General features: G+C 38.9%; 1 protein-coding gene across 3 annotated transcripts; it reads left to right on the top strand.

The window, feature by feature from the left end:
- Positions 1 to 22945: 22945 nt before the first annotated feature.
- On the top strand, positions 22946 to 47042 carry LOC308259046 (NEDD4-binding protein 2-like 2; the record flags this gene model as incomplete). 3 transcript variants are annotated; one of them, XM_080689784.1, is made up of 5 exons in its annotated part: positions 22946 to 24195; positions 35544 to 35668; positions 42070 to 42158; positions 42544 to 42620; positions 46841 to 47042. In XM_080689784.1, the coding sequence occupies 5 exons, from the start codon at positions 22946 to 22948 to the stop codon at positions 47040 to 47042; spliced, it is 1743 nt and encodes a 580-aa protein (XP_080545910.1). The 3 variants fall into 3 exon arrangements, with proteins under 3 accessions (XP_080545910.1, XP_080545912.1, XP_080545911.1); XM_080689786.1 differs by lacking the exon at positions 22946 to 24195 and having other exon boundaries at positions 35549 to 35612; XM_080689785.1 differs by lacking the exon at positions 22946 to 24195 and having other exon boundaries at positions 35549 to 35618.
- Between the last annotated feature and the right edge of the window lie 25047 nt (positions 47043 to 72089).

Here is a 72089-nt window from a genome sequence, read left to right as displayed (position 1 = left end):
TTAAATATACTTTTCTTAATGCATTATAGTTTTGCATCATAATGTAAATCATGTTGATAGTGACATTCATGCACATTTATTTATTTATTTATTTATTTATTTATTTATTTATTTATTTATTGTGGTACTGGGAGTGGAACCCAGAGGCTTTCTACCTCTGGGCTATACTCCCAGACCTTTTTTATATTTTATTTGGAAACAGGGTCTCACTACGTTGCTGAGAGCCTCAGTAAGTAGCTGAGGCTGGCTTCAAACCCGTGCGATCCTCCTGTCTCAGCCTCCCAAGCGTGGGGATTACAAGCGTGGGCCACCACGCCAGGCATTTATTTTTTAAGTAATATTTTGGTGCATTGTAAATACACATCATAGTGAGATTCAAAGTGATGTAAACATACATGCACACACTGCTTGGCGTGTTTCCCTCTGCATCCCACCCCACTCCCCCCACCCCCCATACAGGTTAGTGAGATGGGTGTGATATCTTCATATATGAGCATAGTGTTATTGGATCTACTTCCTTGCTCGGTTTCCTTTATCCCCTCCTCACTTCCCTCTCCTGATTCCCTCTCCACTATTCCAGCGATCCAGTGTTCTCCTCATTTGTCTGAAGTTCCTTTTGTTTCCCATTTCTCTCCAGCTTCCACATATGAGAGAATGCATGTGACCCTTGACTTTCTGAGACTGGCTGATCTAACAGCATAATATTTTCTAGTTCCAGCCGTTTCCCTTCAAATGATATCATTTTGTTCTAGGTGTCTGTCAACAGTTGAATGGATAAAGAAAATGTGGTAGCTGGGCGTGGTGATGCACACTTGTAATTCTAGTACTTGGGAGGCTGAGTCCGGAGGATATTGGGTTCGTGATCAGCCTCAGCTACATAGTGAGGTCCTCTGCAATTTAGTGAGACCTTGTTTCAAAATAAAGAATAAACCAGCCGGGGCGTGGTGGCGCACGCTCGTAATCCCTGTGCTTGGGAGGTGGAGACAGGAGGATCGCGCTGGTTTGGAGCCAGCCTCACTGGCTTAAGAGGCCCTGTTTCCAAATAAAAAAATGTAAAATAGGTCTGGGAGTATAGCCCAGAGGTAGAAGGGCTTCCAGGAACCCCAGTACCACCAAAAAAGAAGAAGAAGAAGAAGAAGAAGAAGAAGAGGAGGAGGAGGAGGAGGAGGAGGAGGAGGAGGAGGAGGAGGAGGAGGAGGAGGAGGAGAAGGAGAAGGAGAAGGAGAAGGAGAAGGAGAAGGAGAAGGAGAAGGAGAAGGAGAAGGAGAAGGAGAAGGAGAAGGAGAAGGAGAAGGAGAAGGAGAAGGAGAAGGAGAAGGAGAAGGAGAAGGAGAAGGAGAAGGAGAAGGAGAAGATGAAGAAGGTGGCAGGGTTGTGGCGCATGTTTGTAATCCCAGTACTTGGGAGGCTGAGTCAGGAGGATCTAGGGTTCGCAGCCAGACTCAGCTACTTAGTGAGGTCCTCTGCAACTTAGTGAGACCCTGTTTCAAATATAAAGAATAAAACATAGGGCTGTGGGATGTAGCTCAGAGGCAGAATGCCCCTAGCTTCCACCCCCAGTACTGCAAAAAGAAAAAAAAAAGAGAGAGAAAAGAAAAGAAAAGAAAAAATATAAAAAATAGGGCTAAGAGTATAGCTTGGAAGTAGAATAACCTTGGGTTCCATCTCCAGTACCACACAAAAAAAGTGGTATTTATACACAATGGAGTTTTACTCCGCCAAAAATAGAGTGTGTGTGTGTGTGTGTGTGTGTGTGTGTGTGTGTGTGTGTATTTTAGAGGGATTGAACCTAGGAGCACCCTACCTCTGAGCTATACCCCCCACCCTTTTTTTAAATTTTTGTTTTGAAACAGGCTTTTGTTATGTTTCTCAGGTTTTTCTCAAACCTACAATCCTATCTCAGCCTCCCAAATACTGGAATTGTGGGCATGTGCCCCCACACTCACTTTAGAATAAGCACTTTATGGCTGGGCATGGTGGCGCATGCTTGTAATCCCCGTGCTTGGGAGGCAGAGACACGAGGATCGCGCAGGTTTCAAGCCAGCCGCGCGTGCTGGCTTAGGAGACCCTGTTTCCAAATAAAAATTTAAAAATAGGTCCGGGAGTGTAGCCCGGAGGTAGAAGGGCTTCCAGGAACCCCAGCACCACCAAAAAGAAGAAGGAGGAGGAGGAGGAGGAGGAGGAGGAGGAGGAGGAGGAGGAGGAGGAGGAGGAGGAGGAGGAGAAGGAGAAGGAGAAGGAGAAGGAGAAGGAGAAGGAGAAGGAGAAGGAGAAGGAGAAGGAGAAGGAGAAGGAGAAGAAGAACTTTATTTTATTTTATTGCGGGTCTGGGGATGGAACCCAGGGGCATTCAACCTCTGAGCCACACCGCCCTGCCCTATTGTTTATTCTTTATTTTGAAACAGGGTCTCACTAAGTTGCGGAGGACCTCACTAAGTAGATGAGGCTGTCTGCGAACCACGATCCTCCTGTCTCAACCTCCTGAGTACTGGGATTACAAGTATGAGCCACCACTCCCGGCTGAATAAGCATTTTTAAAGCCACAAAATAACAACAACAAGTCAAGCTTGTAATCCCAGTACTTGGGAGATTGAGACAGGAGGATCACAGGTTCAGGGCCAGCTTCAGCAATTTAGTGATATTCTGTTTCAAAATTAAAAAGAAAGAGATAGAGCTGGGTGTAACTTAGAAGTAGAACACTCCTAGGTTCAATCCCCAGTACCACAATAAATAAATTTTAAAAATGAAAGAAAGAATCACTAATAATCAGTAAGAATGAAAAGCGAAGTATGATCATTTAGCCAAATGGCAAGCTAATGAACGTCTTTCCCCCCACATGTGGGACGCCTCAGTAGGGCTGGCTTCGTGGATGTGTGCACCACACTGGGGCACGGGACCTGCGCTCCAAAGGGAAACACACAAGTGCCTTTTCTTTATGGGCTTTACTGTTGACAATTATAGAAGAAACAAAATATACCAAAGGGAAAATTCCAGAGGTTTCACAGTAACGCAGGTCACACTGATGTCTCCTGTCCTTACAGCGTCCCAAGTGCAATGCTCACAGAGTCATTTCGGCCCTGTCATTTTTCTATTCAAAGGCCCAGGCTGGTGGGCAGACAGGGCTTATTTTTTTCTCCAAAGGCCCTTCTACCCAACTGTGGTACTAGAAGAGGGAATTTCCATTTCTCGGGAAAAAACTGGCTGTAATACCAAGGTGAAATGTGCTTCCCAGCACGAAAGGAGTGGGAAAAAGGCAAACTATAAGGCATTTCATTTGCGAAAGAAAAGAAAAAGGAAATATATATATAATATATATATATATAAATATATATATAATATATATAATATATATATTTCCTTTTTCTTTATATGAAATATGTAGCATACTCAAGAAGACACTCCGTGAGCTCCATTGTGGGGGAGGTGATAGGTGACTACCTTTTCCTTGTATAGCTCTATATTTTTCACTTGTTACAAGTATATATTACAATCTGGGTGTAACTTGCAGATTTTCTTTCCTTTATGAAATAAATAGGTCCTTTCCCTTTTAGATAATATTCTTAGATGTGGTGGTGCACATCTGTAATCCCAGTATTTAGGAGGCTGAGATAGGAAGATTACAGGTTTCTATTATAAAGTAAAGAGATCTTCTCCCAAGTGGATAACATTGCGAGGAGCACAGCTTTTCATGTCTTCACCAGGACCTGTTCTGCCACTTTCCCAGGCTTCATCTCTCTGGAACATTCCTTGCTCCTGCCGAAAGCATCAACCACAACCACCCCTCTTTCTTCCCCCTCACATGGTCTTCCTGTTTCTTTGTGGGGTGAATCTCAGTCCCCTCGTTTCTTTCCTTTTTGTTGTATTTTTTCGATACTGGGGTTTATTTATTTATTTTTGGTGGTACTGGGGGTAGAACCCAGAGGCTTTCTACCTCCAGGCTATACTCCCGGACCTTTTCTATATTTTATTTGGAAACAGGGTCTCACTAAGTTGCTGAGAGCCTCACTAAGTAGCTGAGGCTGGCTTCGAACCTGTGCAATCCTCCTGTCTCAGCCTCCCAAGCATGGGGATTACAAGTGTGCGCCACCACGCCTGGCTCGATACTGGGGTTTAAAGTCAGGGCATTCTTGTTCCAATTGACACCTCCAGCCCTATTTCATTTTATTTATTTATTTTGGTACTGAGGATTGAATCCAGGGGTGTTTTGCCTCCGAGATCCACCCCAGCCTATGGCATGTCTTTTCCTTATATTATCTGTGTATTTTATTTTATTTTTTTCTGTGTTTTTTTATAAATTTAAATATATTTTTAATTGGTGCATTGTAGTCATATATCAATCATATTGGAATACAAGACTTGAGGATATACAAGCACACATCATCCAATTAGCCCTCATCCAGCCCCCATCCCATTCCCTCCCCCTCCCTCGATCCCATGCTTCTTTGGTGATTAACTTTGATACATTTGTTTATGTACCTCCTGCATTTTAAAGAGGCTCCGTCCTCCACTATTCCATACCCTCTGGTTGGTCATATTAGTTGCTTCACTATAGGGCCCTTTCTATAGCTCAACCTCTTCCTCTTGCCCCTTTCCTCCTAGTTATTGCTGATTAGGGGAAGCGTCTGATTTATATTTTCTGTGATATTTCTCTGTACATGCCGCGTTGCCAGTACTGATCCCACTCTTGACGGCCCCAGTAGTGGCCTGGCTACCCGGTGGACTGATCCAGACCTTGCTGGCTCAAGCAACGGCCTTGCCCCATGGAAGGCCCCAATTCTGGTCTCACTGGCCCCCACACCAGCCTAACCCCTCAGCTGGCTTCTATCCCGGCCTCGGAGGCTGCAGTAGTGGCTTTGCCTCACAAAAGGCTCCGATGCCAGCCATTGGCCCCGGCACTGGCCTAACCTCTTGGCAGGCTCCGATCCCAGCCTCGGAGGCCCCAGTAGTGGCCTTGCCTCCTGTCAGGCTACGATGCCGGCTGTTGGCCCCAGCATCAGCCTAACCCCTCGGCAGGCTCCAATCCCGGCCTTGGAGGCCCCAGCACCGGCCTTGCCTCACAGCAGGCTCTGATGACAGCCTCATTGGCCCCAGCCCCGGTCTAACCCCTTGGCAGGTTCCGATCCAGCCTCGGAGGCCTCAGTAGCAGCCTTGCTTCACGGAAGGCTCCGATGCTGGCTGCTGGTCCCGGCACCAGCATAACCCCTTGGCAGGCTCCAATCCTGGCCTCAGAGGCCCCAGCACCGGCCTTGCCTCATGGCAGGCTTTGATGCTGGCCGCTGGCCCCGGCATAGGCCTAACCCCTTGGCAGATTCCGATCCCAGCCTCGGAGGCCCCAGTTGCGGCCTTGCCTAACGGCAGGCTCCAATGCCGGCCATTGGCCCCAGCACTGGCCTAACCCCTCGGCTGGCTCTTATCCTGGCCTCGGAGGCCCCAGTACTGGCCTTGCCTCATGGCAGGCTCCAATGCCGGCCTCGCTGGCCCCAGCACTGGCCTAACCCCTCGGCAGGCTCCAATGCCGGCCTCGGAGGCCCCAGCACCGGCCTTGCCTCACTGCAGGCTCCGATGCCGGCCTCACTGGCCCCAGCACCGGCCTAACCCCTCGATAGGCTCTTATCCTGGCCTCGGAGGCCCCAGTACCGGCCTTGCCTTACGGCAGTCTCCAAGGCCAGCCGCTGGCCCCGGCACCAGCCTAACCCCTCGGCAGGCTCCGATCACTGTCTCTGGGGTTATTATTTCAAAGGTTCCAGGTGTAATGTATCAGATCTCTGCCTCCCCTGAGCACTGGCCACTGCCATTGCCACTGCCTTCACCATTTCAAATCCTTCCCAGGCTCTTTTTCTACTCTGAATGTAATCTCTTAAATTGAATAAAATATAATTTATCAATTATTATCTTTCATAGATCATGCCTTCATGCCTTTGTTGTTAAATCTGAGAAATATTTGCCCACACCAGAGGGGGGAAAAAAAAAACCCATCCGGGAGTGGTGGCACACGCTTGTAATCCCAGCACTTGGGAGGCTGAGACAGGAGGATCATCGTTCTCGAACAGCCTCAGCTACTTAGTGAGGCCCTTTGCAACTAGTGAGGCCCTGTTTCGAAAAATAAATAAATAAATAAATAAATAAATAAATAAATAAATAACAAAAAAATACGGCTAGTGGTGTAACTCAGAAGTAGAATGTCCCTACATTCCATCCCCAGTACCAAGAGAAAAAAAAAAAGACTTTTTTTTTTTCTTTAGATTTTCTTTTCAGAAGCTTTGTATTTTGAGGATTCATATTTAGGTCTATATTCCATCTAGGGATTTTTAAAATAAATTGAAAATTATGGATCTTAGGGCTTTTCTTTGAACATATGCCCAACTGTTTCAATACTTTTTGTTGAAAATATTGTTCTTTGTCCATCAAATTGCTTTTAAAACTTTGTCAAAATTAATTAACCATATGTGTGTGTGTGCACATGTGTGTACTTTTTTGTGTGCATGTATGTGTGCGTGGTGCTAGGGATTGAACCCAGGGCTATTCTAACTCCAAGTTATACCCCCAGATTGATTTTATTTTTTATTTGGAAACTCAGTCTCGCCAGGTTGCTAAGAGCCTCGACAAATTGCTGAGGCTAGCTTTGAACCTGGCACATACCACTATACATGGATATATGTATATGGGCCCCTTTTGAAATTTGCTTTCTGTTCTATTGATTTGCTTTCTGATTGTGTGTGTGTGTGTGTGTGTGTTTTACTGGGAATGAACCCGGGACATTCTACCTTCTGCTTCAAAATAAAAATAAAATAGGGCTGGGGTATAGCTAAGAGGAATGCCCCTGGGTTCAATTCCAAGTACTATTTTTTAAAAAAGTAAGCTGTTTTATTTATTTACTTATTTGTATGTGTGGTATTTGTGTGTGTATACACACACACACACACACACACACACATAATTAAACAGTTTCTCATTAGATTGCTAAGAGTCTCACTAAGTTGCTGAGGCTGATCTTGTACCTGGGATCCTCTTGTCTTAGCCTCCCAAGTACTGGGAATACAAACGTGTGCCACCAAGCCCAGTTTCATTTTGTTTTGTTTTTTGATATAGGGTCTTGCTAAGTTGCTGAGGGTCTCACGTATGGCCTCAAACCTGTGAGATTCCTGCTCCTGTATCAACCTCCCAAGTACTGGGATTACGGGTGTGGGATACCATGCCCAGCTCTTTTTTAAACATTTGCTGGCTTGATTGCTCATTATTTTTGATAAGCTAGCTATATTTTGCATCAATCCCTTGGTCCCCTGAAGCTTTCCTGAGGTTTAGACTATCCAGTGGCTTCCCAAAACCTGTGGTCACCTCTTCCTATCTACTTCCTTGTTAAATGATGAAACAATACCTCATTTTGCCTTTGTTTAGTAAGTATTTCTGGAGAAACTGTTATATGCCAGAGTGCCAGCTGTTGTTGATGGAGCAGTGCACAGGCCAGATCATTTTTTGATTTGGGGACTACATTTTATTGGGGGGAGACAGACGTGGAATAAACAAATAAGTAAAACAACTGCATGTTGTGATTTATGCAATGGGAAGACTAAATGAGATGCTTTGACAGAGAACAGCAAGGAAACATACATGACCAGGAAGGTCAGAAGAGGGCCTCATAGGAGGCAACAATTTTAGCAGACTGTAGGATGACTGTTCAGGAATAAACTGTTATCTGAGGATGTAAATTTGGCTCCAAGTGGGGTTCCATGGTGTAATGGTTAGCACTTTGGACTCTGAATCCAGCGATCCGAGTTCAAATCTCGGTGGGACCTTGAGCTTTGCCGGGCGTGGTGGCCCACGCTTGTAATCCCTGCGCTTGGGAGGCTGAGACAGGAAGATCGCACGGGTTCAAAGCCAGCCTCAGCAACTTAGTGAGACCGTTTCCAAATAAAATATAAAAATGGTCTGGGAGTATAGCCTGGAGGTAGAAAGCCTCTGGGTTCCACCCCCAGTACCATAATAAATAAATAAATAAATAAATAAATAAATAAATAAATAAATAAATAAATATATTTGGCTCCAATTTGGGTCAAGGTATTTGGAATCTGGTCAACCCATCCTATAAAAGGCTGCCTGCCGCCGGGCATGGTGGGGCACACTTGTAATCCCCGGCTTGGGAGGCAGAGACAGGAGGATCGTGCAGGTTCGAAGCCAGCCGCGCGCACTGGCTTAGGAGACCCTGTTTCCAAATGAAAAAAAAATGTAAAAATAGGTCTGGGAGTGTAGCCCAGAGGTAGAAGGGCTTCCAGGAACCCCAGTACCACCAAAAAAAAAAAAAAAAAAAAAAAAAAAAAAAAAGGCTGCCTGCCTGCCTGCCTTCCTTCCTTCCTTCCGTCCTTCCTTCCTGGGAACTGAATCCAGGGCCAGGGCATTCTACTTCTGAACTATGTCCCAACCCTTTTTTAAAAAATTTGAAACAGGGTCTTGCTAAGTTGCTGAGGGTCTGCCTATAATGCTGAAGCTGGCCTTAAACCTATGATCTTCCTGTGTCAGCCTTCTAACAAGTACTTGGATTATAGGTTGTATTCTGAATTTTGATCTAGCATGAGTCAAAGATAACTTGCTGAAAGCAGCATTCACTGCACTGCTGAAAAGATTTCCTTCCTTCCTTCCTTCCTTCCTTCCTTCCTTCCTTCCTTCCTTCCTCTTTCCTTTCCTTCCTTGTTGCTGGGAATTCAACCCAGAAATCTTCTACCTCTGAGCTACACCCTCCAGCTCTTTTTACAGGGTCTTGCTAAGTTACCATGTACTGGCTTCAAACCTGTGATCCTTCTGTCTCAGCCTCCCAAGTACTGGGTTATGTCCACTGATGTCTCAGCCTGACATTTTTGCGGACATACTTTTTTTTGCAGTGGTTTTTGTAGCTGGCCATTTTCAAACACCCCGGGCATCAGTTCATCCATTTTCACCTTGGTCCCCAGCCAATTCTGGGTTCTGTGTCCCCTGATCTTTCCTGTATCCTTCAACCTAGCCGAAGTTGGTGTTTATGGCTACCTCCAAGTAATGTGATGACTTTATTTTTTCTGTATTTCCACATTTTCTGTCATAGCAATATATTACTTTGATATAATGATTTTCTTTATTTATTTCTCTTTTTTTCTTTCTTTCTTCTTCTTTTTTTTTTGTACCTGTAATCCTCTTGTCTCAGCCTTCCAAATACTGGGATTACAGGTGTGCACCACGTCGTGTGGCTAGCTCTTTTATTTTGAAACAGGATCTCACTAGTTGTTGAGGCTGTCCTTGAACCTGAGATCCTCCCTCAGCCTCTCCTATATTGAGATTACAGGCATGTGCTACCATGCCTGGCTTAATACACAAATTAATATGGAAAAATACTGATACCAACTCCATTCACTCCTCAGCAGTCTTAGACAATGATTGAGTTAAAAAATAAATTCAATTTCTGCATGTCTAGGCTTTAAAAAATTAATGTCTTCTTTATATAATGAAATGTCATTAAAAATAAATTTAGAGTATGGCAAGTATAAATATTTGTAACAGAAAAATCAATAAATCACATCTCTGATGGAAAATTAATGAAGCCATAAGAGTTATACAAGAGTTTTTTTTATCAAAGCTGTATATATATTTAAAGCAAGCATATTGACTAGTTATTAGAAAAGAATGCCTACAAAATATAATTTCAAATGACCTTGGCACGAACAGCAGAAAATTATCTCTCTCTCTCTCTCTCTCTCTCTCTCTCTCTCTCTCTCTCTCTCTCTCTCTCTGTGGAACTAGGGATTGAACCCGGGGGCATTTTACCTAAGTTGCATTGAACAGCTGAGGTTGGCTGTGAACCTGTGATCCTTCTGTATCAGCCTCCCAAGTACTGGGATTACAAGTGTGCACCACCACGCCTGGCTCCAACTCCTGATTAGAAGCATAAATGGTTTCATGGATAGAATCAATAAAAAACTAGGGGGAATTAATTCAGTTCCATGAAATAAAACTATAAGATATTTTACTATATAAATTAAATTTCTCACCCACTCCCTCCACAACCTCTTATTCTAAGTGTAGTAATTACCAGAAGGCTATCTTTATTGATAAGATGAAATTTATATGGCTTGTTGGTAATAGTTTTGTCTGAGGATGAGCTCTCTTGCTAGGCACAGTGGTACACACCTGTAATCCCAGTACTTTGGAGGCTGAGGCAGGAGAACCACAGGTTCAAGAAAAGCCTCTGTAACCTATTGAGACTCTGTTGATTGCTTGGTTGTTTAACTGGTTTATTGTGGCACAGGGATTGAACATGGGAGTATTCTACCTCTGAGTTATATCCCCAGTCTTATTTTATTTATTTTATTTTATTTTATTTTATTTTATTTTATTTCATTTCAGTACTGGGGATCGAACCTAAGGGCATTCTACCTCCAAGCTCCACCCCAACCCTATTTTTTTTCACATTAGCAGTGCTAACATTTTATTTATTTATTTATTTAATTTTTTATTGGTGCATTATATTCAAACATCATATTGAGGTAAAAAAAACTTGTGTGTACACACATGTACACATCACTGATTTAACCCCTACCCAATTCCCACCCCATTCTCTCCCCACCCCTCCTTCCCTTGCTTGGCTTAGTGATTGACTTCGATATGTTTAAGTACATTGTGTGTTTTAGAGATTTTCCTCTTCCCCCCTCCTTTCTCCTCCTTTAGGTTGTCTTGTTTGCTCCTCTATAGGATTTCCTTTTTCAAGAGTTCCTCCTATGACCCATTTTTCCCTAACTCTCACATATTAGGGAAAGAATCTGATTTCTTATTTTTTGTGACTGACTAATCTCACTTAGCATAATGTCCTCCAGTTCCATCTATTTCCCTGAAAATGATGTAATTGAGGTTTTTTTTGATGGCTGAGTAAAATTCCATTGTGTACATATCCCACAGTTTTGTAATCCATTCATCTGTTGATGGACATCTTGGCTGGTTCCATAGTTTGGCTATGGTGAATTGGGCAGCTATGAACATAGATACACATGCATTAGTTTGGTAGTTTGGCTTCCTATCTTTTGCCCAACCCTATTTTTTATTCTTCATTTTGAAACAGGGTCTCACTAAATTGTGGAGGGCCTAAGTAGCTGGGGCTGGCTGTGAACCTGTGATCCTCTTGTCTCAGCCTCCCAAGTACTGGGATTAAAAGTGTGAAAAGTGTGTGCCACCATGCCCAACACCCTATTTTATTTTGAAAAGGCTCTTGGTAAGTTGCTGAGCACCTCACTACTTGCTGAGACTGTCCTTGAACCTAGGATCCTCCTGTTTCAGCTTCCCAAATGCTGGTATTATAGGATGCATGTACCACTAATGCCCAGTGATACCTTGCTTCAAAATAAACAAATAAATAAATAAATAAATAAATAAATAAATAAATAAAGCCTGAGGGTAGAGGAAGAATGTCCTGAGTTCAATTCCCAGTACTATACACACAAATGAAGGAGGAGAAGGAGAAAGAAGAGGAGGAAGAAAAGGAAGAGGAAGAGGAGGAGGAGGAAGAGGTAGAAGAGGAGGAGAAGGAGGAGAACTCCCTTAGGGTTTACTTAAAACAGTTGCTTGGCTGGGCATGGTGGCTCATGCTTGTAATCCTAGTACTTGTGAGGCTGAGACAAGAAGATTTTGGTTCGCAGCCAGCCTCAGCTACTTAGTGATGCCCTCTGCAACTTAGTGAGACCCTGTTTCAAAATAAAGAATTTTAAAAATGGGGTTGGGGATGTAATGCCATGGTAGAATGCCCCTGGGTTCAATTCCCAATACTACAACAAACAAACAAACAAACAAACAAACAAAATTATTGTTTCTCCCTTGCCTCTTTTTTTTTTGTATAGTTTTATTTCTGCGGTCTGGTATTCCACATCCACATCCATTACAGACTCTTGATTTTTCTGTGAGGATGAACTGAGAGATGTGTGGACATGATACTGCCAATCACCAGAGTGTACTCATTGGAGATCTACTAGTGATAAATCAAGGCCTGCGCCAACTTGAAAAACTGGCCTCTACTGTGGCCTCATCACACCTGCGCCTTTATCCCCTTCCTTGTCATCACCTCTGGTTAGGACTCTCTCTCAGTTACTTCTCACTTATTTCTCTGCGTAGGATGTGTGTGTGTGTGTGGGGGGGGGTACTGGTACCCTAGCCCTATTTTATTTTGAAACAGGTTCTCACTAAGTTGCTGCAGCTGGCCTTGAACCTGTGATCCTCCTATCCCAGACTCCCAAGTACTAGGACTACAGGTATGCACCGTCACATATTGCTTCTGCTTAGATTTATTCACACTGTTACTTTCAGAGACAAATATACTAAGCACAATAAGAAAATAAATGTATTGCCTCATTATTTACAAAATGCCTCCTAACATCTTGGGAGCAAGGCAATTTAAGTCAGGAAAAAAAGACAAATGAACTGAGGCTTGGCTTACAACCTGTTATAAGTTGACATCAGTTTTTCCCAGAGTCTTCAGCTCGAACAATGTGACATATTAGTTTAAATCTATAATCTAAGGATGTTTTCTACCCTAATTAGGAATATGTATTTCAGAGATGGTTCGCTAACATTTACTTGATACTCTAGAGAGGATTACTACATCTGCTTGAGCTCTGCACACTTCAGATCAGCAGTAGAGTTTTGTTAGTGGATGTTAGTGATAGATTTTTGTTGATGAAATTAGTGATGTTCAGGATGCATATGTAGCTAGGTGGAACACATTTGTAATTCCAATACTTAGGAAGCAGAGACAGGAGGACTGCAGGTTTAAGGTCAGCCCTCAGTAATTTAGCACAGACCCTGTTTCAAAATAAAAAATAAAAAGGGCTGGGGGTGTAGCTTGGAGGTAGAATGCTCCTGGATTCATCCCCAGTTACACACACACACACACACACACACACACACACACACACACACACACACACTATGTGAGATGATGGATATATTAATTTTCTCTTTGATAGTAACCTTTTTACTACCTTTATAAATCCCATAACATCATGTGTTACATCTTTTATTTTAAAAATAGATATCTGTATAGATATATAGAAAGAGGTGACCGTATGTAGAAATAAAGAAACATTTCTCATCCTTGCATTAACAGAGGGTGCTTTTGGCACCTTGCTTTTCTGGGATAAAACCAACTTGGTTGTAGTGTACAATTCTCTTGATATATGGTTTTGAATGCATATAGCTAGTATTTTGTTTAGAGTTTTTGCATCTATGTTCATCAAAGATATTGGTCTGTAATTTTCTTTTCTTGAGGTATCTTTGTTTTGGGGTTTAATGTGATACTGGCCTTGTAGAAAGAATTTGGGAGAATTCCATCTCTTTAAATTTCTGGGACAAGTTATGAAGTATTGGGATTAGTTCTTCACTGAAGGTTTTGTAGAATTCAGCTGGAAACCCATCAGGGCCTGGGCTTTTTTTGAGGACAGAATTTTTTTGCTGTTTCTATTTCTTTGCTTGCTATTGGTTAGCTTAGGCTTCCTCTGTCCTCTTGGTTCAATTTAGGTAGGTTATATGTGCTTAGAAATCTATCAATTTCTTCCATGATGTCCAGGCTATTGGAGTATAAATTTTCAAAATAGTTTCTGATAATCCTTTGAAATTTCCCACTGTCTGTGGTGATGTCTCCTTTTTCATTTCTGATTTTAATAATTTGAGTTGATTCTCTCTTTCTTTTGGTTAGGTTGGCCAGGGGTTTGCCAATCTTTTTAATCTTTTCAAAGAACCAGCTTTTTGTTTTGTTGATTCTTTGAATTGGTTATTTTTGTTGTTGTTGTTCTCTATTTCATTTATTTCTGCTCTGATTTTAATTTCTTGCCTTCTGCTAGTTTTGGTATTAGACTGTTGCTGTCTAATACCAAATGATACTTCCTTGAAATGTATCATTAGGTTGTTTACTTGGTGACTCTCTGTTCTTCTTATGTGGGGACTCAATGCTATAAACTTTTCTCTTAACACTGCCTTCAAAGTGTCCCATAGATTTTGGTAAGTTGTGTCTCTATTTTCATTTAATTCCAGAAATTTCTTTATTTCTCCCCTATTTCTGATCTTATCCACTCATCATTCAATAGTGTATCATCAATCTCCATGTATTTAAATAGTTTCTTTTGGTCTTCCTGTTGTTGATTTCCACTTTCATTCCATTATGGTCTAAGAAGATGCAGGGAATTATATTACATCTTTTGAATTTGCTGGTGCTTGCTTTGTGGCCCAAGATGTGATCTATTTTGGAGAAGGTTCCATGAGCTACTGAGAAGAATGTGTATTCTGCTGTTCCTGGTTGAAATATTCTGTATATGTCTATTAGGTTAATTGGTTTATAGTTTTCTTTATTTAGTTTTGAAGGGTCTTTACTCATCTTTTGCCTTGAAGATCAATCTAGTGGTGTGAGAGGTGTGTTGAAGTCTCCCAATATTATTTTATTTGGGTCTATTTGAGATCTGATGTCCTGGAGGGTTTGTTTTAAAAATGTGGGTACATCTACATTTGGGGCATAAACATTTGCTATCATTATATCTTCTTGGTGGATTGTTCCTTTTAATAAAAGGAGTGCCCTGCTTTGTTTCTTCTGATGTGTTTTAGCTTAAAGTCTGTTTTATTGGACATCAGTATTGCTACCTCTGCTCATTTTTGGTCTTCATTAGCATGATATATCCTTTTCTATCCTTTCACTTTCAATCTATGAATGTGTTTGGCTGTAAGGTGACTTTCTTACAAACAGCATATATTTGGATTATGTTTTTTAATCCACATTGCCATCTGGTGCAAGCTTGTAATCCCCACTCTTGGGAGGCTGAGACAGAAGGATTGCACAGTTTCGAAGCCAGCCTCAGCTATTTAGTTAGGCTCTTAGCAACTTAGTGATACCCTGTTTCCAAATAAAATATAAAATAGGTCTTGGAGTATGGCCTGGAGGTAGAAAGCCCCTGGGTTCTACCACCAGTATCGCCAAAAAATTAATAATAATAATAATAATCCATATTGCCAGTCTATGTCTTTTGATTGGTGAGTTAAGTCCTTTGACATTCAGAGTTATTATGGAAATATGATTTTTGTTTCCTGTCATTTTGTGCTCTATCTTCTGTTTGTGATCAACTTCATCTCTTCTCTGTTTCTGATATTTGCTTCTTTTTCTTCTTTATGGTTTATTTAAGTATTTTCTCTAGTGTTGGCTTTGAATTCATGAATTTTTTGAGATTCTGCTTATCTTGAAACACTTTTTTCTCCATCAATTTTGAATAATAACTTTGCCGGATATAGCAGTTTTGGTTCGAAGTTGTTTTCTTTCAGGGTCTGGATCACTTCATACCAGTCTATCCTGGCATTCATGACTTGGGTTGTATAGTCTGGGGTGACTTTCATTGTTTTGCCCTATATGTCACCTGTTCTTTTGTTCTCACTGCTTTTAAGATTCTTTCCTTGGCTTCTATGTTGGTCATTTTGATTATTCCATGTCATGGAGAGGTCCTTATTTGATCTTGTCTTAATGGTGTTCTGTATGTCTCTTGAACATTTAAGTCCAAGTCTCTTTCTATATTTGGAAAATTCTCTGAAATTATTTCTCTGAAGAGATTATGAATACCCTTGGTCTGTACTGTTACGGTTTGGACTGTCACGGTTTGGGAAACTGTCCCTGGGGACCTTTGTTAGGCTCCCCAAAACTATTCCCATAAAACCGCAGGTTTTTGTCCTGAGCTAAGGATAAATATGCAATAGCCCAGACACTGGCTGAAGATTTAAAGTTTTATTTATTTATTTATTTATTTATTTATTTATTTATTTATTTATTTTGCAGGTCTGGGATAGAACCCAGAGGCATTGTACCTCCAAGCTATACCCCCTGCCCTATTTTTTTTTTATTTTTTTTATTCTTTATTTTGAAACCAGGTCTCACTGAGTTAAAGAGGGCCTCACTAAGTAGCTGCGGCTGTCCACAAACCACGATCCTCAGTCTCAGCCTCCCTAATGCTGGGATTACAAGCCTCTGCCATCACGCCCGGCTTTAAAGGAGTTTATTAAAAAGATAGAAATACCACCGGGGGTGGTGGCACACGCTTGTAATCCCCGCGCTTGGGAGGCAGAGACAGGAGGATCACACAGGTTTGAAAGAGACCCTGTTTCCAAATAAAAATATTTTAAAAATAGGTGTCTGGGAGTGTAGCCCAGAGGTAGAAGGGTTTCAAGGAACCCCAGTACTACCACAAAATAAATAAATAAATAAATAAATAAATAAATAAATAAAAAGATAGAGATACAGAAAACAGTTTTAGCCCCATGCCATTCAGGAGTGGCATGGAGGGGTGGTTTGAACAAATCCACTGAAGATTCCTGGACACAGAGTATTCTTATAGCCAGTCTCCTAACCCAACCAGATCTGCCCCCTTTAGGGCCAGCCTTTTTGGTGGGGGCTTCCTTCCTGCCGGTCTGTTCTGTTTCTGGTACAGCCCTAAGCCTTTTGTTACACCCCAAAATGTGTTATTTGATCATCAGATTCTGGTATCTCTTGAAGGCTTAGGGCATCCTCCCATGATTATCGAAGTCTGGGATCTCCTGAAGGTTTATGGCATTCTTCCACTTCCTTGGGAAATCTTATCTTTATACTGAAAAAGGCCCTGAAACTATCTCTGTTGTCTTTGCTACTCACCCTTGGTGCCTGGAATCCTGAAGCCCTTTCTCTGAAGCTCCTGGCTTCTTTTACTACCAAAGATATATTTGAAAATTGAAAATCTTTCCCAATAGTGGTACATTAATACATTTTGATGCCTCTTCCCAATACTGGTACATGTACCTCTATCCATTCTTCAGTGCCTTTTATCCATAAGTTAGGACATTTCATATGGTCCCATAGTTGTGGGATGTTTAGGTTTTGTTGCTGTAATGACTTCTGTATGCTTTTGACTGTGCTTTCGGTTTTGAATGAACTGTCTTCTAACAGTGATATTCTATTTTCCATTTCATCTAATCTTCTAGAATTTCTTTCTATTGCTGTCTTCATTTATTGACTTTTTCATTTCATTCCAGACCTCTGTCTGATTCTTTATTAGTGTCTCCATTTCCTCTTTCATTTTTTGTACACTTGCTTTGAGGTTTTTCATCATATTGAATATCAGGATTTGAAATTTTCCTTCTTGCATTTTTTGTAAGTCAGTATTTGTGATTTCTGTTATTTCTTCACTGTTCTTAGTTCTTGTATTTTCAAGGTTCTCAGGCTTGTTTTTCTGATGTCTTGGCATGTTGTCTTTTGTTGGTATTCTGTGTGATCCAATCTCAGTAGATAATGTGTGTGTGTGTGTGTGTGTGTGTGTGTGTGTGTGTGTGTGTTACTAGTGGTGGAACTCAGGGGCTTTCTACCTCTGGGCTGTACTCCTGCAGACTTATTTATTTATTTATTTTGGTGGCACTGGGGGTGGAACCCAGAGGCTTTTCCACCTCCAGGCTATACTCCTAGACCTATTTTATACTTTATTTAGAAACAGGGTATTACTAAGTTGCTGAGAGCCTCACTAAGTAACTGAGACTGACTCTGAACCTGTGCGGTCCTCCTGTCTCAGCCTCCCAAGCGCTGGGATTACAAGTGTGTGCCACTATGCCCGGCTATCTCAGATCTATTTTATACTTTATTTGGAAATAGGGTCTCACTAAGTTACTGAGAGCCTCACTAAGTAGCTGAGGCTTACTTTGAACTGTGTGATCCTCCTGTCTCAACCTCCTGAATGCTGAGATTACAAGCATTCGCCACCATGCCTGGCTTAGTAGAGGAATTTAGAGGTGTCAGCAGGTAAGCAGGTCTGGGAGTATAGCCTGGAGGTAGAAAAGCCCCTGGGTTTCAACCCCAGTACCACAAAAAATAAAATAAATAAAAATAAAATTGATTAGGCTTCCAAATAGGGATTAAAACTGGACCAGTCAGAGCCCAGATATAAGAATCAGTAAGGCTCATTTCTATGGACCAATCAGAAGAGTTGCCAGGCTACAGAAACTAGTCTCCCCAGGGCAGAGCAGGAAGGATGGTGGCAGAGCAGGAAGGATGGTGGCAGAGCTCCCCTTGCAGAACTGTAATGCCTGGAAAGCAGAGGCAAGGAGAGTTGTACAGCACCAGTTGCCAGTAAGAGCAGGACATTTGTAGCCCTAGAGCTGCATCACCAGCCACAGCAGCAAGAAAATAGAAACACTTGCCATTGCAGAGCAAGAATAGCAGCAACACTATGAGCTGCAGGGTGTGGAGACTCTAGGAATCCTTCTCTTGTGAGGTGGCCTGCTATCTGTCTCCTTCTGGTAGATGTTGTATCTTGATTCCTATGACTCTTCAGCTGCATTCGTCTTTTGGGAGGCAGAATACTGGAGATTGAACCCAGGGGTGTTCTACCTCTACATTAAACCTCCAGTTCTATTTTAACTTTTTTGAAACAGGGTCTCCCTAAGTTGCTGAGGGTTTTACTAAATTGCTCGGGCTGGCCTTGAACATGTGATCCTTTTGTCTCAGCTTCCCCAAATACTGGGATTACAAACATGCACCACCATGCCTGGCCCTGGGGCTGAATTCTTTAGCTCTTGAAGCCAAGAGCTGAGGTAAGCTATAGGTTTGGGACTGAGAGCTCCTCGCCTTGGCCCAACCAAAGTCGCCCCTATCTCAGTCTTAAATGAGAAAAGAATTCAAGGACAATAAAATATGGTTTATTAAAAGGTTTTTTGGAAAAAAGACCAGATCCTAAAGCAGTAGCCCAAGCCTTCCAGTTACTCTGGAAGCTAAGGCAAAATTGTAAGGATCCGACAAAAATGTTTATTGAAATAGCAAAGTACACAGAAGTGTATCTTTTCCATTTTGTAATTGTAGGTTAAGCATTCATTTGTAACTATAGCCTAGGTATCTATTTTGTAATTGTGTACATTTGTCTATGTGTTCCATTTGCAGACTCTTCCCAAATGTCAGCCATTTTAGCTCATATGACCTCTGGTTGACCAGATTGTTCCAGAGCTTTAACTTTTTCAAAACTCTCACCAGTCCTAGAAGCAAGCAATGCAGAGTTGTACTTTAAACTTTGTTTCTTTGTTGAAACTTTATTTCAGAATTTCTGTTTTAGAGAATAGCCAATCAGGAATGGTTGTGAATACAAGCCTTTGACAATCAGATTAAGGGGCAGGATTGCATCAGGAATAAAAGCTAAAGGGATTACCCTGCTTGGTGTGCTTGCTTACTAGACTTTTTGCTGGTTGCATACTCTTCTGCAGAAGTAAGTTGCCTTGGCAATTTACTTTTGATTTTATGAGTTTTTATTTGCAGCTTTCCTAGAATCAATTTCTAAGAAGATGATTACAAGTGTGAAGCCAGTATAGTGAGACCCTATCTCAAAATTTAGAAAAGGCAGCTGGGTATGGGGGTGCATGCTTGTAATCCCAGTATTTGGGAAGCTGAGACAGGAGGATTGTAGGTTCAAGGACAGTCCCAGAAAGCAGTGAGACTCTCAACTTTGTTTCAAAATAAAAATAAAATAGGCCTGGGGGTGTAGAACGGAGGTAGAATGCCCCTAGATTCAATCCTCAGTACCACAAAAAAGGGGGGATGGGGTATAGTATAGTTCAGTAGTAGAGCGCTTACCTAGCATGCTGGAAGCCCTAGGCTCAATCCTCAGTACCAGATAAACTCAAAAGGAAGATGAGGAAACTGGGAATGTAGAACTCAACTCTTTTGTCTTCACGTGACTAATCTTTCATCAGAAAATGAAGACATAGCTAATGGGACCAACTGATCATGGGCTGAAACTTCCAAAACTTTTTTTGTTAGGTACCGGGGATTGAACCAGGGTCATTCCACCTCTAATTTACACTCCTTTTTTATTTTTTCATTTTGAAACAGGTTCTCAGTTGCTGGGATGACCTTGAATTTATGATGCTACAGTTATAGCCTCCCAAGGACTGGAATCACAGTCGTGTACCACAAGTATTTTTATGTTATCGGTATGCTGAACTGCAGAGATACTCTCCTATAGAGACCACAAAATTATGCCTTGTGGTCTCTTCATAGAAATGATGGTAACCCCACTCTGCAGTAGAAAATGTTGGGTTCTCTTTGAAAAGCCAGCTCAGGGATGGTGTAAGACCCCCGCAGAGGGGAGACCCTCAATCAGCCTCGGGATAAGCGACGACAGCAAGAACACACGAGAAACTTTAATCTTGATGCAAAAGCAAAAGGTAAAAGGAGCCAGTGCACTGGGGCCGACCAGTATAGGAGTTCGGCCCCGAGCAGCTGAAACTGAGGGTATTTATAGGGAAAAGACCATTAGTTAGGGGGTTTTGGGCTAAATTGCATGCGTTTACAGAAAATTACAGAATCATTTGAAAATTACATTCTGTAGTCAAGAGTTAGATAATACCAGGTGTAGTCAGTAAGCTCCCGGGTCAAGGCGCTCTGACTCAGTCAGTATAGATAAGATGGGGTGGGCTTATCACACATTTTACATTCCTAAGCTGTGAGCTGCAGTAAAATATACTTTTTCTTTTTAACTGTTAGCTGGCTGTTTTAACTATTAGCTAGCTGCTAGGGGCTTATGATTTTTCTTTTAAATGGAGCCTTTCAATGGCACATGCCTGTAATTCCAGTATGTGGAAGGCTGAAAGAGGAGGATCGCAGGTTCAAGGACAGCCTCGGCAAGTAAGAATTCTCTCAGCAACCTCATAAGACCCCAATTCAAAACACAAAATTTAAAAGGGCTGGGAGTGTAGCTCAGAGGTAGAATGACTCTGGGTTCAGTACCTAGCACCACACATAAAAAAGAAAAAGAAAACCCGGCTCATTTTTTTGTCTCCTAGGAAGCTTTAAAGCCAGGCCACGACGACAGTTTATTCATTTTTTTTTTTAATCCAAAGTTGGTGTTTGTAAATAACTTCCCAGCTTCAGATCTAGGAGCTTTTACCGGTCTTCCTTTGTTGCCAAAGTAGTGCGTACATCGCACAATGCATTCTGGGAGACAAAGTCTTTGTACAGTAAAGTTTATGGCGCTGGCGTGATTGCCGGACTACAATTCCCACAATGCCTGGCGCAAGTCGTAACTCCTGCCGGGGTAACCGTGCGGCGGCCGCCATCTTGCGTACGGAGGTGCGACTGGTTACCCCAGATGCTGACGGCTGGGTGTCCTGCCCCTACAGTTCTATGCTTTGTGGCGGTGGCTCAGCGTCTCTTTCACCTTCCTAGAGGATCGTGTCTTTGTGGGAAAGGGATTTTTTTTCTTTTTTTTAGGAGAAGGTCAATGCTGAACTGTAGAGTAAGGTGAGTAGACTCCCTATTATAAGTGAGGGTGGGTTAGTTGCGATTTCTTCCTTCTGCGCTTGGGCAGCCGAGCTCCTGTGGGTTAGGGGTTCACTGTAAGCGCGGAAGCCTGGAGTAAACCCTCCTGTCTCGGAGACCTCCAGAATTCCCAGGCGGGACCTGAACTTGTCTCCATTGGGACGAAGAAACTGGGCGACGCACTTTGGGCCGCGCAGATGCCTTGTGAGGTCGGGAGGCCGCGCGGCCTGGGTTGTGTACAGGCCACACTATTGACGCGACGCTCTTCCCCTTCCTCCTGACGTCTCTGACGTTTTCAAGGAGGAAATGGGAAGCTGAGAGTGGCGGAGGTGTGGGGCTGCCTACGGCAGGGTCGCGGTCTCCATGGTGATAGCTTCCCTCCGTCTCGCTCTGGCTCATCAGCCGCCTTCGGCTTGCCCCTTTTTCCTCTCAGAGAGAGAGTGGGCAGAAGTAAGAAGTACAGAGCCAAACGGGCTTTTGGATTTCCTAATGCATTTCAAGAGAAGCAAAGTTTGTTTTTGAGATAGACCGTTCAAATGAAAAAAATGATCGCTTTAATTTAGGGGGTTGTCAGAATTCTTCTCTAAGCATAATTTGATTGCATCAGCAGCAGTGGAACTGAAGTTATCTTTTGTCTTTCGAATTATCATGCCACACCCATTTGGGATCTGTTTTTTACATAACTACCCATAGGAAAAGGGCCCACAAAAACTGCATTCAGTTAATCTAATATTTGGATGCTAGAGAGAGGTGACTGAAGTTTGGAAGATGGAGCCACACACACACACCGAAGGGCATAATGCTTGTGTGTGTGTTGCTGGGAATTGAATCGAGGGGCATTCTACTTCTAAGCTACCCCACCCCTCAGCCAAGTCTCACTACTTGCTTAGGCTCTCTCGAACCTGCAATCCTCCCATTTCAGCCTCCCAAGTACTGGGATGTGCACCACATGCTGGGCTCAAAATATGTTTTATTGATTAAACTTTCCCAACTTAAATTCTTAAAAAAGCCGGGCGTGGTGGTGCATGCTTGTAATCCCTGCATGCGGGAGGCTGAGACCTGAGGATTGCGGTTCGCAGACAGCCTCTGCTACTTAGTGAGGGTCTCTGCAACTCCATGAGACCAAGTTTCAAAATAAATAATAAAAAATAGGGCAGGGGGTGTAGCTCAGAGGTCGAATGCCCCTGGGTTCCATCCCCAGACCCGTAAAAAAATAAATAAATGAAATAAATTCTTAAAAATTCTCTAAATTCAGAAATGGATTGTTTAAAGATGGGGTACATAAAAGTATCATATATGATACATATATATATAATCTTAAATTTATTAAATTGCATATATTAAATATGTACAGTTTTTGCATATTAATTATATTTTAATAAATCTATTTATTTGTCTATTTTTTATGGTACCAGGGATTGAACCTTGGGGCATTCTACCTCCAAGCAACATGCCCAGCTCTTTTTATTTTTTATTTTGTTATAGGGTCTTGCTGAGCTGAGGCTGGCTTTGAGAACCTGTGATCTTCCTGTCTTAGTTTCCCAATCTTCAGGTTACAGGTGTGTGCCTCCATGCCTGGCAATAAAGCTATTGAAAATAAATAAAAAGAACAAATAGAGCTTATAATCATATGATGTCTTTACTTTTCAGATGCCTTATGGTAAAACTGGAGCTAAGCTCTTAAGACCTGGAGAAGAGCTAACAAGTGAACCATGCTACAAGAAATTGAAGCCAACTGCAGAGGCTTATGTTTTCCCCCATCATGGTAGTATTCGTTTTCACAGAATTCAAGGAAAAACTGGAGATAATCAGAACCCTCTAACCATCGTTGATATCAGAGAACATAACTCTCCTCAGGAGGACAAAATCCCAACTTCAGATTTGATGAAACGTATGCATGATGAAAAGCCTGGTAATAGACTAAATGTTATTGAACCCGATGGTTCACAAATTTTGCAGAATCGAAAAGCTCCGTTAGTATCCACAGATGATGAAATATACAGCACAAGTAAAGCATTTATAGGACCCATTTACAAGCCCCCTGAGAAAAAGAAACGTAGTGAAAAGAAGACTAAAACAGACACGCTCAGTGGTATAAATGGCAAGGGAAAACGAGAAGAAAAACAGTTTAATTCCAAAAAATCAGAGATTGACACTGAATTATCTCAGTTTTACAAAGAAATTGAAGAGCTTGAGAATGAAAAAGATGATTCCAAAGGCAGTTGTAAGGAACCTGAACCTTCTCAGGAACAACTTATTCCGTATTTTCCAGAGCATAATAATGACGTCTTAAGACATGAAGAAAATAGAGATCTTAATAATGATCTTCCTTCACATTGTGGTTATCAGCAGTTCTTGGGGAGTGAGCCAGGCAAATATACTTGTGATGGACAAGTAACACCTGCATTTTGTGACATTTCATTTACTTCCTTCAGGCCTGAATGGCAACCAATACCTCCTTTTATAGTACCCCATGATCCTCCTCTTCCCAGTTTTAACTATCATTTAAATATTCAAAGGTTCAGTGCTCCACCAAATCCACCACCAAATATTTTCCATGCCCAGGATGACTCTCAGATGCCAAATGGGTATGATGTACACAGTTGTCACATTAATTGGAATTGTTTGACTTTTGATCAGACCAATGAATATACTAACTATAGTGAGAATAGCAGTAGTGTTCATTCCCCTAGAAATAACTACAGTGTGCAAGATGGATATGTGAGTAATGGTTTCTATGAAATCAGAGAAGGATGCTGGAAAGATCCTTCTATAGATAAGCATATGGAAACAGAAAGGTTTGTGAACCAGCAGTTTCAAGAAGAAAAGTTAAACAAATTGCAGAAGTTACTTATTCTTTTAAGAGGTCTACCTGGCTCTGGGAAAACAACACTGTCTAGGTAAGTAAAAGAATACTAAGTAAATACGTGGTTGTTATTTAAAAATTATAAATCACTTGTAATCATTGACATGCTTTCATGTTTCTAGTAGAAGAAAATATTTGTTGCATTTGAGAATGGCATCTGACTGCAAATATTTATAAGACATTTCTGATTGAGAAGGGAAAATTGGCATATGGATATTTATAGGCATATGTATATTTATAGTCATATGCTATTAAGGGTTTAAAGATAGATACACCATGTATAATTATGACAGTGATGAAAACAAATGCTACTTGAGAACTTTGCTGACCTTCCTTTTTTTTTTTTAACTCTGGTGAAGCTATTGTAGAGAAAATAAAATTTTATTTTATTTTTATTTATTTTTTGTGTTATCGGGGATGGAACTCAGGGACATTCTACCTCTGAGCTACACCCCGCAGCCCTATTTTTTATTCTTTATTTTTTGAAACAGGGTCTTACTGAGTTGCGAAGGGCCTAAGTAGCTGAGGCTGTCGGCGAACTGCAATCCTCCTGTCTTAGCCTCCCGAATGCTGGGATTACAAGTGTGCACCAACAGCATGCCTGGCTGAAAATAAAATTTTAATTCTTTTTTTTTTTTTTTTTTTTGGTGCTACTGGGAATTGAACCTAGGGGCATTCTACTTCTGAGCTACACTCCCAGCCCTATTTTTTATTTTTTACTTGAAACAGGGTCTCACTAAGTTGCAGAGAGTCTAATTTGTTGAGGCTGGCTGTGAACCTGAGTTCCTCCTGTCTCAGCCTCCCAAGTACTGAGATTATTGGTGTGTGTCACCATACCCAGCTCAACCTCACTTTTTTTTTCCTTTTTTTTCTTTTTCTTTTTCTTTCTTTGGCGGTACTGGGGATGGAACCCTTCTACCTCCGGGCTACACTCCCAGACCTATTTTTATATATTTTTATTTGGAAATAGGGTCTCTTAAGCCAGCGAGGCTGACTTCGAACCTGTGCGATCCTCCTGTCTCTGCCTCCCAAGCCCGGGGATTACAAGCCTGCGCCACAATGGCCAGCCTCACTATTTTTTTTTTCCTCTCCTGAATGCTGGGATTACAAGCCTGTGCCACCAAGCCCGGCTCACTATTCTTTTGTAAAGAGTTGAAATTTTTGAGCCAGGCATGGTGGCGCACACTTGTAATCCCAGCATTCAGGAGGCTGAGACAGGAGGATTCTGGTTCACAGACAGCCTCAGCTACTTAGTGAGGCCTTCCACAACTCAGTGAGACCCTGTTTCAAAATAAAGAATAAAAAATAGGGCTGGGGGTGTAGCTCAGAGGTCGAATGTCTGGGTTCCATCCCCAAACCCGCAAAAAAAAAAAAAAAAAAAGAGTTGAAATTTTTAGCTGAGCATGGTGGCACATACCTGTAATCATAGTATTTGGGATGATGAGACAGGAGGATCATAGATTCACAGCCAGCCTTGGCAATTTAGGCCCTTCACAACTTAGTGAGATCCTGTTTCAAAATTTAAAAAAAATAGAATAATAGGGCTGGGGGTGTAGCTCAGAGATAGAATGCCCCTGTGTTCAATCCCCAGTTCCATACTTACTTAATTAATTAGAATAGTGAATTTGTTGCATATACAAATGTGGACAGTTCTAGATTTAGGATATAATGTCAGAGAAAATAAATAGTTGAAATTTCGATATTGGATGAAGAGGTCTGGTTAGGACCACTTGACTAGGAATACATATAGAAGTTGAAAAGTTAGGTTTAGGGCTACATATTGGAGTATGTCAAAACTATAATTGAGTACAGTAGTGCTAATTCAATGTAACTTCAAAGAGACGTCATTGTGTGGGAGATGATAGAGTAACTATAATGTGCATTTTTTTGTGGTACTGAGGAGTGAACCCAGGGACATTCTACCTCAGAACTATACCCCCGGCCATATTTTTAATTTTTTAAATTATGTATTTATTTTTTATTTTTTTGAGGTAGTGGGAATGAAACCCAGGGGCATTCTACTCTGAGTTACAGCCCCAGCCCTATTTTCTTAGTCTTTTTACTTATGTATTTATTTTGTGGTACTGGGGTGGAACCCAGGGGCTTATCTACCTCAGGGCTATACTCCTAGACCTATTTTATATTTTAGTTAGAAACAGGGTCTCACTAAGTTGCTGAGAGTCTCACTAAGTAGCTGAGGCTGGCTTCGAACCTGTGCGTTCCTCCTGTCTCAGCCTCCCAAGTGCTGGGATTACAAGGTGCGCCAACATGCCTGGCTGTCTTTTTATTTTTGAAACAGGGTCTCACTGAGTTGCGAAGGGCCTCGTTTAAGTATCTGAGGCTGTCCAAAAACCACGAACCGTGATCCTCTGATCTCTGCCTCCTGAATGCTGGGATTACAGGCATGCACCACCATGCCCGGCTTATTTATTTATTTATTTATTTATTTATTTATTGCAGTACTGGGGATGGAACTCAGGGGCATTCTTCCTCTGAGCTATACCCCCAGACCTATTTTTTATTCTTTATTTTGAAACAGGGTCTCACTGAGTTGCAAAGCGCCTAAGTAGCAGATCCCATCTGTGAACCTGGATCCTCCTGTCTCAGCCTTCCTAATGCTGGGATTACAAGCATGGGCCACCAATGGGCCCAGTTTATTCTTTTTATTTTCAAACAGGGTTTCACTAAGTTGCAGAGTCTCCTTAAGTAGCTGAGGCTGGCTACAAACCTGGATCTTCCTGTCTCAGCCTCCCAGGTACTGAGATTACAAGCATGTGCCACCATGCCCAGCTATAATGTGTATTTTCATCTGAGGAATAGATTGATGACTTAAGAATGCAGTTGTAATACCAACAAGTACTATTTATTTGTGTTTGAAATTACAGCTACTGTTGCATATAAAAATCTTATGAGATGGGTTGTGTTTTCATTTTATAAGAGCAGAAACTAAAGGAAGAAGTTTCAGGTTAATTTAGATTGTACCAAACAGTGAAAGATCAAACTAGGAATAAAATGATAGTATGTTTTTCCCCTATACCTTCATTTTAGTGTCTATTAGATATGTATATATCTTATACCTGACTCTGGACTTCAAGGAGCTTGGTTGAAGAAGCAGAAGTATCTTTTGAAGTCAACACTTTTTGAAAGAAGTAATATTGGTTATTTGGGATTAGATATGAAAGTATATGTTCTTTGGTGAGGATTGGCTTTATGTAGTAATTTTCAAACAAGCTTTGAAGAAAGAAAGTGTGAAGAATTGAGAGATCAAAAGTACTGGGTTTGGTGGTGCACTGCTAAATACCAATACTTGGGAGGCTGATACAGGATGATTTCAAGTTTGAGGCCAGCCTCAGGAACTTAGACTCTCAGCAATCTAGAATGTCCCTGGGTTCAATCCCCCAGTGCCACAATTAAATACATAAACAAATAAATGTATTTGCAAGTAAGCAAATACATAAACAATAATGTTAGTTTTGATATGTGGTAATGAGTATAGGCAATTGGATAAAGCTCATATTCTTTTAGGATAGTGTTCAGGTCACTTCTTCCTTAATTTAGCCCGTACCTACTTCTCTTTCTGTATTTCTGTATTTCGGCTTGAACCTGGTTCTCCACTGCAAGAGACATAATGGCTTGATTATCCATTGTTCTCAGGATTCTGCTTATTTAAGGGTACTTTTAGCTGGGAATGGTGGTTACACTTCTAACCTCAGTATTTAGGAGGCTGAAAACAGGAAGGTCACAGGTTTGAAGCCAGCCTTCAGAACTTTGTGAAGCTCTTAGCAACCCTATTTCCAAATAAAAAAAATTGATCTGGGGGTTTAGCTCAGAGGTAGAATGCATTTGGGTTCAATCCCAGTATCACAAAATAAATACATACATACATAGTATATACATACATACACAGATACATACATACATACATACATACATACATACATATATACATACATACTACACTTGATCTTAGCCAAATAAATAAGTAAATAAATAAACAAATGTACTCTTAGATGCCTGCCCCTCCCTCCTTCCCTTCTCTCCTCCCCTCTCTTTTCCCCCCCTTCTTTCCTTCCTTTCCAGGGCCATTCTGCCTCAGAACTATACCCCCAGCCCTATTTTGTTTTTATTTTGGGACAGGATCTCACTAAGTTGCTGAGGCTATGAATCTATGATCTTCCTGTCTCAGCCTCCAAGTACTGGGATTACTGGTGTGCACTATGCCTGGCTCTTGCTTCTACTTTTTGAGGCTTTGGTTTATCATTTTAATACTTAGTATTCCTTGTAAATTTATGTAATATTTGCCTACACTCTATATTTAGCATAAGCTACATAAAACAGTATTCTCTTTTTATTTGTTAATTAATGACATTTTGGTTTTAAGTTAGTGAGGGTTAGTTGTCTCTCCCAATTTTAGTACCAAATTTTAAAGAAGTAAGTCTTAGACTAAATTCTAAGTACATACTTGAGTAACCAATGTAAAACAGTTCATACAACTTCTGTCGGTATGGTAAAGTGACAGCTCTTATTTTTAAAATTTTTTTTATTGGTGCATTGTAGTCAGTGTGATACAAGATGGTGGAGGCATGCATGCACACATCACCCAATTAGCCATTCATCTGTTGATGGACATCTTGGCTAGTTCCATAGTTTGGCAATGGTGAATTGTGCAGCAATGAACATAGATATGCATGCCAATTAGTTTGGTAGTTTGGTTTCCATTCTTTTGGGTAGATACCCAGAAGTGCTATTGCTGGATCATATGGTTAAATTTGTTCCCATTCTTCTGAGGATCCTCCATACTGTTTTATGACAGCTCTTTTAAACAATCTTGACAAGACTTTGATGAAAAATTTATTTGAGGGAGAATTAAACACTTCTATAGGTAGAATTTGGTTATCATTGTAGTTGACAAACAGAATCCTCTGACCCAGTGGTTGGACAGACAGTCATATCAGGATCAAACTTTTGGTGATCCTAAGGAAGTGAACTTCATATTGTACTGGTTCTTAACCCCTATTTGTGCAAGGAGGGGGACATTTAAAGAATTTTAGTTGATACTCATTTTTATATTCTACTGGTTTTATCAGAATATATTTTCATAAACAGGCCACTAATTTCATTATTAGCAAAATGTTTGGAGTTGATTAGAGATGAAAGATAGCTAAAACATTTAATTTTTACAGCTCCCTTTGGAGAGGAGCTTGTGTACTTTGCTAGCAAGACTACCTGGGATATGATTTTTGGGGGAGGAATATGATTTCTTGTAGCTAACTCAAGCTGGGCATGGTGGCACATGCTTATAATCCCAGTACTTCAGAGGCTGTAACGGGAGGATTGCAGGTTCTTGGCCAGCCTCAGCTGGGGGTGTAGCACAGAGGTAGAGTGCTCCTGGGTTCAATCCCCAGTACCGCAAAAAATAAAATAAAAAAATAAAATAATGGCTCAGTAAACTTTTCTCAGATCACATTGTCTTAAAGTGCTAGAACTAGAACTAGCATTAGAATTAGTCCAGGGCTGACTCCAAACACCCCTAGTCTTTTCTCAAACCTCATTGCTTTCGATGTTCATTATAAGTGCCCAAGACATCTTTGCCCGTGATTCCCATTCCGAGAGAGGCATTTGGCATTACAGTTATCTCTTGGTATCTGCCAGAGGTTGCTTCTAAACCCCCAGCAGATACCAAACTTCTTGGATGCTCAAGTCTCTCATAAGATAGTGTAATATTTGCATGTAATTAAAGGCTATCTTCCCATATGTATACTTTAAATCATATCTAGGTTACTTATACCTAAAACAATGTAGATACTATGTAAATGGTTATATTGTTTAGAGAATAATGAAAAAAAAAGTTAACACAGTTAGTAGCATCTTAGGCCTAACCATATAATATATATCAGCAACATGTAACTTATTAATTTATTTTGGCCTGTGCTAGGGATGGAATCCAGGGCCTTGCACTGAGTTACTTCTCTAGCCCAACAACCTAACATTAACAAAAAACAAAAACAACAACAAAAGACTCTTCCATTCCCAGCTAGTTGAATCTGTAAATGCCCAACCTGCAGATATGGAAGGTCAACTGTGTAATAGTTTTGGCCATACCATGTTTATGTGTGGAATGATACAATAATGTAGGACAACTCAAATAAATTTAAATGTTACATTTCCCCCTAACTGATATATAAATTCATTGAAACTTCCAGAATCTCAAATGGACTTTGTATGAATTTACCATCTCTTCTCAAAGGAATTTTGTGTGAATTCTAAAGTTCATTTGGTTTATTAATGTACAACAGTTGTACACGGACAATTATATAAAAGTATTACTACTGCTGGGCATGGTGGCTCACGTTTGTAATCCTAGCAGCCTCAGCTACTTAGACCCTGTTTCAAAATAACGAATAAAAAAAATAGGGTAGGAGATGTAGCTCAGAGGTCAAATGCCCCTGGGTTCCATCCCCAGACACGCCAAAAATAAAAAAATAAAAAAAAATAAAAGTATTACTACCAATTTCACTAACACAGGGAAAGGGGAATGGGGTAGAATGAGGAATGACAGATACCAAGAAGTTATGTATATGTATGTTTGTATCACAGTGAACGATGTATAATTGCAATGCAGTAATAAAGATATAACATTTTTTTGTGTGTGATACTGGGAATTGAACTCAGGGGCATTCTACTTCTGAGATATACTCCCAGCCCCATTTTTTTATTCTTTTATTTTAAACAGGGTCTCACTAAGTTTTAGGTCTCACAAGTAGCTGAGGCTGGTGAACCTGTGATCCTCCTGTCTCAGCCTCCTAAGTACTAAATAAATTTATTTATTTATTTGGTGGTACTGGGATTTCTGGAAGCCCTTCTACCTCCGGGCTACGCTCCCAGACCTGTTTTATATTTTTGAATAAATTTATATTTTACTCTTTTTTTTTTTTTTTTGGCTTGGGATGGAACCCAGGGATATTTTACCTCCAAACGACACCCTCAGTTCTATTTTTTATTTTTTATTTTGAAACAGGGTCTCTCTGAGTTGCAAAGGGCCTCACTAAGTAGCTGAGGCTGTCTGTGAACCTTGATCCTCCTGTCTCAGCCTCCTGAATGCTGGATTACAAACTGGGGTTACAAGCGTGTGCCACCATGCCTGGCTCCTACTTCTTTCTGTAACCCAGTGAAAAATTTTTTTTTGATTACCTGCCCACTTTCAGAACTGTAAAAACAATAAAATTTGTGTGTGTATGTGTTACTAAGGTTTAAACCCTGAGCCTTGCATATGCTACGCAAGCCTTTTATAGCTGACTTTGTCCCCAGCCCCTTTTTATTTTATTTTGGAACGGAGCCTTCCTAAATTGCCTAGGCTGGCCTTGAGTTTTCAATCCTGCTTCAGCCTCTTGAGTAGTTAGGATTATAAACAGCTGGGATATGCCACCATGCTTAGCAAATTCCTCTTGTTTTAAAGCAAGTTTGTGGTAATTTGTTACAGCAGCTAACTAGTTGAAAGAGGGAATAGAAAGCTGGATGTAGTGGTACATGCCTGTAATTCCAGTTCTTAGGAAGCTGAGATAGGAAGATTGCAGGTTCTAGGCTAGCTTCAGCAATTTAGTGAGACCCTGTTTCAAAATAAAAAAAAATAAAGAGCCAGGAGTGGTGGCACACACCTGTAATCCTAGTAGTTGGGAGGTTGACCCTGTTTCAAAGTAAAAAATAAAAAGGACTAGACGTGTAGCTCAGAGGTAGAATGCCCCTTCTTTCAATCCCCAGTACCAAAAAGAGTGGGGTGGGGGCAGGGGGTGGGGTGGAAGAGGTGGTTTTTTTTTTTTTTTTTTTTTGGTACTAAGGATTGAACCCAGAGGCATTCTACCTCTGAGTGACATCCTCATCCCTACTTTTTTATTTTGAAACAGAGTCTCATAAGTTGTGGGGGGCCTCACTAAGTAGCTGAGGCCGGCCACCAAACTGTAATCTTCTTGTCTCAGCCTCCCAGGGTTTTCTTCGTTTTTTTGTTTGGGGTTTATTTCCTCCCTTCTTTTGGAGGAGGGATATCACAGTTTTTACTCCAGAGGAAAGATTTGTCTTTCCTAATGTAGGTTTTTTATTCTTAATTCAGGGAATATTTACAGAGTGAAGCACTTGGTTGGATAAAGTCATATTAGACTAAGGTAGTATGCAAAGCAGCTCAGTAAATGAGGTGCAATGCGTTCATGAATTGTCAGTTTGGTGGCTCACGTTTGTAATCCCAGGTACTTGGGAGGTTGAAATAGGAGGACCATAGGTTGGAGACTAGCCTCAGCAACTTAGTGAAACTCTCAGAAACCTGGTGAGACCCTGTTTCAAAATAAAAAATAAAAAGGGCTGGGGAGGTAGCTCAGAGGTAGAAAGAAAGTTCATTCCCCAGTACCAAAAATAAAAATTTAAAATTTAAAATTTAAAAATCACTTCAAACTTTAAACGTATATGGAGGTATTAAAAAATAATGTGCAGTTCTTAGAAAAATTTTAAATGAACTCTTGTGGACCATTTTGGGGGATCACTTGTTCTTAAATGAGAAATCATGAGTACAGAGTGCATTAGTTATTCATGAACATGCAGCAAACATTTATTGCCTCACAGTTTTTGTAGGTAGTGAATCTGGGAATGGTTAGCTGAGTGCTTCAGGTTCAAGGTCTCCAGCAGTGTTGTAATCGAAGTGTTCTTGGCTGAAGGCTGACTTGGGGGCTATCTCATCCAAGAGCTTTCACAGCTGCTGACAGGACTCAGCGCTTTGTAAGCTATCTTGCATTGAGGACCTCAGATCCTTCTTGCTGAAGGGGTTGGTGAAGGCCTTCCTCCCTTCTTTGCTGTTTGGGTCTCTCTCCATTCATATGATAGTCATTTCTTTCCAAGGACACAAACTACAGTTCAAGACAGAAGTTACTTCTTTTGTTTTTTCATCTTAGAAGTGACATCCCATCATCTGTGCCATAGTGAAGAATTCGGCCACACTCCAGGGAAGGGGGTTTTACATGGATCCTGATAGGAGACATGGATCCTGATAGACCATTGGTTTGGAGGTCTGGGAACCTTACCTTACTTTGGTTTCCCTTACAATCTATGTAACTCTGGTGGCCTAACTTCTGACATTTTTTTTTTCTGGATTTAATGAGGTCATAGATATAAAGTATTTAGCACATAGTAGATTCTCAAAAAGATAACAATTTTTTTTTCTTTATTTTGAAACAGGGTCTCACTGAGTTGCAAAGGGCCTCACTAAGTCGCTGAGGCTATTCTCAAACCACGATCCTCTGGTCTTATTCTCCCAAATGCTGGGATTACAGGTGTGTGCCACCATACCTGGCTCAGATAGCAATTGTTTTCAAGAAATACAAATCAGATGACTAGTGGGCCTAGACCTGATTTTTAAAAAATTTTTATGTTTGACTTATTCAAGTCCCAAATTTTAACTTTTTGAGAATTCATTTTAGTACCTGACTTAACTTCAGAGAATTCTGATGTAATATGACTATAAAATTTTTGAAAATAATTATGTTCCCAAAAGAAAGCTTCATTGTTTGAGATATTGAGTGAAATTTTTTTTTTTTTTTTTTTTTTTTTGCAGGTCTAGGGATGTAACACAGAGGCATTTGACCTCTGAGCTACACCCACTGCCCAATTTTTTATTTTTTATTTTGAAACAGGGTCTCACTGAGTTGCTGAGGGCCTCACTAAGTAGCTGAGGCTGTCCGCGAACCGCGATCCTCCCGTCTCAGCCTCCCAAATGCTGGGATTACAAGCGTGCACCACCACACCCAGCTTGAGATATTGAGTGAATTTTAAAAAGATGCATGCATAGTCTGTGCTGTCTGGGAGGAAAAAAAATCTCTACAAGTTTAACTTATTTACTGTAGTTATGATTTGTATATTTAAAAACATGGTCTTCATAGAGGTTTGTTCATGTTTAATATTAACCTGATTTAATGATAATTAAAAAGTAAATGATAATTTACTTTTTAATCTGGAGAATTCAAACTGTTTTGGATACAGAATTTTGTAGTCATTTCAATGCTAATATTAATATTTTAATCACATGCTAATAAAATAGTAAAAATCTCTTTTTGGGTGATTGAGCTCTGGTTTAAAATGCTGATATTATGGAATTTGCAAATTCTGGGTTGTCTGTGTAAACAAATGCAATTTTAAATGCTAGATACATATTTTGGAAACATCATGGTTGCTTAAAAAAATTCTACTGCAGTCCTTCAAAGATGCAAACAACCCAAACCATTATCTTTCACTTGGTTTGTTTGAAGTAATCTGAGCTATAATTGTATGAGTGGAAATACATTTTTAAATGTTTTATTTTGATGTATATGATCTTTTATTATGATATATATGTTTTATTGTGAGCTATTGGAAGGAAAGTTGAGGTTTGTCATCTTAAGAGTTGGGATTCTTCTTGCTCTTTTTGTAACAGGAAATCAGTTACTTGAATCATCCTAGGACACTATTCTTTTACTTTTTAATCCCTTCCCCCACCATCTACCCCCTTCAGATTCCTTCACAATTATTGAATGATATCTAATTAATTGCTTAATAGTGGGCTAGAAAAAGGAGTGAAAAAAATACTTTTTGTTGTTGTTATTATTAGATCCAAATCACTATCTTGCTATGTTTTCCCTTTCTTGATACCCTCCTAATCTCTTTCTTAAGTCATTGGTTTTACGACCTCTTGTGAATCACTTTGTGCTTGGAAATTTAAATAGGTATAATTTTCAAAACAAAGCTTGATTATCATTCACCTAATCTGAGAATTTTTATTTAATGTTTAATAATTTCATTATTTAATCTTAGAAATTTAAAGTTCGATTATACTTTGTAGGATCATCGATTGTTTTACAATGTTATGTCTCAAGCTGTTACTGACTGTCAGTTATGGGTCATTTTTCTGTGTGTGTGTTTCATGGAACTGTGTTTAATCAAAGCTTTCTTGGATCAGATATGGCATTTCCTAGATGAATTGCTTGCTTAATCTTACTTGCTTTTTATGTTACCTGTTAATACCAAACTTAGGCACTTTTAAACACCCAGTATAAGTTCACATATGAATCACTTGAGGACCTCATAAATAATAGTTGGCATTGATTTGGTATTGAATGAAAAGGTTTTTTTAAGGTTGTAATACAAGTGCTCATTTAAAAAGTTTTTGATACTGGCTGTAGTTGTATAAAGTATAAAACGATAATTGAAATCTGAAAGCTTCCTAAGATTGTTTTAACTCCTGTACTATTTTGTTTGAAATACACTTAAGGGGAAGTACCAGAAATCCCCGTTAATAACCTTTCTGCATGGCTTGTTTCTGGTGATTATAGATTTTATAAATGGCATCTTTATTATTTCTTTTATTAACAGAATTCTGCTTGGTCAGAGTCGTGATGGCATTGTGTTCAGCACTGATGACTATTTCCACCATCAAGATGGGTACAGGTATAATGTTAATCAACTTGGTGATGCCCATGACTGGAATCAGAACAGAGGTTTGTTTTGGGCCAGGTTTCTTGGGATAGAATATTTGACTGAGAGAACACTTAGGTTTACTCTTGACTTAGACTTTTACCAGCTGACTGTCTTTGGCAAACCACTTAAATAGCTTTGAGACCCATTTTCCTATGAAAAAGGGGATAACAATTATACTGCCTTGCCTGGTCATAGTTGTTCTGATAATCAGAGAATTTAGATAAAACATTTTGTAAATTGTAAATGGGATATCAATAGAAGCTGGTAAAATAATAGAAATGTCACATTTCAGTAGGTTTCTTTTATGTCTCATGATAGAGAAAACTCTAATCATTATGCATTCCAAACGCTATTTCCCCTGATAATAAAGGCTGATGTTTTCTTATTAAAAGTTTTTTTTTGGGGGGAGCTGGTGATATGGCTAAGTGATAGAGTGCTTTTCTAGAATGCTTGAGGCCCTGCGTTTGAACCCTAGCACTACCAAAAAAAGGTTTTCTCATTTATATTGCTGTACAAGAAACCTATTTTATATATATATTTTAAAGGACATAGATCAACTTCTTTCCATCGTGAACAGTGATTCTTAACCTTGGCTGCACATATGAATCACTTGAAGACCTCTTATAACAAATATTATCAATTGTAGCTTTATATGGTTTGAAATCAGAAAATATATATCTTCTAGCTTTGTTCTTTTTCAAGATCGTTTTGGGTATCTAGAGTCCATATTCCATATTAGGATAGATTTTTTTTCTGAAAAATAAATATATAAATATATGATAGTTTCACCTAAAAAAAAAAAGAAAAAAAATATTCTCTGGTAAGAAAGAAAGTAAAAGGAAATATTGAAATGTTATCTTTAAGTCATCAAAAGCTTGGTATCTGACAAATGAAACTGTTATGTGAGATTATCATTTTTAATTTTTGATAAATTGCTATAATACTAGATGTCAACCACTAAGCCAAGCATGGGAGGGAGGGATGGGGAGAGGAAGGGGTGGGGATCGGGTGGGGGCTGACTGGGCGATGTGTGCATGTATGTCTACAAAAGTTTGTATCCCACTATGATGTATGAATACAGTGCACCAATAAAAAGAAAAAAAATATATTATCAGCCAAGCATAGTGCCTATGCCTATAATCCCAGTACTTGGGAGGCTGAGACAGTAAGGTTGTAGGTTAGAGGACAGCCTCAGCAATTTATCAAGACCCTGTTTCAAAATAAAAAATAAAAAAGGGCTAAGGATATAGCTCAGAAGTAGAATGCCCCTGGGTTCAAACCCCAGTACCAACAAAACAAAACAAAACAAAAACCCAAAACTTATCACTGGGTTCCAGCCCAGAGATTTGGGTATAATTGATCTGGACTGGGGCCTGAGTATTAGTATTTTTTGTTGAAGGTTCTCCAAATGATTGTAAGTATAGTCAGAATTGAAAATCATTGGTTTAGGACTAAGTAAGTGCATATAATTTTTTTTAAGATCAGTGCATTGATGATTAAACAATAGCTTTTATGATAATTTTTAAACCTACACTGGAGGGAAAGTATAATGAATCTTATAAACCCATCACCTAGAATTATCATTCATCAAGATTATGAAGCCAGGTGTGGTGATGCACAGTTGTAATTCTAGTACTTGGGAGGCTGAGAATGGAGGATTACAGGTGTAAGGAGGCCTCTGCAACTTAGTAAGGCCTAGTTTCTAAATAAAAGGGGCTGAGGGTGTAGCTCAGAGATAAAATGCTTCTGGGTTCAGTCTCCAGTAAAACAAACAAACAAACAAAAAACCTTTTAATTTAATCTCCTCTTATTTAATTGCAATGCTATTATTACATGTAAAAAATATAACAGTCCCTTAACATCACATAACTCAGTAAATTCCCCTGTTGTCTCAAGTATCTTTTTCTTTTTCTTTTTTTTTTCTTTTGTTTGTTTGAATCAGGATTCAAACAAGAGCATCAGGTAGACTTGGTTTTATGCTTCCTTTAATTCTGTTAATTGGTAGCAGTTTCTTCTTTCTTTTTGTGGTACTGGGGATGGAACACGGGCATTCTACCTCCGAGCTACACCCCCAGCCCTATTTTTTTTTTTTTTTTTTTGGTGGTACTAGGGTTCCTGGAAACCATTCTACCTCCGGGCTATACTCCCAGACCTATTTCGATATTTTTATTTGGAAACAGGGTCTCTTAAGTCAGCGAGACTGGCTTCGAACCTGCGCGATCCTCCTGTCTCCGACTCCCAGCCCTATTTTTTATTCTTTATTTTTATTTTGAAACAGGGTCTCACCAAGTTGCAGAGGGCCTCACTAAGTAGCTGAGGCTCTCAGCAAACCTGTGATCCTCCTGTCTCGGCCTCCCAAGGACTGGAATTACAGCGTGTGCCACCATATCTGGCATAGTTTTCTCTCTTTTAGTCTTTGTACCATCATTGTAGAAAATAGGTCTTCTTTTGTCCTATAGATTGCACTATATCTACAGTTATTTTAGTATTTAACTTATTGATAATCATTTAATTTTTTTCACTTTCTCCCATATTTTTTGTAAATGAAAATTAGCTCTACATTGGAGTCTTGAGTAGGTTCAACATTTTTTAACAACCTGTTTGGCTGTCCTTTTCTTAGTAATGGTAAAATTGATCAGTAGCTTCAAAGAAACAGTTTGTTCTTTCCCTTACCGAGTTCCCTGTCCCCTTTATATCTGATGATTTTATCCAACAATGATTCTTCCCCCAAGTCAGGTAAGAATTACAAAATTATGATTTTTCTAGGTATGTCATTTTTTCATATTTAAGGACTAAAATTCTTTTGTAACAAAGAACTTCCTTACAACTGAAGGTACTAACTAAAGTCAGCCTAAGGTACCGCCTTTATAGGAAAAACAGTATAAATGATTTGGAAGTTTTTGGTTGTGTGTGTGTGTGTGTGTGTGTGTGTGTGTGTGTGTGTGTGTGTGTTGTGCTAGGGAATTACACCCAGGGGCATTCTATCTTCATGTTATACTTCCAGCCTCCCCTATTTTTTTTAGAACTAGGGATCGAACGCAGGGATGTCCTACCTCTAAACTATACTCCCAACCTTTTTTTATTTTATATTTTATTTTATTTTGTATGGTACTGGGGATTGAATCCAGGGAGATTCTACCTCTGAGCTACCTCTCAGCTCTATTTTTTTATTCTTTATTTTGAAACAGGGTCTTACTTGGTTGCGGAGGGCCTAAGTAGCTGAGGCTGGTCACGAACCTATGATCCTCCTGTCTCAGCCCTCCAAGTACTGGGATTATAACTGTGTGCCAACCTGCCTGGCTATAGAACAAAATTTTAAGCATCATTTCAGCATTCAATTAAAAAATTTTTTAGATAATGAAATGTGTTTGGATCTCATAATTTCAGATTGAGGATGCTCAACCTGCAGTCTACGCAGATTTTCCAAATTTAAAAAATCCTGAAATTTGGAACATTTCTGGTCCCAAGATTTCACATAAGAGATTCTCATCTTAATTGGTTTTGCAACATCCTAGGATTTCTCCAAATACATGACAGAGTGGCATAAAAATCTTTAATATTAATTCTTTGTGCTTTTTAATGTCATAGAACATTGTTCCCCATATCAATTAATGATGACATTACAATTCCGAAAATGTTTGTAGTTATTAACTCATAGTTAAGGGGAAGCAAGATTCAGTAAAAAGTGAAATGTATAAAGAAAGTAGGTAGAGCCACTATGTTTGTGAGGAACATTTTTCTCCTTGCAAAACTAATGTAGAGTGTATGTGTGTTGGGGATTGAATCCAAGGGTAATATACATCCATGCCATACCCCCAGCCCTTTTCAATTTTTTGTTTTAAAACAGGATCTTACCCAGTTTTGTTTTAAACTAGGTCTCTAGTTTTAAACTAATCTTAGTACTTGGGAGGCTAAGACAGGAGAATTGCAGGCTCAGGGCCAACCTCAGCAATTTAAGAAGACCCTGTTTCAAATTATAAAAAATAGGGCTAGGGGTATAGCTCAGAGGCAGAATACCCCTGGGTTCAATCCCCAGTGCCCCCCCCCCCCACACACACACGTACACACAAACTAGGGCCTCCCTAAATTGCTGAGGCTGTCATTGAGTCAGTGATCCTCCTGTCTCAGCCTCTCAAGCACTGGGATTACAAGCATACACCACCATGCCTGGCTTAATGGGATTTTTGAAATGAAGATTTGATCATCATATATGATTGAAGACGGAGCAGTGGGAGAGGAGAGCACCTTGGTGCCGTAACATTGAAATTGAGTAAGGGGTTGCAAAGGACATAAACACCAGCCAAGTTATTAAAGGCCTCTAATCAATGGCTCCTTCGGGTGAGATCTGCCGACCACGGGGAAAGGGACCGATGATGGAGCAGCAGAGCCACGTGGTCAGCAGAGTCAAGGTCAATCGTCAGGGTCATGCAGTCAGAGAGGAAGTACAAATATTTATAGGGGATCTTGGGGTGGATCTAGCAGCATGGGAATGCTGATTCTGTTATGACATCTGGAGTCTCATGGCACCTGGAATCTGTTTCATCATGTCTGGAGTCTCGCAATACCTGGAGTCTTGCGATTTCTCCACTTCTGGCTTCCAGAGTTCTGCCCCCTGTCCCTGCTGCTGGGTCTCATGGGGGAAAGGAGGGACCCGACTTATCAGGTGCTAGCACCAAGCCAGCATTAATAGATGATAATACCTTTTTGTTTTGTTTTGTGTTGTTTTTGTGGTACTGGGGGTGGAACCCTGGGGCATTCTACCTCTGAGCTACACCCCCAGCCCTATTTTTTTTTATTTAATTTGAAACAGGATCTTACTGAGTTGCAAAGGGCCTTACTAAGTAGTGGAGGCTGTTTGTAAACCGTGATCCTCCTGTTTTAGCCTCCCAAGTGCTGGGATTAGGTATTGTCTTTTTGTGTCCTGATTTTTTTTTTGTATTTAGAAACACCTTCCATATATATTTTCCACCGTAGTCTTTACTCCTTAAAAAAACTTTAGAATTTTGTCTGCCCTAGACATCTGTGTAAATGTTTGCATTATGTTGAACTTAGTGGTTTAAATTCTAGGATCCAAGAAAACTTCCATATCCTTGCATTTTGACTCAGACTTAACTTTTATCAGACGTTCTTAGTTGTTTTTCTTGCCAGATATACCTAAGGTGATACACACTCATGTTCTTGACAGTGGCATGCTCTAACCTTGTGGCATTGGGCTAGGAAGATAGAGGTTAGAGAAGTTTCATTTTAACTCCACTCCGCATTTGAGAATCATGGTCTAAGTAATCCACAAAGTCAGTTGAACTATGGCCTTTAGCTACTCAGTATGTAAAATTTTACTGATAAATCCATGAATTAAAAAAAGTAAGCCTTATTTAAAAAAACATATAAATTATAGAAAATTCGAAGATGCAGATAAACGTGAAATGTAGATATTCCTACCACATACAGATTAACACTTGTAATATTTTAGTAAATCTTCCAGCCTCGAATTTTGACCTAAATAAGATAACATTTAAGTGTTGTCTTATAACTTGGTACGTTCATTTAACAGTCTCTTTTTGTGTTAATAAATTTTTACCTCTTCTCATACTCAGTTCATTTTTAGTTATAACTTGTTCCTTTATCTTCTGTATTTCTTGTGCTTAGCTGGATTTGGTGATGAAAACTTCATTAGCTGTAGATTAACACAATGTCTTTTACACCCAATTTGTTTAAACTAGCATCCAGTTCAGAGACTATTTCTAGTATGTGGTTATATCTCTTAATTCCGTTTTTAAAATTGGGACCTTTAGCTGGGCATGGTAGTGCACCCTTGTGATCCCAGTACTTGGGAGGCTGAGACAGGAGGATTGCAGGTTCATGGACACCCTCAGCTACTTAGTGAGGCCCTCTGCAACTTAGTGAGACCCTGTTTCAAAATAAAGAATTAAAAAAATAGGGCTTGGAGTGGAGCTTGGAGGTAAAATGACCCTCGATTCCATCCTCAGTACCTCAAAAAAAAAAAAAAAAGTGGGACCTTTGCTTATCATGCCACTAACTCAAGAAATTTGCAGTTTTGATTTTAAATACAGAGAGACATGTCCTTTTTCTTTTTTTCCCTTTTTTTTCCTGGTGGTACTGGGGAATTGAACCCAAAGGCCGTCTGCCTCTGACCTATATATACCCCAGCTCTTTTTAAATTTTTGTTTACAAACAGAGCCTTGGTAGGTTGCTGAAAGTCTTACTACAGTACTGAGGCAGTCCTCGAATCTATGATCCTCCTGTCTCAGCCTCCCAAGTACTAGGATTACATATGTGCACCATCATGCCCAGTTGAGATGTATTCTCAATAATGTATATAACACACTTATTAATAATTGATTTTTAAATTTTTGTGTATTTTAACTTAATTTTATCTTTTTAAATTTATTTCTTATTTCAGCAAAACAAGCTATTGATCAGGGGCGCTCTCCAGTTATAATAGACAACACTAACACACAAGCTTGGGAAATGAAACCTTATGTGGAAATGGTAAATATTGAAACAAGCAAGTTTTAAACTTTTATTCTTGTCAATTTTTTTATATTCTTAAACTTTAGTTAATTTGATCTTTATCATTAAAATAATTGTCCTTATTTTCTACTGAGGTTTTTGGTTTGCTTAATTTTTAAGAAGTTGAGAATTTTGCTTACTAAGGAATATGTTTGTTAGATTTTCTAGATTTAAGGGTAATAATTGGAATTTGTTCAGTTGAGTAGTGTTAAGTTTTTATAAACCATATTATTATACAAAGTAGTATTTTTCTTGGTTGAGGAAATTTAGAAGTATCAGCTAAATGAAATATATTTCAGTCTGCCTTCTTTTTACTTTAAGAACTATTTTCTGGGTTTTTGTTTTCTTCCTTTCCTTTTTGTAGGCCATAGGAAAAGGATACAGAGTAGAGTTTCATGAACCTGAAACTTGGTGGAAATTTGATCCAGAAGAATTAGAAAAGTAAGGCGCTTGAATTTTTATTGAATCCTTATTTTTTCCTTTCTTACACCTTTACATAGTTAGCTTCTTTCCTAGCTGTTTTGCTTGTTGTTTTTTATTAATTGAGACTACTACTTTTTCTTTTCTTTTTAGAGGCACATTGAGTTGAGTGTTTCAGAAGCTTTCCCTTGCTGTATTTTATGAAAATTTCCTTGTTAAATGTGTTTGTTACTTTCTTTCTAGTGTGTTTTCCTATATCAGTTTATCAAATGATAATTAGGAGCCCAGGAAACTCTGAGGGCAAAATTAGGACTTTTCCCTCTGTTTTTCTTTAGCTAGGTTAAGTCTCCATGCTTTCTTTTCACGTCAATTTCCCATTTTAGGCCCCATCATGCCTGTTTACCTGATGCTTTTGTCTTGCTCCTCCTTTTTCAATTTTAAACATAGGTCCATAATCCCATACCAAGTTTCTTAGAATCGGTATGCTTTGGAATTCAGACTTTTTGTATTTTAGTAGGAATATAATGCATATACCTCCTTATAACACCCTTTCCAGAGTGTAGGGCAGCTTGTCAGAGGCAAATGTAATATTTCTGCACCAAATCATGACTAATCAATCTAAGTAAACAAATAGTAGTTTCTATGCAATTTGATGTCAATTCTTAATAGGTTGTGTGGTTGGTTAGGTTTCTTTTGCCATGTAAGTTAATAGAAAACTGTTTGCAGAGCTTATTAGGTTTCAAAACTGTGGTGACAGTTTGTAGACTTGTAGTACTTTGAGCCTAGCTCTTTAGTTTGTCTTCCCCTCTCCTTTCCCCTCATGTCACTGGTTTTCCTGACTATCACTCTGCTGTCTCCATTTTCACCCCTCCCCCTTTGGTAACAACTATCAGGTATAATTCCCTTTATAATTCATCCATTTAAAGTACACAATTCATCTGTTTTAGTGTGTTCACCGAATTGTGTAGCATCACTCCTTTTAAGGGCAGTTCTTTTCCTCCTACCTCAGTTTGCCCTTTTCCAACTTCAGGCTACTATTCTCATTTTTCCCCCCTTGGTGCTAGAGTTAAATTTAGGGCCTTTCACATGCTAAGCATATACTGTACCACTGAGCTACAGCCCACCCTTGAAGCTGTTACTCTGTATTTGGCATCCAACTAATTTAATTCTTTCCCCTTTTTATTCCTTTGTCTATCTTTCTGACTTGTATGTCTTATATTTATATTTAGAGAGATATATTGATATTTTTATTAATATTGATGTCTGCTATTGCTTCCCTGCCTAGCTGTGTGCATATAAGAGATAGATTTAAATATTAAGATATAAGAGATAGCCGGGCGTGGTGGCACACGCTTGTAATCCCTGCGCTTGGGAGGCGGAGACAGGAGGATCGCGCAGGTTCGAAGCCAGCCGTGCTGGCGTAAGAGACCCTGTTTCAAAAATATAAAATAGGTCTGGGAGTGTAGCCCGGAGGAAGGAGGGCTTCCAGGAACCCCAGTACCACCAAAAAAAAAAAAAAAGATATAAGAGATAGAATTTAAAAATTAAGATACTGGAGTTATTTTGAAGAAAGAAAAAAAGAATAATTAAGTTGTCATGCAGAAGCTAGAAGCTGGGCCTGGTGGTGTGTGTCTGTGTTATCCCACTACTTGGAAGGCTCAGACAGGAGGATCCAAGGTTTGAGGCCAACCTCAGCAATTTAGCAAGACCCTGTTTCCAAATAAAAAATAAAGTAGACCTGGGGATATAGCTTGGAGGTAGAGTGCCTCTGGATTCAATCCTCAGTATCACCATCACACACACACACACACACACACACACACACACACACACACACACACATCCTATAGCTTCATTTACATTTGAGGGCCTGTTGAAAAGTATAAAAATATATATATTTGATACTAAGAATTGAACCCAGGGGTCCTCTACTTTCAAGCAGTACCCCTAGCCCTTTTTCGTTTCTTTATTTTGAAACAGGGTCTTTCTAAGTTGCTGAAGTTGGCCTCCAACCTGCAATCCTCTTGTCTCAGCCTCCCAAGTGCTGAGATTACAGACGTGTTCCATGGCACCTGTCTAGCATAGTTTGATTTTTGGAAGAATTGCATAGATTTGATTCATCAGTTTTGGCATTTTGTATATTTAGTCTTATCTTGCCAGTTGTCAGCCGTTCGTGTATTTTTTCATTTTATCTTTTTGCTTTCTTTTAACTTGAATGTAAACAGATTTTAAAAGTAAATGTTTCTTGCAGGGTGTGGTGGCACACGCTTGTAATCCCCGTGCTTGGGAGGCGGAGACAGGAGGATAGCACTGGTTCAAAGCCAGCCGCGCTGGCTTAAGAGACCCTGTTTCCAAATAAAAATATAAAAATGGGTCTTGGAGTATAGCCTGGAGGTAGAAGGGTTTCTAGGAACCCCAGTACCACCAAAAAAAAAAAAAAAAAAAAAAAAAAGTAAATGTTTCTTTTATGACCTTTTTTTTGCGAAAAATGAACTTGTATTAATAAATTGAAAACTATAGTATTAAATAGAAAATTTGTTCCTCTGTGTTACCCTATTCAAATTAAGTTACAGAAGATCATGTGGGTAAAATATGAGGGTCAAGAATAATTTTTAAGCTTCTTTTTGTTGTCATAACAAAGTTCTTTTACCACAAATACACACATAGTCATTACCCTTGTCATGAGCGTATCCCTGGCACCTCTGAAGCTCTTCCTTTTCCTCTTTCTGGCACTGTTGCCTCATTCCCTCAAGGTACTACTCTTGATTTGATCATTGAGCTTGCTTCTTTAGTTTCTTTTAAAGTTCTACCATAATAGCCCTTAATACCATAATTTAACTTTGCTTTTTTCCAACATATATGTATATTTTATTAATAAAATAATTACAGGATGTACTCATTTTGGCTAGTTTTTTATTCAGCATTTTATGAGAGATGCTAAATTGTTGTACCTCTAATAATAATATGATATTTATAATGATAAATTTTAAATGCAATAGGAACACTCCTAAAATAACTTTTTAAAAGTGTTAGATAGCTGGGTTTTGGTGGCATACACCTTCAATTCCAGTACTTGGGAAGCTGAGATGGAAATGTCACAATTTCGAGGACAGCCTCAGCAAATAGTGAGATTCATCAACCTAGTGAGACCCTATTTCAAATTAAAAATAGGAGTGTAACTCTGAGGTAGATTTAGTTCAATCCCCAGCACCAAAAAAATATATATATATATTAAATATTTTACATTGTTTTTTTTTTAAGTTTTAGAAGTCCATTTAATTTCTCTGTAATTCTTAAACACTATTTTTTATAATTGATTATTTATTTTATTTTATTTTATTTTATTTTATTTTTGTTGGTACTGGGGTTCCTGGAAGCCCTTCTACCTCCGGGCTACACTCCCAGACCTATTTTATATTTTTATTTGGAAACAGGGTCTCTTAAGCCAGTGTGCGCAGCTGGCTTTGAACCTGCGCAATCCTCCTGTCTCCGCCTCCCAAGCACGGGGATTACAAGCGTGCGCCACCATGCCCGGCATAATTGATGATTTATTTTAAAATGATTTATTTTAAAATAGATGTTGTGGCGCGCATTTGTAATCTCAAGTACTTGGGAGTCTGAGACTGAAGGATTACAGGTTCATAGCCAGTCTCACCTAGTGAGGTGCTCCTCAATTTAGTGAGACCCTGTTTCAAATATAAAGAATACAAATTACGGCTGGGGGTGTAGTTCAGAGGTAGAATGCCCCTGGTTTCAATCCCCAGTACCACAAAATAATAATAATAGTAATAATAATAACAATAACAATAGCAACAACAAAATATAATCGGGTTCAATAAATTGATAGTTCTGTGGAGAGAAGGTATAACTAGTTAACATTGTTGTGAGACAACCAATATCAACCTTTTTGTGTAAAATATAACAAATGAAATCAGGTGTGGTGCACCCTTGTAATCCCAGTACTTGGGAAGCCGAGACAGGAAGAAGGGAGATTTGAGGCCAGCCTCATCTAGCAACACTTTCAGCAGCCTAGCAAAATCCTGTTTCAAAATAAATAAAGGCTGGAGGTATACCTCAGTGGTGGAATGCTGGGTTTAGTCCCCAGCAACCCCCACACACAAAAGAAAAATATTTCCTATTATTTATTTACAAAATATTTAGAATTTGGATTCTGTTTCTCTAAATATGTAAGCATAAACAATCTAAAATAAAAGGTTTAAATCTCTTTCTTTTTTTGGTAGGAGGAATAAACACGGTGTGTCTCGGAAGAAGATTGCTCAGATGTTGGATCGTTACGAATTTCAAATGTCCATCTCTATTGTAATGAATTCAGTGGAACCAACACAGAAAAGCACAGAAAGACCCCCTCCTCCACAGGGAAGAGAGAGGTGGGGAGGCTCTCTAGACTCACATAATCCAGTCTTTGTCACAAATAATCATTAAGTTTGCGATTTTCAGCCAACATTTGTTGCTTGCTCTTGAAAAAAATACTAGTGAGACTGTCTTGGGGTTTAAGTAGTTTCATATTAAAAAAACAACAACACTACATTGCCTCACAAAGAATGTTCCCAGCAAGTTGTTTAAATTCTAAAGTACAAATAAAAATTATATAAAATTGTATTTTTAATGTTCTTAATAATTTTTGCGGTATAAACTTTGTTTATAATGAAAACCCTTGAGTAGTAGAGTGGATAGGAGGTAGGATTTTTTTCTACATTTGAATTTTTACTTATTTCATATGTTGAAAATTTTTTATAGTTCATAACCTAAATCTAACTTTTCATAAAACTTTAAAATTTTTCTTTTAATATCTTAAATATGCAAGAAATAGCATCTTGTTATAGGGCCTCTTCATTGACTTCCTTATTCGCTATACAGGTGAAATTATATTTCAGGTAACTCATCCGTGTTACATGATTACTCCTAAGCCATAATTAATATATCACTTAATTCAATATTTCACAGAAAGTACTAGACAGTAGATATATCTATCACCTGGGGAGTTTTCTCTATAATGTACATAATATATATGTAGTCCTCATGTAATAGGTACATACTCATCATCCTTTTTCTGAAGCCATATCTCTGCCCTACACACTTGCCAATTCTGGAAGGGATACAGAAACAAGTCATTGTGTAGCTAGAAAAGGTTTCTCAAGCTATTCCAGTATGCTTCACTTCTCTTTGTTCAATTCAATGCAGTATAATTATAATATGTAGTTTAAACAGTTGCTTAGCAGTGGTCATAAGAAGACATCCTATTTAGGATTTTAGCTCTCATAGTTCTGATTTTGTTTCTGTAGTGCCAACTTTATTTCTCTGACTGAATTATTATCTTTATTAGATTATATTCTTTACTTAAAATTTAAAAATGGAGATGTGCTTTATTTTTTTTTATTTTTTTAATTTTTTCGGCGGTACTGGGGATGGAACCTTTCTATCTCTGGGCTACACTCCCATACCTATTTTTTATATTTTATTTGGAAACAGGGTTTCTTAAGCTAGCAAGACTGGCTTTGAACCTGCGTGATCCTCCTGTCTCTGCCTCCTAAGTGCGGGGATTACAAACGTGTGCCACCAATCCCGGCTGGAGATGTGCTTTATTTAGAGGTCTCATAATTTATCCCTGCCTTCAGAACTTTGCTTAGTTTATTCTAGATAGTTAAACATTTGTCTTTGCAGCATGAGGAAAGAAACACTATCTTTGTTTGCACTGTTTTATAGAAAATATGCCTTTAATCTCTTATATATACTCTTTCTAAGAAAAAATTTCAGGTATTTACAATGCAATTTTAACAGTTAACAAATTAAGTCAGGCATGGTTATGCATACTTGTAATCCCAGTACTTGAGAGGCTGAGACAGGAAAATTGGAAGATTCGCTGCCAGCGTCAGCAACTTGTGAGGCCCTCCACAACTTAGTGAGACCCTGTTTTGATTGAAATAATAAAATAGTGCTGGGCGTGGTGGTGCACACTTGTAATCCCCGCTCTTGGGAGGCGGAGACAGGAGGATCGCGCAGGTTCGAAGCCAGCTGCATTGGCTTAAGAGACCCTGTTTTCAGATTTAAAAAATATATAAAATAGGTCTGGGAATGTAGCCCGGAGGTAGAAGGGCTTCCAGGAACCCCAGTACTACCAAAAACATAAAGGAATAAAACAGGTCTGAAGGTATAGCTTAGATGTAGAATGTCCTTGGATTCGATCCTCAGTACCCCCTCACACACCAAAAAAACCCCAAATTAACTATAGTGATTGTTTATATAGTATACATGATATTTCATGGCCTTTAAACTTTCTCATAGAGCTGGGTATGGTGGTGCCCGCTCGTAATCCCAGCATTTGGGAGGCTGAGACAGAAGGATCATGGTTTGTAGACAGCCTCAGCTACTACTTAGGCCCTTTGCAACTCAGTGAGACCCTGTTTCAAAATAAAGAATAAAAAATAGGGCTAGGGGCGTAGCTCAGAGGTAGAATGCCCCTGGGTTCCATCCCCAGTACCAAAAAAACCCACAAAACTTTCTCATAAACTAGCCCATTCTGAATCCTGTAGTCTTTCTTCATGAGTTTTTAATTTTTTTTTTTCCTAGAAATTGAATCCAGGGTTGCTCTACCACTGAGCTCCACCCCCAGCTTTCTTTTTTTTTTGAAACAGGGTCTAATAAGTTATTGAGTTAGTGAGACCTTTTTTCAAAATAAAATAGGAAAATAGGGTGGAGAGTATAGCTCAGAGGTAGAATGTCCAAGTTCCATCCCTAGTACCACAATAAACAAACAAAAAGTCTTTTATTGTTCTTTTCAACTTTAAATGTTCTCCTACATCTATATATTATTAGATATAGTATTGTCAACAAGATGTTTATTACATTGCCTTTAGCGAAATAAGAATATGACTTCTACTTATGTGTAATATTCAGTGCTGTTTACATTTTATTTGGTATCTTGCTTTATCTTGCTTAGCATATGTATATGTTTATATTTGTTTATCTTAACTAAATATGATGTAGTAGGAATATGCTAATTCATGTTTTGTGTGTAAGTATATGTACATATCATATATACATATAGACATCTCTTTCACCCACTGTTTTTATATAATCTTTTATCTTAAAATGATAGTTGTTAGCCAGGCATGGTGGTGCACGCTTATAATTCCCGCGCTTGGGAGGCGGAGACAGGAGGATAGCACTGGTTCAAAGCCAGCCATGCTGGCTTAAGAGACCCTGTTCCCAAATAAAAATATAAAAATAGGTCTGGGAGTGTAGCCCAGAAGTAGAAGGGCTTCCAGGAACCCCAGTACCACCAAAAAAAAAAAAACAAAATGAAAGTTGTTAGTATTTGGACTTGAGTTTATTATGTCAGTTAGTACATTTTGAAAAGGACAGATGAAGCAGCTGTTAGATATACATGTGTTTCTTTCTGTCTTCATAAAACTTTCTTTAGAAGAAATAGTATTATAAATCTATAATTTGAGGAAGTACAAGATTACCTCTGGGAGAAATAATATGAGGAAACATTCATATTAGATATTTGTTTAAAATAAATTTTTATATTTTATGACAGATTCAACTTCATCTGGTACTTCTGAATCCTAAATAATCATTCAGAGATCATTTATCATTACCAAGTTTTTATAATTATAAATGCTTATGGAGGGAAGGGATCTTAACACTTTGAAAGACATTTTTTTTTTTTTTTTGGTAGTACTTGGGATGGAACCCAGGGGCATTCTACCTCCAAGCTACAGCCCCAGCTCTATTTTTTATTCTTTATTTTGAAACAGGGTCTCACTAAATTGCGGGGCCTTACTAAGTAGCTGAGGATGGCAGTGAACCTGTGATCCTCCTGTCTCAGCCTCCCGAATGCTGGGATTACAAGCATGCACCACTATACCCTGCTAAAATTGTGAAATTTACTAATTTTTCATCAGAAATTTTCTTCTGTTCAGATAATCATAATGTCCCCACTGATAGACCTTCCTTCTAAATTAGTCTGTATCCCAAGTAATAAAGTAGGCACTAGTCATTACATTTAATTAAGATGTATTCCATGGCTTCTAGTTTGGTTCATTAAGATTAAGTTATATTTAGTTGTTTTTTTCATCAGCTTAGTGTTAAAAATGTTAAATTACTTTACCTTTTTGGTAAACAAATGTGTAGTTTTCTTTATGTCATAGTTTTTTTTTTTTTTTTTTCCTTTTATCTTTGTGGTACTGGGTGAAAATTGAATCCATGGGCATAGTACCTCTGAGCTACACCTTCAGCCCTTTTTGTTTTTGAAACAGGATCTTGATACTTGCTGAGGCTGTTCTTGAACCTGTGATCCTTCCATCTAAGCCTCCCAAGTACTGGGATTATAGGCATGTACAACCACAGTGACTTATGATCTTGTTAATAAAAATACTCATATGGTAATGAAGTTGAACTTCTGGTAACTTGTGTGTGTGTCCATGTGCATGTGTGTATGCGTGTGTGTGTTGCTGGAGATTGAACCCAGAGGGATTCTACCTCTGAGCTACACCCCCAGCCCTATTTTATTTTTTACTTTGAAATGGTCTTGCTAAGTTGCTGACAGCCTCACTAAATTGCTGAGGCTGGCTTCAAATCTGTGATCCTCCTGTCTCAGTCTCTCAAGTACTGGGATTCCAGGGGTGTGCCACCACACTGGTTGGTAACGGCTTTTTAAATAGATAATGCTTAGCCGGGCATGGTGGCATATGCTTGTAATCCCAGCATTTGGGAGGCTGAGACCAGAGGATCATGGTTTGCAGACAGCCTCAGCTATTTAGTAAGGACCGCCGCAACTTAGTGAGACCCTGTTTCAAAATAAAGAATAAAAAGTAGGGCAGGGGTATAGCTCAGAGGTAGAATGCCTCCGAGGTAATGCTTATTTTTAGTATTAATATTGTAAAATAAAATACTTTTTTATTTTTGCTTCAAAAGCAAGGTTATTTATAAAAGATTGTATTGTATTTTTGTTGTAATGATAAGATTGATTTAAGTATTTAATATTTGCTTATCTGTTGTCTAATATAGATTATTGCATTTTCTGGTTTTATATGTAGCTAAGTTTTGAAATAATTCATGATTTCAAAGGATGCAAAATGTTGTTTTGACTACTCCATTTTTTAAAAAACAAATGTGATGATTTCCTGACACTGGTTTTCTGAGTATTTATAAAGAAAATTGATGGTGTGAAAATGTTGGAATTGAAGCCAGGGACATTCTACGTCTGAGGTATACCCCCAGCCCTATTTTATTTTTATATGAAACAGGCTTTTGCTAGGTTGAGAGTCTCATTGCTTGTTGAGGCTGTTATCAACAAGTGATCCTCTGTCTTAGCCTCTCAAGCACTGGGATCACAAGTGTGTGCCACCATGCCTAGCTATTGAAGTTTAATGCAGTATTCTGATGTGGATGCAGTAACTAAGAAGGGCTGAAGTTGTTTTCTTTTTTTTTTTTTTTTTTTTTTTTTTGCGGGTCTGGGCATGGAACCCAGGGTCATTTGGCCTCTGATCTACACCACCTGCCCTATGTTTTATTCTTTGTTTTTGAAACAGGGTCTCACTTAAGTAGCTGAGGCTGTCCACAAACCGTGATCCTTCAGTCTCAGCCTCCTGAATTCTGGGATTACAAGTGTGCGCCACCACAACCGGCTTGTTTTTGTTTGTTTATATATCTGTAATCTATATAGAGAAACACTTTAGAGTCATGATAAAATAAGAATTTTAGTAAAGTATGAATTTACTTTTGGTAAAGTAACATTCCAAATATATACTTTGATAGCAGTATAAAGAACAAAGTGAGTGTTTTTTGAGTTAAGTTTTAAGGGTTACATTATAAACGAATTGCTTTTTTCATTAACAATATTAACTGTGTAGGGTGTGGTAGCTCATGCCTGTAATCTGAGTACTTGGGAGACTGAGACAGGAGGATTACATGTTCAAGATCAGCTCAGCAACTTATTGAGACCCTGTTTCAAAAGTAAAAAAAAGGCTAGGATGTAGTAAAAGGTAGAATGTTCCTGGGTTCAGTCTCCAGTACCAAAAAAATGTTAGCTGTATTTTTGTAAGTTTACTGGAAATGAGAGGTCATATTAAGGGGTTAATGAGTGTTTTGTTTGGCGTTGATTTTCTTTTCTTTTTACAGATTGGCATACCAATTTTAATTTTATTTATTTACTTATTTGGTATTGGGGATGGAACCCAGGGGCATTCTACCTCCAAGCTACACCCTCAGCCCTATGTTTTATTCTTTATTTTGAAACAGGGTCTTACTGAGTTGTAAAGGACCTCACCAAGTAGCTGATAGGCTGATCACGAACCTTGATCCTTCTGCCTCAGCCTCCTGAATGTTGGGATTAGAAGCATGTGCCACCACACCTAGCTCTTAATTTTATTTTTTTAATTAAGAAAATTTATCCCCCTGGACACATACTAGATTTTTCTCCTTAAACTATTTTCAGAATTGATGTGTGGTGGTGCAGGCCTGTAATCCTAGTACTTGGGAGGCTGAGACAGGAGGATTGCAAGTTTGTGGATAGCCTCAGCAAGTAGGGAGACTCTCAACCTTGTGAGATCCTCTTTCAAAAAAAAAAAAAAAAATAATAGAGCTGGGGGTGTAGCTTGGAGGTAGAATGCCCTTGGGTTCAATTTCCAGTACAAAAACAAAAACAAAAACAAACCTATTCTGAGGATGGTAAGAAGTATTAAGTTTATTGAAACATCACAGAAGTGATTAGTGATTATTTTGTATCTTTTAAATTTTTAGTATTTAGTTTGACTCAATTTAGTTTACTCAAACTGCCACTATTTTAAGCCTTGGAAATTTTTACTTTTTTCTGGTTTATAAATTACAAATCTTTGAGAAGTTTATAATTATGATTGTCTGGAACCAAGTTCAGGAAACTTAAAAATCATGGTTATACTTTTATACTAAACATGCTAGACTACAGTGAGTGAGACAAATTTTATAATATAATATTCATGTGTATAAGTAGTAATTTTGAATCTCTCTTGTGGAAATTCTCAATACCTTGTCACTGTCAGAATATACATAGGTAGAAGCCCAAGGAACCTCAAAAATTATTCTTTGGAAAGACCCTCAACACTGAATAGTTATTCTCTAAATTCTATGTGTTGGAAAGTTTTCACTGACTTTTTAATAGAAATGTTAGAGCTGGGTGTGGTGGCGCACACTTGTAATCCCAAGCGCTTGGGAGGCTGGGACAGGAGGAGCTCACAGGTTCAAAGCCAGCCTCAGCTATTAGTGAGGCTCTCAGCAACTTAGTGAGACCCTGTTTCCAAATAAAGTATAAAGTAGGTCTGGGAGTACAGCCTGGAGGTAGAAAAGCCCCTGAATTCCACTCCCAGCCCCACCCCTCCACATACGCACACAAATAATAGAAATGTTAGTCATTTATAATAGAAATAATCTCTTTTTCTTTCAACAGATTTTGCTTTTTTAATAACCCTGTCACATTCCAGGTGTGATAACTCCAGTGATTTTTACATCATAATACACCTTTCTGTTTAAATTCAATAATCTATCTTAAGTTTAAGAACAAACAAAATAGATTATTTTATGTGGCATGGATGCAACCATAGTGTGGTCCTCTAATCTTAGAACTAGACAGTTACATTAATAATACTCACCTGCTATGGTGATTAACTGAAGACTTTGTGTGACAATGTTGGTCAGTTGTTAATATTTGATTTTTTAAATTAAACTACTTATAAACTAATAGGAAGATTGAGAAATTTTGAGGGGAGCTATTAGGCTATTTGCATCTCAGCTTTGTTAGTAACCAAGGAAAGAATAATGTGTTTATTTATGGTTAAAATTGTTTTCAACTTTAGTAAAGTCCTTTGAAATACCTTTTATTGTTTGAATTATTTTTTTTTTTAGTTTTAACTGTGCTTTCATATGGAACATATAGAATTAAGGGTTTACCCTTGGTTAGTTCATCTATGGTTAATTATTGGTTAGTTCACCTACAGGTAATTATTTATTTCTTACTTTCTCTTTAGTTGTATTCAGTTGTAATTTTTTTTGTATGTGAAGAGTACTGGGGGTTGAATTGGAAGAGTTCTATGTCTGAGCTATATGACCAGCCCTATTTTTATTTTTATTTGTAAACAGGGTCTCACTAAGTTGTGAACCTCACTGAGTTGCTGAGACTGGCTTTTAACCTGACATCCACCTGTCTCAGCCTTCCAAGTACTGGGATTAGAGGCGTGTGCCACCATACCTGGCTTTTTTTTTTTTTTTTTTAGTAACAAAAAATTATTTGGGTATTGGGATTGTTGGTTCTTCCTCATTGTCTTTTTATTTTTGTCTCTGTCTTCCTAGTCTTAAAAATCATGTATCTTTTTCTTTCATAGTCTTTTCCTGTATGTATGTTTTCTTTTTCTATTCATTTCCCCCTTGGTTGTCCTCCTGTAGCTTCATAACATTTTCAGTGAAGATGATGGGATGGTAAGTGACCGGCAAAACTGGATATAATCATTTTTCTTTTGAACCTTATTTAACCAAGTTAAGGTTGTACTCTACAGCACTATAGGTTAGTAGAATTTTGATATGAAAATGCTTAATTAGAAAAATTTATAAAAATCTATCATTGCGATACTCACTGATTGGGAATCTCATAAACATGGCATACTACATGAATATGTGGAATTGAGAAAAAATGAATTATTATGATAATAGATGTTAGTTGTAATAGTAGTTGAAGATTTACTATTATAGACTCACTGTTGTGTCATGATTGGAGATTGCCCTTCAAAAGGTAAATGATTGTGAAGGAAAGCTGATAGCTATTTTGAGTTAAGCTCTTTGATAGATAACTCATTGTATTGTGGAATGATGCTACAACAAAAAGTAAGAATTGTATAGTAAGCCTTAACTTACTATTTTAAGCAACTACTATCAACCTAATGTATCGATGATAAGCCATAGTCTAAATGTTATTACTATAGTTTCTGAATTTTCATAACAGTTTTACGAAAGTTTTATAAAGAAAAAAACAGTAGGTTAAACAACCTATTCAGCATTTTTCTAGTAATAGATGCAACTGGAATTCAATTAGACATATTTTCTCTACTGTGTCTTGTAAACATTATCTTTAAACCATGTAATCACTTTTTTCTTTCTTTCCTTTTGTTTTTGTTTGTTTTTTAGTACTGAGGATTGAACCAGAGGTCTTCCATATGCTGTGCAAGCACTTTAACACTGAGATATCATCCCAGATCCTTCTTTTTTAATTTTAGATTTTTTTAAATCAAGGTTAGAAAAGAAATTCCAATGAAGAATTAACTGTACTTTATGGTACCCTTATGGGACTAGAAGATATATTGATATATCAGTGAAGTAAATAAATTTATAAGTGACCATTTAGAATTCTATTTTTAGAAGTCAAGATTAAGCTGGATGTGGTGATGCATACCTGTAATCCCAGTACTTCGGAGGCTGAGACAGAAGGATTGCAGGTTTATATGGCCAGCTTCAGCATTTTAGTAAGGCCTCAGGAACTTAGTGAGACTCTATTTCAAAATAAAAAATAAATAGGGCTAGGGTGGTTTCAATTTCAATCCATAGTACCACCAAAAAAAGTCAAGATTGAAAATAGAGTTTATATCATTTTATGTTTTCTACAAATTGTACATTGATATAATTGATATTTCAGCAATATCTTTTCAATTGAACTACTCAATATACTGTTGTGCTTTAAGTTTAAAATTTAATATTTTCTGATTTTAATTCACATCTAATGTATAGTATTCAATAAATGGAGTGTTAAATTACATACATTGAGTTTTTATTCATGATTTTCTGGCAGTAATTTTTAAAATCGGTCAACACTGTTTGAAAGTGGTCTTATTTTTCCTTTATGCCCCCTTATTAAGTTCTAGTGGTAGATACTGAGAGTCTTGAGTTTCCATTTTTAGTAGGATCATTTCAAGATTATGTTCTAGTTTTTTGCTTTGTTTTTAGCAGAGTTCTTGGATAATTTGAGAAAAACACCAAATATTTATCCTAATCTTAAAAGTGGTCCAATAAAATGTTTATAATTCTTTAAACTCTTCTACCAAAAAATTAAGATCCTAAGTATAACTTAAAAAAATAGTGCTCAAAGCTCTTAAGTTTGGAATTGTCTTTATTAAGCAATATAGAATAGCTAGTTCTAATGTATGTCTTCATGTAATTGTCCTTTACTTGAAAATTATTATACAGAGAGTCATTTGCCACCTTTTTTTTTTTTTTTTTTTTTTTTAACAGTACTGGGGATGGAACCCCAGGGGCATTGTGCCTCTGCATTACACCCCCAGGCCTATTTATTTATTTATTTATTGGTACTGGGGTCCCTGGAAACACTTCTAACTCCGTAACTCCGGGCTACACTCCCAGACCTATTTTTATACTTTTTTATTTGGAAACAGGGTCTCTTAAGCCAGCGAGGCTGGCTTCAAACCTGTGCGATCCTCCTGTCTCCGCCTCCCAAGTGCAGGAATTACAAGCGTGCGCCACCACGCCCGGGCTAGTCTTTTAATTTTTTGAAACAGGGTCTCAATGAGTTGCAAAGGGCCTGGCTAAGTAGCTGAGGCTGTCCTGTGTACCGCGATCCTCCAGTTTCAGCTTCCCGAATGCTGGGATTACAAGTGTGTACCACTACACCTGGCTCATTTGCCTTCTTCAAGATAATTTATCTTTAGTTTTTCTTTGGTTATTTTGTTGTCCTACTAAGGACATTTTTCAAAATGTTCACAGCATAATTTTAGTGGAAAATGCACATTATAAGAGTCAAGCGATCTGAGTTCCACATCTATTTCTGTCTATCCTTTCTGCTCTTATACTGTTTCAATAGTAGGGGTGGCTCCCTTCTTATCTAAAGTGAATGCTTGCATCTCTTGCCTTCCCAGGAATCATCATGTATTGCCTTTTCTAGGCCTGTGCCATCAACACTTAAACATGATCAAGTCACGCCGGGCATTTGACTTTTGATCAGTTTTTTCCTTCAAGTACTTTTCCCTGGCTATTTCTCTATCTCCTTTGTTGCCTTCCTTTCCTGTCTTTGATTTTTAGAGTTCCTTACATTTCAGTTCCAGATAATCTTCTTGTCCTTATAAGTTTTCATGTTTGAGCTCATGATTTTTCACTTGCACATAGTAATCTTTCCTACTTTTATCTTTACAACCCTTAATTTTAATTTCAGAACAACTAGTTTATATAAGGAAATATACATATAAAATTTATATATCAAGTAAATCACTTTCTGCTTAAACCGCACAATCTGTTCCTTGGCTTTTTCCTGAAATACTCAGTTTGTCTTTGTTTTAAGCACTGTTTTTCCTTTGAAATTCTATTCTTCCAGTGCCTAGCTTTTTTTTCACTATTCAAGTACTGGGGATTGAATTTAGGGGTATTCTACATTTGAGCTACACTTCCTGCCCTTTCTAAATTTTTGTTTTGAAGCAGGGTCTTGCTAGGTTACTGAGAATCTTGCTGCATTATTGACACTGGCCTTGAACCCACAATCCTCCTGTCTTGGCCTCCCAAATACTGGGATTACAGAAGTGTGCCACGACACTTGGCCTGTCCATCCATCCATCCATCCATCTATCATTCATTCATTCATTTTTGTGTGTGTGGTACTGGGGATTGAACCTAGGGGCATTCTGCCTCTTAGTTACACCCTGGCCCTATTTTGTTTTTTATTTTCAAACAGGGTCTCACTAAATTGCTAAGGCTGCCTGGGAGTTTATGATCCTCCTGTCTCAGCCTCCCAAGTCCTGGGATTATAAACATGTACTACCATGCCTGGCTTATTTCTTAAGGCCCTCATTCAACAAACTTTTACAAAATAAACATATCAATGTAACTAGCACCCAGTTCAAGAATAGAATATTGTCAGTGCCTCAGAAGCCCCTTCCCTGTCAGAGGGATCTTTTTTAAAGTACAGTATGGTTATGCTTGAAGCCTTTCAGTTGCTTCATATTACTCTTAGGACAAATACCAGTAACCATAGTGTGATATTTAATATCCTGCATGATACCATCCTGTTTCCTATCCAACCTCATGTTTTACTACTCTTCTCACTTTCTGTATTCCAGTCTACTGGCCACCTCACGATTCCTTACATGTGCTATGCTGTTTCCTCTTTCCCCAAAGTTCTATGCACACAAACTTCTCCATCAATACTTAACCTTTCAGATTTGGGCTCTTCAAGGAAGTCATTTCATACATAGCGGGGTTGATGAGGCCTAAAATACGCCTTGTATGCACTCATGTGCTTCTTTATTAATTTGTATATGATTATTTCCCTCCATTCTTTTTAAAAGCTTCATAAGCCAGGAATTATACCTATTTTATTCATCATTGCATGTTACTTTGGAAAAAGTGGTATTTGGTATTCATATCATAAGCCAAGTTGTTCCAGCTTGTGGGCTAAATTATGTCACACCCCCCCCCCCGCAAATTCATATATTGATGTCCTGACTTCTAGTATGTAGGACATGACTGTATTTTGAGGTTGTATCTTTAAAAGAGTTAATCAGGGTCAAAGGAGATTGTGTGAGTAGGCCCTAATCCAATTTGAGTGGCATCTATAAGAAGAGGAGGCTAAGATACACGACTCACAAAAAGATGACCATGTCAAGACACTGGAGGAAGATGGCCATCTGCAAACCAAGGAGAGGGGCTTTGAAAGAAAGTAACCATGCTGTCATCTTGATCTTGAACTTCAAACCTCCAGACTTGTGAGAAAATAAATTTCTGTTATTTAAGCCACCCAGTCTGTGGTACTTTGTTTTGGCAGCCTGCTGTGATTTGAATGTGACCTCCTAAAATGTATGTGCTGGACGCCTACTCCCCAAATTCATGTTAATGCTTTGGACATGGGGCCCTGCGGGGAGCTTTATGATGGCATTAGTGGCTTTATAAGAAGACCCCAGCTAGCATGCTTGCTCTGTCTTGCTCTCTACCATATTATGCAGTAAGAAGGCTCTCACCAGATGTTGGGCAGATGCTGGTTCCGTGATCCTGGACTTCCCTGCCTCCAGAACCGTGAGCTAAATAAACTTCATTTCTTTATAAATTATCCAGCCTTTGATACTTTGTTGTAGCAACAGAAAATGTCCGAAACACAGACCTTAGCAAACAAATGCAACTAATGCACTTCCAGTTTTTTTGGTATTAAAAAGTAGGGTGCTGTTGTAACACACTTAAAAATATGGAAATGGCAGAATAGGGTACTGGATAGAGACCAAAAGAGGTTTATGTTAGAGAAAACCTAGATTGCCTTAAAGAGATTGTTGGTCAAAATATGGATGTTGAAGGTGATTCTGGTGCAGACTTGGGAAGAAAAGAGAGTTGTAGAGAGCTTCTATCATCAAGAGATATGCATGTATCACATGAACAGATGTTGGTAAGAATAGGAATCTTAAAAGTGCTTCTGTTGAAATTTCAAATGGAAATGAATATGTCACTGGAATCCAGTTGAAAGGCAGTGTTGTGCTGTGGCAAAGAACTTGCCTAAATTGTGTCTTGGTGTTTTGTGGAAAATAGTGATGAACTTGGATATGTAACCAAGAATTCTAAGGAAAGTATTAACGGTGTGACCTATTTTTTCCCTTGTTGCTTATAGTAAGATGTAATAGAGAAGAAGTTGTTGAAGAAGGAATTGTTAAGTTAAAAAAATTGTTAAGTTAAAAATATTAGGAAAGTTCTCAGTCTGTATTTCAAAAAATTAGAAAGCATGTTCTGGAGGGAACATCAAGGTTGTTGCTAGGCGACCATTTACTAAAGAGATTACCAGTGTGTGATTTGTGGATCTTGTCAGCCATCTCAGCAGAAACTAACATATGCCAGAAAGAGATAGGGGGCTATACCAGTGGAAGCACTGCCAGCTGGAACTGAAGAGAACAGCAACAAGACAAAATGAATGAAGTCTGCCAAAATTACGGAATTCCAGAGCGTAGATGAGTAGAGCTATCAGGCTGTGAATATGTCTTGTCCCTCAAGAGAAGGGGAGAATGACCCTGACACTGGTTCATAGTGTTCATATACCATCATAGAATTACAAGGCCCAGACCCTAAGGCTTGGGGCTGCTGCCTAGAATGGAGAAGGGAAGTTTACCAAAAGGTAGGGCTGCCACCCTTGTTGACCCAGAAGATGGGAGCCAAAGAGAATTGTTTTTGAGACTTAAAATCTAATGGAGGCTGGGCATGGTGGCACACACTTATTATTTCAGCTACTTGAGAGATTGAGGCAGGAGTATTTCAAGCTCAAGGCCACTTGGCAAAACCCTGTCTCAAAATAAAAATAAATGATTGGGGATGTAATTTAGTGGTGAAGCACTCCTGGGTTCAATTCCTAGATTGCTAGACACACACACACACACACACACACACACACACAAACACACAGACACACACACACACACACAGAAATTTCCTTGCTAGATTTTGGACCTGCATGGGCCTATCACTCCTTTCTAGTTTCTCTCTTTTGAAATCAGAATGATTGTCCTATGCTTGTCCCACAATTATTTTCAAAGCAGATTACTTAGCTCTTTTCACAGGTTCATAGCTGGAGAATTTTGCCTCAGGATGAGTCATATCACATACCTGATTTCAGTGTTGCTTTGATGAAATTTGGAACTTAAGAGTTGATGCTGTGCTGGACGAGGTCAGAGTTCTAGGGGCTGTTAGAAAGGAGTGAATGTGTTTTGCGTATAAGAAGTGAGTTTTGTAGGTCAGAGGATAGAGTGTTGTGGGCCAAATTGTGCCTACCCCCAAATTCCATATGTTGAAGTCCTAACTCCTAATACCTAGAATGTGACTATTTTTGAAGAAAAGGACTTTAAAAAGTTAACTGGTAAAATACAGAAAGAATTACAGTTCTTTCACTTGATATAAAAAACTAGAAATGATTAAGCTGAGTGAGGAAAGCATGTTAAAAGCTATGATAGCCTTTTTGTGTCAAACAGTAAAGTTATTATAGCATAGGAAAAATTCTAAGGAAAGTAAAAGTGGTAAGCCAAACTGGGCTATGTGGTTCATGTCATAATCCTAGTACTTAGGAGACTAAGACAGGAGGATTTTAAGTTTGAGGCTAGCCTCAAAAACTCAGTGAGACCCTCAACAACTTAACAATACCCTGTTTCAGAATATAAAAAAAAAAAAAGAAAGAAAAGAAAATAGAGCCGGGTATGGTGGCACACACTTGTAATCCCACATTTGGGAGGCTGAGACCGGAGGATTGTGGTTCTTGGCCAGCCTCAGGTACTTAGTGAGGCCCTTTGCAACTCAATGAGACCCTGTTTCAGAATAAAGAATAGAAAATAGGGCTGGGTGTGTAGCTTAGAGGTAGAATGCTCCTGAGTTCCATCCCCAGTACTGGAAAAAATAAAATAGGGCTGGGGGTGTAGCTCAGAGATTTAATGGCCCTGGATTCACTCCCCAGTACCAAAAACAAGTGATAGTCTAGTGAACTCATGAATGTTAAGAAATAGCCTTATTGCTGATAAGGAGAAAGTTTTAGTGGTCTGGATAGAAGATCAGACCAGCCACAACATTCCCTTTCACCAAAGCCTAATCTAGAGCAAAGCTCTAACTCGATTCAATTGTTGAGCAGTGAGGAAGCTGCAGAAGAAAAGTTTGAAGCTAGCAGTGGTTGGTTCATGAGGTTTACGCTGTTTTCATGATATAAAAGTGAAAGGCGGAAGCCGGGCGTGGTGGCGCACGCTTGTAATCCCCACGCTTGGGAGGCAGAGACAGGAGGATCGCGCAGGTTCGAAGCCAGCCGCGCGCGCTGGCCTAGGAAACCCTGTTTCCAAATAAAAAAATGTAAAAATAGGTCTGGGAGTGTAGCCCGAAGGTAGAAGGGGCTTCCGGGAACCCCAGTACCACAAAAAAAAAAAAAAAAAAAAAGTGAAAGGCGAAGCAACAAGTGCTGCTGTGGAAGCTTCATGTTATCTAGAAAACCTAGCTAAGGCAACTGATAAAGGTGGTCACTACACTACAGGTTTTCAAAATAGATTAGTTTTTTTTAAAAAATAGATTAGTTTTATACTGGAAGAAGATGCTGGCTAGGACTTTCATAGAAGACAGTGGCTGGCTTCAGAGATTTCAAGGAGAAGCTAACTCATTAGGGACTCATTACTGTAGCTGGTGAAGCCAGTGCTGCTTACCATCTTGAAAATCCTAGGGCCTTCAAGAATTATATTAAACCTGCTCTGTGTGTGTTTATCAGGGGAACAACAAAGCCTTTATGACAGCACATCTGTTTACAACATGGTTTACTAAATATTTAAGCTCGCTGTTGAGACCTTTTGCTCAATTAAAAAAAAAGAGAGATTCCTTTCAAAATTTTACTGCTCATTCACAATGCACCTGGTCACTCAAGAGCCCTGTTGGAGGTGCACAGTGAGATTAATGTTTTCATGTATTCTAATATCTATTCTGTGGCTCATGGTCAAGAAGTAATTTCAGCTTTCAAGTCTTGCTATTGAAGAAATACCTTTCATAAGGCTATAGCTGCCATAGGTAATTATTCCTCTGATAAATCTGGGTAAAATAAACTGAAAAACTTCTGAAAAGGATTCACTATTCTAGATGCCATTAAAAACATTCATAAAGTTGGGGGCAGTGGAATTTGCTTGTAATCCCAGTACTTGGGAGGTTGAGAAGGAAGATCACAGGTTGGAGGTTTAGTAACTCAGACCTTGTTTCAAAATAAAGACTACAAATAGGGCTGGGGATGTAGCTCAAAGGTAAAATGCTTATGCCCAGTACCACAAACACACATAAAAATTCATAATACTTGAGATGAGGTAAAAATATCAATATTAACAGGAGTTTGGAAGGAGGAGCTCAAGACTCAATGGAGGAAATAACTGCAGAGGTGGTGGGAAGATCAAGAAGACTAGCTGGAATATGTGAATGAATTGCTGTTATCTCTATAAAACTGTAGTAGGTAAGAAGTTGCTTCTTAGGAAAAAGGAAAGTGGTTTCTTGAGATGAACTTCTAGTGAAGGCACTGTGAATATCATTGAAATGATAACAAAGGACTTAGAATAGGACTCACAACCCTTAGAACCCTTAATAGGGTTTGGGAGGATCGATTTCAGTTTTGAAAGTTCTAGTGGGTAAAATGCTGTGAAACAACTCTTCATGCTACAGAGAAAACTTTCATGAAAAGATTCAATTGACATACCAAACTTTATGGTTGTTTAAGAATTTGCCATTGCCACACAGTTTTCAGCAACCACCACTACCCTGATCAGTCAGGACCCGTTAACATCCAGACAGTACCATCCTTAGCAAAAAGATTGACTTGTTGATGGCTCAGATAATCATTAGCATTTTTTAGCAATAATGAGCATACCTTAAAAAAAAAAAACAGACTGCAAGCTGAGCATGGTGGCACACCCTTGTAATCCCAGCATTTGGGGGGCTGAGACAGGAGGATTACAGTTCTCGATCACTCTCAGGTACTTAGGCCCTTTGCAACTCAGTGAGACCCTGTTTCAAAATAAAGAATAAAAAATAGGGCTGGGGGTGTAGCACAGAGGTAGAATGCCCCTGGGTTCTATCTCTAATACCACCAAAAAAAAAAAAAAAAAAAAAAGAAGACATAATAGACTATATTATAGGATAAGCATAAGCATAACTTATTTGTCCTGGGAAACCAAAATACTTGAATGACTGTGTGTGTGTGTTTTACTGGAGATTGAACCCCAGCCCTTTTTATTTATTTATTTATTTATTTGGTGGTACTGGAATGGAACCCAGGGGTTTTCTACTTCTGCGATATACTTCCAGACCTATTTTCTTTGAAAACAAGGTCTCACTAAGGTGCTGAGAGCCTCACTAAGTAGCTGAGGCTGGCTTCGAACCTGCGTGATCCTCCTGTCTCAGCTTCCCAAATACTGGGATTACAAGAATGCGCTACCACACCTGGCTATTTTTGTTTTGAAACAGGGTCTTGCTACATGGCTGAGAGTCTCACTATTTGCTGAGGCTGTCCTCAAACCTGTGATTCTCCTATTTCAGTCTCCCAAGAACTGGGATTACAGAGTGCTCCACCACACTCAGTTTTTGTGACCTTCTTGACTTGTCTAGGGTGTTCTGGAACCAAACCTGCATATCTCTGAGATATGCCTGTGTGGGTTGCTTGAGACTCTCAGTGCAGTTGAGTTTTGTGCTGTCTTGTGCTGTCAGAAGTTTTTGGTGGTATCTTGGGGATTGTTGTGAAGGACAGAGAGAGACAGAAATCTTTAGTACAACAGAGCTTGAAATTGCAGACTTTCAAATTGTAAATTTGACTACAACTTGAGGAAGTCACTTAATGTTCTAAAACTTTTCCTCACATTAAATTATAGTCCCTTTTCAAATATTTTTATTACTGCATATTACATAAATTTGGATTTCATTGTGTTCTATGTGTATATGTATGTAATATCTTGAATGATAGTGCCTTCTTAAACTATAACATAATGTTAGGTGGTATAAATGAGATGAGTATTGAGTTTCAGCTGACATAGCTCTTATTTTAGTCCTGAAGTATGTGACTTTGCCTTTTGATGTTTTTTTTTTTTTTTCTTTTTAGCTTTTTTAAACACTTGGCATGGTCAGAGAATGAAGTAAGCCAGATAATTTTTATAGTAGTTAGAAATACTGTGAGAGGTTTAGAAGAGTAAGTTTGCTTGTTTTGGTTATTTATCAAAGATGTTCATATAATTAGTGTAGATAGTCCAGAGCTAACCTGTGGAATAACTCAAAATAAGTGGTGATGTATCTACCTTTTACTATGAATACTGGCAAGATTGTTTCACCTGTGTTGTATGGGCTTTATGAATAATTCAATGGAATTGATATTCCCATTTTTACTAACAAATTTGGTAGAATTAATTTCACAGAGCAATATATTGAGCAGCCCACTCAAGCCCATTTCTTTAAAAGAAAACAAAAGATATTTTCTTGATGTGTGAATGTCAAACTTAATTACAGTTGTAAGCCTTTTTTCTCCCATCTCTTGTTTTTCATGGAGACGTTTTCCCCCTTGTTTTTTGTACATAATGTTCTGTGTAATGTTTATGTGACAGTGTGCTATCAGCCTACCTGTAGTTATGTGGAACTGTTAGTTAATTGCAGCCTGGCTCCTGTGAAATGAGTCATTCAAGATGGGAACATCAATTTGAGTGGATGTCCTTTTCTATTTTTATAGCACTGTTCAGGAAGTGACAGAGTTGTCACAGATTCAGAAGACAGGGGAAGAGGGCACACATTGGAGGGTAGGAGAAGTTTTGTAATACTTTAAAATATAATTATTTCTGCATTTATTTTTTAAATAATGATAGTATTCTAAATTTTCAGGAACATACTCACTCCTTAGGTTATTTTCTACTCTCACACTGAAATAGAAGAAATTATTCTATATAGAAACAACTTATTTATAGAAAAATGATTTTATTTATATGTAGGATAGATAAAATTCAGTGAAGTAGATAAAGGAATAAAAGAGTTTTTAATAATCATTGAGACTTTTGTGGGAGGGAACACTGGGGATTGAACTTAGGGCATTCTATGAACTCTGAGCTGCACCCTAGCCCTATGTTAGTTTTTATTTTGAAAAGGGGTCACACTAAGTTGCTGAGCCCTCCCTAAATTCTGAGGCTGGTCTCAAAACTCTGATCTTTCTTTTTTTTTTTTTTTTTTTTTTTGGTGGTACTGGGGTTCCTGGAAGCCCTCCTTCCTCCGGGCTACACTCCCAGACCTATTTTATATTTTTGAAACAGGGTCTCTTACACCAGCACGGCTGGCTTCGAACCTGCGCGATCCTCCTGTCTCCGCCTCCCAAGCGCGGGGATTACAAGCGTGCGCCACCACGCCCGGCAAAACTCTGATCTTTCTATCTTAGTCTTCTAAGTACTAGGATTATAGGTGTGTATCACCATACCTGGCTATCACTGAAATTTTTTAAGCAAAATGTAAGTGGCCATGGTATGGATTTGATGTGTTACTTTCTCTCTTTTTTTTAATTGTGCATTGTAATCATACATCTTAATGAGGTACAAGATGGTAGAGGCTTACATGCACACATCAGTTATTTAGCCCTTCCCCAATTCCCACCCCATTCCCTCCCCCTTTCCTTCTCATGTTCAGCTTATTGATTGACTTTGATATGTTTGTGAATGTACATCCTGTACATTAGGGAATTTCCCTCTTCCCCCTCCCATCCTCCTTGACTAGGTTGCCTTCTTTATTCACCTAAGATTTCTCCTTTGTCTAGAGTCCTATGACCATTTTCTCCTAGCTTCTGCATATTAAGGAGAACATTGATTTTTTACTTTTCATGAAGCATAAAGTCCTTACATTTTGTACATATTCCATAGTTTTGTAATCCAGTCATGTACTGATGGACATTTTGGTTTGTTCCATAGTTTGGCCATTGTGAATTGTGTGACTATGAACATAGATATGGGTGCATTAGTTTGATAGTTTGGTTTCCATTCTTTTGGGTAGATACCCAGAAGTGGTGTTGCTGGATCATATGGTAGATTCATTCTTATTCTTCTGAGGATTCTCCATACTGTTTTCCAAAGCGGTTGCACTAATTCTTCATCCCACCAACAATGAACTAGAGTTTCCATTTCTCCACATCCTCACCAGCATTTGTTGTTGTGTTTTTAATGATTGCCATTTTAGTTGGAGTTAGGTGAAATCTCAAGGTAGTTATATGTGTGTGTGTGTGTGTGTGTGTGTGTGTGTGTGTGTGTGTTACTGGGGATGGAACCCAGGGGCATTCTACCTCAGTGGTACACCTCCAGCCCTATTTTTTATTCTTTATTTTGAAACAGGATCTCACTGAGTTGCAAAGGGCTCCACTAAGTAGCTGAGGCTACCTGCAAACCATGATCCTCCCGACTCAGCCTCCCGAGTGCTGGGATTACAAGCATGCACCACCACGCCCGGCTCATACACTTACTGGCCATTTGAATTTCTTCTTTTGTGAAGTGTCTATTTAGTTCAGTTGCTCCTTTTTTGATTGGGTTATTTGTTTTCTTAGTGATGAGTTTCTTGAGTTCCCTGTACATTCTAGATATCAGTCCTCTATCAGAGTAGTTGGCAAAATGTCTCCCATTCTATTGGCTCTCTGTTGAGGTTCTTGATTGTTTTCTTTACTGTAATAGAAGCTCTTTTAGTTTAACAAAATCCCATGTATTGATCCTCCTTTTAATTTCTGTGCCCTTTAAATCTTGTTGAGAAAGTTTTTAACCTGTGCCTATGTGCTGTAGTGTTGGACCTATGTCCTCTTCAAAGAGCTGCAAGATCTCTGGTCTGATTTTCAAGTCTTTGATCAATCTTGAATGGACTCTTGTGCAGGGTGAGAAAATGGGGCTTATTTCCATTTTTCTGTATATGAATAACCATTTTTGCCAACATCATTTCTTGAAGAGCTGTTTTCCAGTGTATATTTTTGGCCCCTTTGTCAAAAATAAGTTATGTGTAAGTGTGCAGATTTGTTTCTGAGTCTTCTGTTCCATTGGTTTATGTGTCTGTTTTTGTTACAATACCATGCTGTTTTTATTACTATGGCTTTATAGTATAGTTTGAAGTCAGGTATTGTGATGCCTCCTCATGGTTCTTGTTGCTGAGAACTACTTTGGCTTTTATGGGGTTTTTGTAATTCCAAATGAATTCAAGGACTGATTTTTCTATGTCTGTAGAAATGACCTTGGTTATTTATTTATTTATTTATTTATTTATTTATTTTTGCAGGTCTGGGGATGGAACCCAGTCTCACTAAGTTGTGGAGGGCCTAAGTAGCTGAGGCTGTCCGCAACCATGATCTTCTTGTCTCAGCCTCCCAAAAGCTGAGATTACAAGCGTACGTCACTGTGTCCAGCTTGACCTTGGTTATTTAGTGGGTATTGTATTGAACCTGTAGATCACTTTTGGAAGAATGGCCCATTTTGATTATATTTATTCTGCTTATCCAAAAGCATGGAAAATCTTTCTGTTTTGTAAGGTCTTTTTTATTTCCTTTTTCAATGTTTTATAATTTTCCTTGTAGAGATCTTTTACCTCCTTGGTTAAGTTTATTCCTAAGTTTTTTTTTTTTTTTTTTTGTGGGATATCCTGAGTTGAAGTGTTTTTTGGACTTCTTTTTTCAGTGGATTTATGGTTGGCATACAGGAAGCTTTTGATTTTTTAAGATTGATTTCATATCCAGACACTTTGCTGAATTTGTTGATCAGTTCTATAAGGCTTTGGGTTGATTTCATTGGGTCTTCTAAGTATAGTATCATGTCATCTGCAAATGGGGATAGTTTTAGTTCTTCTTTTCCTATCTGTACTCCTTTTATTTTCTTCTCTTGCCTTAGTGCTCTGGCTAGAGCCTCAAGTACTTTATTGAAAAGAAGTGGTGATAATGGCCATCTTTGTCTTGTTCCTACTTTTAGGGGGAATTCTTGAAGTTTTACCCTGTTTAATATGATATTGGCTGTGGGACTATTGTATATTGATGTTGAGGTATGTTCCTTCTATTCTGTTTCTCTGCAGTGCTTTTAGCATAAATGGGTGTTGAATTTTGTAGAATGCTTTTTTTGATCTGTGATTTTTGTCTTTGGTTCTATTTATGTGTTGAGTTACATGAATTTTTTTTTTTTTTATGTTGAACCATCCTTGTATCCCTGGAATGAACCCTACTTGGTCATGGTGTATGATTTTCTTGATGTGGTTTTGAATGTGCACTGCTGGTATTTGTTTAGCAGTTTTTCATCTAAGTTTATCAGTGATACAGGACAATAGTGTTCTTGAGCTGTATTTATTTGGTTTTGGTATTAATGTGATGTTGGCTTCATAGAATTTGGGAGAGTCCTGTTCTTTTATATCATAGAATAGACTGAAAAGTATTGGGATTAGCTCTTCTATAAAGATTTTATAAAATTCATTTCAGAAACCATCTGATTCTGGGCTTTTGTTTGATGGTAGACTCTTTATTGTTGCTTTGATCTCTTTAATTGCTGTTTAGGGGAGGAGCTAGAGTCATGGATGCAGGGATAGGGTAAAGTAGAGGATATGATTGAGTAGAATGAGAATTTGAGTATAGTAAGGTAGAGGTTAGAAATATTGAATATATAGGAGGATTTTAGTAGCCAGTGTAGAGTACTTAGGTATAGTGATATGAAATGGATTTATATAAGACAAAGAGAAAAAAAGGGTTGGAGAGAAGAGAGTAGATAGGAAAGAGGTAGGAAGCTTGTAAAAGGGATGGCGAAGAGAGCAAACAAATGCAAAAAAATAACAAAATAACCAACCCCTCCCCCCAAAAAAAGCCTTGCAAATATACAGGTACAGAGAAGACTAGGCCTCTGTAGTCCTCCTGGGTATGTGTGGATACTTTCAGCCATTTAATGTCTACTCAGTATAGTAGGATCTTGAACATGTTCCAAGTTTTCTCCATTGCTCAGTAACCTATAGCAGTGATGTCAGTTTGTAGCTCCACTTTTGTGTCTCCTGCAATGATTGGGACCCTGGTCTGGTGTCTCTCTCTCTCTGTCAGTACAGGTGCTGAGTGCTGTTGGTGCCTCTCCCATTGAACACTTGGGTCTCCACGCTCTCCACAGGGCCCGTTTCTGTTCCTTTCTCTGTCTATGTAGGTGGCAGGTGTCACTGGGGCTAGACCCAGTGTAAGCACAGGATTCTCTGTGCTTTCCACAGGCCATGGGTCTGAGTCTCTCTCTGCCTACACATGTAGCAAGTGTTCAATGTAATCATGGGGCACTCTCTGGAGGCCCTGTAAGGGCACTGAGCCCTGCATGCTATGGGCCTCTCCTGTTCCTCTGCTGTGTCCAGCAGTAGCCTTTAACCCAGCCTCCACAGGAATGGACTGAAAAGTCTCAGACCCTGTGAGTCTTTCGCTTGCCATGAGAGTTTCTGTGGCTGCACTACGCAGTCTCCTGCTGGGGCGAGTAATTAACTTATGATTGAGTGCCACTCTAGATCTCTGGAGGGAGAAACCAAAAACAAAACAAAACAAAACAAAAAAACCCATAGCTGCGCAGTTTCTCGCCCAGCTTCTGGGCAGTTGGGTCTCTGTCGAATGTGGAGCAAGGTGCTAATGGCTTACAATGCTGAAGATCTGCAGCCACTTACTTCACATCAAGTCGTTGGCTTCTTTGCTGGGGGTCCCTAGAGGCCACAGTTCTAGCATTCCTAGCACAAGGTGATCCAGCCAAGATGGTGTGGCTGGCTGTCAGTAGCAGCTGTTCCCCAAGTGTGGCACACATGGGCACTTTGCTATCCCCTATCCTGTCTTTTGGTTTTTGTTCTGCCACAGTTCAATTTTTCTTTAATTTGTTCAATTTTTCACAGCTTTTTTTTCTCTTATCAAGAAGCTGCCTCCACAGTGATTGAGTTGTGAGTTTTACAGGAACTGAGATATTCTGCTTCTCTCAGTCGCCATCTTGCCAAAATTCTGATGTGGAACTTTTAAGAAGTGTGTACTTATTAATTCACCTCCTCTTCCTCCTTCTCCTTTTCCTTCTATTGCTAGGGTTCAAACCCAGGACCTTGTACATGTTAAGCATGCTCTCTTCCCCTGAGCTGAATTTCCAGCTCAAAAAGAAATGTGATAATAGCAGTGAACAAATTAAGACAAACCCTGTGTCTTCCTCTAGTTAGTGAAGAGAAGCAGACTCAGTCTGGAGTGATCAGTAAAGGCCTGATGGTTAACATTTGAGCAGAACTTGAAGAAAGTGAGAAAGTGAATTAGCAAACTGAACAGAGAGGGAAGAATATTATAGGCAGGGCACTGCAAGTGGTGGTCCTGAGGAATAGGGAAGGGGGTGGTCAAAGAGAATTACGGAATAAGGAATATATGGCACCTTGTAAATTATTTTAAATAGTCTTTATTCTGCTTGAGACAGGAAGCCATTGAGATTTTTTATTTTTGGTGATACTGGGGATTAGCCCTAGGGTATTATCTCTGAGCTATACCTCCAACCTTATTTTTTAATTTTTATTGTGAAACAGGGCCTCTCTAGGTTGATGAGAGTCTCAGTGCTTGCTGAGGCTGTTCTCAAACTTGCAATACTCCTGCCTCAGCTTCCCAAGTACCATGATTATGTGTGCACCATCATACCTAACTCACTGGGAAATTTTGAGCAAAAAATTACACAATCTGACTAATGTTTTAAGTCGTACACAAGTCCACCTTAGCTACTATCTTGATCGATTTTAGGGAGGCAAAAGTGGAAACGGATTAGTTAGGTGGCTCTTGCGATAATCAGGTGAGATGATTACAATTAGTAATTGGAGATATGAGAAGTGGTTGACTAGAGATGACAGAATTTAATGAATTGATCAAATAATGGGTAAGAGAAAGATATACTTTACTGCACTGTAGTATATTGTGGGAGGAGCACTTTTGGAAAGGAAAGCAAATTATTTAGTTTGGGGCATGTTAAGTTTGAGATGTCTGCCACA

The sequence above is a fragment of the Muscardinus avellanarius genome (genome assembly GCF_963383645.1).
Source record: "Muscardinus avellanarius genome assembly, chromosome: 2".
NCBI classification, from domain to species: Eukaryota; Metazoa; Chordata; class Mammalia; order Rodentia; family Gliridae; genus Muscardinus; species Muscardinus avellanarius.
The sequence above is the reverse complement of the archived record's forward strand: the minus strand, read 5'-3'. Positions and strand labels throughout refer to the sequence as shown.